Source organism: Pinus tabuliformis, chromosome Q, assembly GCF_031772625.1.
Source record: "Pinus tabuliformis cultivar Carrire ecotype Pingquan chromosome Q, CPIR1, whole genome shotgun sequence".
Taxonomy (NCBI): Eukaryota; Viridiplantae; Streptophyta; class Pinopsida; order Pinales; family Pinaceae; genus Pinus; species Pinus tabuliformis.
Genome location: NC_142296.1, coordinates 1,179,518,021 through 1,179,590,109, shown reverse-complemented (window position 1 = coordinate 1,179,590,109; position 72,089 = coordinate 1,179,518,021). Strand labels below are relative to the sequence as shown.

The window sequence follows — 72,089 nt, the reverse complement described above, 5'->3', positions numbered from 1 at the left end:
CAGTTTTTCATGTTGGTTTGGGTTTATTGTTTGTAAGGGTTCAGTTTGAAAATGTGATGAAAGGTGGCCTACAAATTATTTGATGATTGTTTGACAGTTGGATCTAGTTTGAAATATTCTTAAAAGTGTTGCACAAGGAGCTGAGGGTTGTAACCATTAGTAAGGGGGTAGGAGCTCCCTTCGGATAGTAGTTGGTAAACGATATTAGCGGATTCTAGCTCACTTCTAGTAGGTGCTAGAGAATGAGTGGAGGTTATAACCTACTGCGGGTAGGTGCCTGTGTACTAGTAAAATTCTGCATCAATATATAAATGTAATGAACATTTTATTTATATAATAAGAAAGAAGACAAATATAGTGGCAATAATGTTTTTCTCCCACATTGGGTTTCCACCTAAAAATCTTGGTGTTATATGTGTGTTGGCCATGTGTTGTGATTTATCTATTCTTTACTCCTTACTGAATGGTTAATGATTTTATTATGCAATGGTTAAACTAACTCACTGATGGAAGTTAAGATAAACTAAGTAATATGGATATATGTTGTTTGCATTCACAAGAGTCGCACACATACACCGGTTTCATGAATAATGGTAGCATACAAAATTTAGAATAAGAACTAAAAAGTTAATATGAGTTAAAATATTGATTCACCTGTTGCCCCCCCCCCCCACCCGCCACCCCAACCCCCCCACAAGTATTTTTCCCAACAATTGGAATCAGAGGAGGTCACTCAGAAGAATCTTGATTTCTTAAATGGAGATCCATCGAGATGAGTAGTCAAGAAGGATAATTTTCTATTAAGCCACCTTTGTTTAATGGAACTAACTGTGTATTTTGTAAATTCAGAATGAGAGCATATTTGCAGGTACTTGGAGTTGATGTATGGGAAATTGTTGAAGGTGGATATCAATACCAAACATTCATTCCCACATATGATGTGGGGATGAAATAGTGCGAGATAAATTCGAAGGAAATCAATGCTATCTTGTGAAGCTTGGTTGAATCTGTGTTTGTGAAAGTCGTGCAGATGAATACCACAAAGGCTATATGGGAAAAACTTTTCCAAAGCTCAATAAGGTGACACTAAGGTAAAAAGAGCTAAAATTCAAACGTTTAGAATTCAGTATGAGACTCTTAGAATGCATGATGATGAAAGTACTGCAAGTTTTTTCCTTAGAGTAGACAAGGTTGTTAACTCTATGAAAAATCTTGGTAACAAAATAAAGGATGCTACTGTTGTTGAAAAAAAAAAATAGATCACTAACTCCAAAGTTCAATTCCAAAGTCTTCATTATTGAAGAAATGTAGGATTTGAAGAATCTCACTATTAAACATCTTCATGGGGTCTTAATAGCTTATGATATGATGAAAGGGGATCCATCATATATTAGAGAAGCAATATTCAAAGTTACAAACAAATGGAAAGAAAAGGAAGAGCCTAATGAAAAATGTTACATTTCGTATGAAGAAAAAATGAATTTTGGGAAGAAAATCCAAGTAGGAACTGGTAGGTTCTGTTATGCTCCTATATCAGTAGGTGTCATATTTCATGACTAACTTGTTTAAGCTCTACAATATGTTCATACATTTTCTGGTTGCCAAGGTTTTCCATATTTTTCAAAAAAAAATCAAAAATTTAAAAAATGTAAAGAGGGTATACCCTAAAAGAAAAATCAAAGGATAAAAAAGAATAAGATGGTCAAAAAAGTGAAAGAAATGAACCTCAAACAGAATAGACCAGGAAAGTGTGCGAATCCAAATGCCACTACTATTTCATTTTCTGTAAATAAAGCATCAGGTACAACTTGTTGAACTTGTTACCACCCTTGATGAATGGCCAAACAGCTTAATCTTGGCCAGTTCATGTTTCAATTTCCTGTTTTAGAGATAGAGAATAAAAATTTGTCCAAACTATTTAAACTTGGCAGATAAATAGATAGGTAGAGAAGCAAAAGAGCTCAACTATTTAAACTAAGCCCTTGGAAGAAATAAGTGCAGACTTAGATAGGCTTATCATGCACAGAAAAGAAAATTTATGAGGGTTTGCCAGTCAAAGTGCACCCAAAGGAAAAGAAGAAAAAATGTTAGGTACAGTAGGTTGGGTAGGCAGTTTTGTTGTTGCAGAAGCATATTTGTGATTGATTTTGTCTCTCAAGATGTTCATCTTACTGTTATCACAAGTACCATGGCAGATATTTGGATGCAGCGCAAGCAAGGCATGACTAACTCCCCTCCATTATTCCCCAATCATTTACTAATTTCCCCCAGAGATATTGAGATCCGCTTAATATCACCAAATCATTCCATCTCATTTCATAAAAAGCCTAAGTAAAGTCCTTTTTACTTAGGAAATTGTACAAACTCACACATAAACTTTTTTTGGCTTAAGCCTAAGTTTTTTAAACTTTATAACTTAGCGCTTATTTTCATATCATTTCTCATATTAACTATTAACAATATTGTATAACTCCCTATACTTATTCCCCTTTCTCATATTTTATTAATATATGAAAAACCCCAAAACTTTATTATTCCCGCCCTCAGCTAAACTATAGCCATATATCGTTGTTTCAAATGGAATTTCAGGTTTATTTGAAACCTTGAAATGACAATTCCCCGTGCACATGAGGAATTAATTAACCCCACGTTAATTAATAACCCCCCCCCCCCCCCCCCCCCCCCCCCGAAACAATAGAAATGCACCCAAAAAACCATTAAATATTATATTGGGCCCCCGCGCATTAACCACCTGTCATTTCCATGCAGCGCCCATAGTCTGATCTCGACCCTCGCATCCGAGGACTGTGGATCATATTGCTAGCCCTCCATCTGCCGAACATTAATGCTCTGGAGATTGGTGTGTCATAGACATTTTTGTGCCTTACAGCATGAAGCATGAAATGTCCATAATCTAAGGGATCCAAAGTCCCTAAACATGTTGTTCCTACCCCTAGAGGAACAAGGTCAGCAAACCACAGCAATTCAAATAAGTTCTCCACTGAAAAACACTCAAAAACAAGTCAATTCTGGATCATGTCAACTGCTCCACTGAGCATCTGCGCTGAATGTCAACTGCTCCATGGTCTACCTGCGCTGAATGTCAACTTCAACAAAGGCTACCTGCGCTGAGCGAGTTTTGACATGTGGAGGTATCTTTCCTCAATGTGTCAATGCCCAGGAAGCTTCCAAAATGACACTTGGATCAAAGGATTCGCCTAGTGATGAGTAAGAGGTTCTACAACTCCACGTGGAAGCTAGGATCTCCAAGTGGACTCAAGGACTGAAGAAGAACTGGAGTTGAAGAGGACACTAGTCACACATCAAGCTGACTCATCTTCTCTCCAAAACTCTATATAAGGATCTCATCCCATGAGATCTGGAGGCCGGAATTTTGTGCAAAGAATTGCTGTTGGTTTACAGTTGGAACTATTGGGTGATTGCTTGAAGGAGGTGAAGAGGAGATTTCTTTCCGTCGGGAAGGTGATGCTGGATTGGGCCTCTTATGGTTGTATCACCACTTGAACCTTACTTTCTTCCATTAATAAAGCATTTGAGGTTCTTCTATTCGCATGTGTTTCAATGATGTATTGTTGTACTTGCGTATTTGATTTATTCTAATCCTTGAATCAATTATGAATGCATGCTTCTTGTAGTTTCCCTTTCTCGTCTTGTTTGCAGGATCTTGGTGTAGCTGGGCCCGTGAGAAGACAAGGAGCTGGGAGCAAGCAGCAAGGAGAGAAGATTGGATCAACCATTGGCGAAAGACATCAGTGAGTGGATCTCTTCCTTTTCCCTTTTGCATCTCATAAAGAAGTAATCTTAGATAGCTTTGCTTTGATTGTTGCTAAGGATCTATCACCCTTAGAGTGGGATAGGGTCATTCCGTATTGGATACTTTTCCCAACAACAAACTGGCGACTCCGCTAGGGACCGTATCTTGTTGGATGCTTTTGTTTCTTGCTATTCATTTCCTAAACAAAGGGAGTACCGAATCAAACTGCATTTGAGTCCTTCGAATGCAAAGTAGAGGGCAGCTACTCTAGCTTAGTTCTGGGCATGTTTATGATTTGAAGAGCTGATCCACAAGGACTCTAAATAGCTCTTTGTGATAGTCTTCATCTTCCTTTAATCATCCTCTAGTGTGTACTTGATTGATAGCCTCTGATTTGGCCTAAAACAGTTGATTTTTGAGCAATCCGTGACCCGGAACCTGAGAGAAACGAGAGTTTTCTCTTCAGCGCCACTGCAGTGAAGGCAGCCTGCGTTTCAACGCAGGTCCCGAAGGGGCTACCTGCGCTGAATGTCAAATTGATAGTGCAGAGCCTGCGCTGAACCAGTTTTGCCTTGTGCAACTGGGGTTCCCTACTTTCTGTTGCCCAGTTTTCAGTATTGTTTTTGCAGCCTGTTATCAACCTGTGTACCTGTCTGAAACTACCTTTCTTTGCCATCATTCCGCCTCGGTTGTATAAAGAAACTGTGATTGTTCTTTTTGTATTTCTTACTTCATTTACAATTTCCCATAACAAAAGTGAACTAGTCTTGCTATGGCCTCTTAGATCTAGACCTGTGATAAAGTGTCGTTTCGATCCTAAGAGTTAGTTTATTTGCTGTTCATAGCTGATTAAGCATTTGCTTTCGTCATATGGTTCGAATTTAAATATTTCTAGTGTTGAAACAAGTGAATCTTAAGGTGTTCTTTTGATTTTTGGACAAAAACTTGTTTGCTTTCACTTGAAATTGAATTCGAAATTATACAACAGCTTTCTTTTTGTAATACATCAACATTAAGAAAGAAGAAAAGAAATACCTGCATTGTGCATGTGCATTTTGACAGCTTGCATGTTGATTTAGGAAAAGTGCATCAGTGTGCTCTATGATCTGTGTGAAAAGTTGATGTCTTTCTTTTCCCTCAGTAGTTAAGATTTTCATAAGTTGAAAGAATTGAAAAAGCTTGCTTATCATTCTTAGACTGCATTTAGGAGTTGTATCATACATCACGTGGTGATCCATAAAGGCAAACTGCTAAGCAAGATCAACCTAAAATGAATTGAATTTACATAACAACGCTTTGAAACATAACGAAACACATAGAGGTCTAAGCTAGAGACGTGTTCTGACGTCGTTAAACGTGATATCTTAGCGTCGAGTGGTTGGGTGATTCCTCCACGGTGAAGCGATAAGTATCAATACGGACTTGTGCTCCCATGTACCGTCGCGTATATATTGGGAGACCCCTATAGGAATAAAGCCTTTATCCATAGGAAGCCGTGTCGACCGCCCTACTGATCGCAATGCAATGAACACAGCATTCACGAAGATCGACCACTCGTACCGTAAAACGTATTCTGTGGTTTTACGAAAGGTTTGGCACACCCTCTGCCTAGAACTCCAAAGTAGTTTCTTTTGGCCTTTTTCAAACTTTATAACTGAAAAAGTCCATCCGAGCATTTGTCACTTCGGGCTCGTTAAAACATCGAAGGAGACTAGAGTCATCTTTAGCTTTTTCTCGACTCTTAAAAAAGTGAAAAAGCAAGTTGTGTCTAAAGCGTCGTTGTATAAAATTCATTTTAAACGGAACATAATCACCTCTTATTCCTGCGTTGATCTTTAGGTTGAGAGCATGGAACACACCAACCAAGGAATTCCCCATGATGGAAATCCTAGCCCTTTCTCCTCTTGGGGAGAAGTTGGTGCGCCCCACATGGCCACATTGTCGCTTCCAGGACTGACAATTGGCCTGCCAGTTTGGCTATTCTCAACCAATGTAGTTCAGAACACCGCGGTTCCTGAACAGTCGAGTCAACAGTTAGATCAGTCTAGAGCTGCCCTCCAGCCTTCCACCTCTTATAAATCTTCCTCCGATCCTTCATCTTCGCAAGGTAGAGCCGGCAAAAGCCAAGCTCCCATGGAGAAGAAGGAGAAGAAGAAGAAAGAAAAGAAGAAGAAGGAGCCTAAGGCGACTGGGGGCAAGCAAAAGACATCTGACAAAAATCCACACACAGCACGGACCGGGCCTAAATCGCCATGTGTCATATGTAGAGGAGACCACTTCCACCGAGATTGTCCCTGTATTCCCCGGATACTAAGGGACTGGTCCCCTCGTTTGCACAGTTCGGAAGCATCAACCTCTGATAGCCATGTTGAATGCTTACCGTCAACCAGCGAAAGTGAAGGTTCTAGACAAAGAGGGGGAACAAGATTCCCCTGCAGACTGTGTGAAGGCGATCACGCCATCCACCATTGTCCCTTCTTAGACAAAGCAAAGAGAGTTTTGGAAGATCGACCAGTTTCACCGTTACGACTTCCTCCTGGATACAAAAAACTCGCGCCAAGTCCTTCGTTGGTTGAAAATACAGCTAACCCGCTCAAGTGGTCAGCTGAAGCGTCAGTCACTGAAAATGAACCTACTGAATCCAGACCAGACGAAAGTCCAAAGGTCGAAACGACAGTTGACCTGGTTCTCCCTTCAGAAGTTTCATCTTCAAATGACACCGTCGCTGAGGATTCATCTTCAGCTGACACCCTCACTGAAGAGAATAAGGATGACACCATCCAGATTCTTTTCATCAACACCGATTCTGATGAGCATCAGGGCAATGCGCCCACTCCTTTATCGCAGGAAGGAGCATCGTCAGGGTCATATGCGGCCGTATATTCGGTCCCACCACCAAGCAACCTGGTTGTGTCCTTTGATTGGAACCAATTAGGCAGACCCCGGTTACCAGCTAGTATACCATTCAGAATTATAGTCCAAATATACAGAATGGTAATGGCTGGAACTATCATTGATGAAGGGGCATCTGTGAGTATCCTTTCCTCTATTTCTTGGAAAGCACTGGGTTCCCCGCGCTTTTGCCTGAGATAAGAAATCTCTCGGGTTTTGATAAAGGAACCAGTCAACCATTAGGGATCCTCCCCAATGTGCCCATTACATTGAAAAGGAAGGCCGTTAAAATGAACGTGATGGTCTTCCAAGGACCCTTGGATTATAACCTACTCCTTGGACGAGACTATATATATTGCATGGGAGCAATAGTCTCCTCACTCTTTAGAGTAATGTGTTTTCCACACGAAGGAAGAATGGTCAAGCTCGTAGACCAACTTTCATTTCCGGGATCACGCATCGCAAATAGTCACATACCAACCCTGAATGGTCTATTCAATCAAGAAAGGTCTCCACCCCCGGTTCTTCTTCCTGATGAGTGCGAGTGATTCGGGAAAATAGGGCTGGAACCCAGGGGGCATGCATCCTGGTCTGCTTTGGGCAGAGAAAACCCTGGGTATAAGGTAGAATTTCCGCGGGAGAATATGACTAGTCCGTACCCCGTCCCCTCCTTCCTCTTCGTAAGGAAGAGCCGGCAAAAAGCCAGGCTCCGTGAAGAAGAAGGTGTAGAAGGAAGTGGGGTTGTTCTGGGATAAGATTCTTTTGTCAAAGTTATGTGAGAGGGCGGGGGTCGTCACTCACCATTGTCTATTTTAAGTAGACATAGCCGAAGAAATGTTTTGTTTGAAAGATTAACGAGACAATCTTCGGGTAACCTGAAAGAGGTATGCTTTTGGTAAAACAAATGTTTTGTCTTTGAGGAGTGTTCTTCTCTTGTCGCAAGTAGTTGTTCTCTTGTCGCAAGTAGCTGTTCTCTTGCGATCTTGCAAAGATCCTTCAAAGTTAGACTATCGAGAAAAACCAAGTAGCTGCTCTCTTGTGATCTCGTATAGTCCCAGTAAAACTAGACTAGCAAGGAGACAAGTAGCTGTGAGCACCCAAAGAAAAGCAGATGTGGAAACTGGAGGGATAACCTTGAAATTGTACTTTATACCTGGGGGCATGCAAACCTTTTGGAGTGCAAGTGAGGAGCGATTATTTATCTATTTTTTGGGTTAGTCGTAACCCAAACTTGCATAAAGAAAGGATATGGAGCAAAGCGTAGTGAGATGAAGCTCCTTAAAAAATAGCGAGCTCTAGGAGACAGTTCTTACCTTATGACTGGTATAAACGAGCAGTTTTGGCAAAGTTCATGCTCGTTAAAAAATAAACGCAAAACCGAGCAGTTTTAGCAAGAATTCATGCTCGTTAAAAAATAAATGCACATGTGAGCAAGCTTCCCCCAGAGTTTAAGCTCATCGAGAAAAAATGAACCTGTAAATAACCATTTGAGACCGTAAATTCATCAGCCATAAAAACCTTGGTCGTGTTTGCACTGTCACCTCCACTTTTCATTTGGCCGATCATTCACATCCACTTGATTGTTTACCTATTTTGAGGAACAGCTGCGAAGAGTGATTTCACCTAGCCATCCTTGTGACATTGTCGTGATTAGAAAATTCCAACCTGTACCTGGAATCTGCTGCTATCCCTGTTTATCATTCGTTCCTCAAAATACGAGTCTTCTTTGAGCTCTTTTCACTGACTCGTAAAATATGAAAAGTTTGCCGAGTTTTGGCCTTCCGACTCGTTAAAAGGACAGGAAGAGCTATCCCTCCTCTAGATTTTAATCTTTTTGGACCTGAGGGATTATTGCACAAAAAGATCGAGCGCTTGTCTAGTTCGGCTCAATAAAATTATCGAACATTCATCCCTTCTGTATTGTTTTATACTTTTTCGGACTTAAGGGATTAGATGACGAAAAAGGACCTTTGGAGTTGACTTTACGTACCTTTTTAGACTCTCTAAAAATGAAAAGGACCGAGTTGTCTTTGTCGCTAGACTCGTTAAATGCATTAAATAGCGACAAACTTGTCTTTAGACGAGAACGAGTTTCCCTATCGCTAGGCTCGTTAAAACATAGCGATGGGCTTGCCCGAAGGGCAGGTTATAGAACAAGCATATGTTATCCTCCTCAAGCTTGACAAAAATAAAGAGGTACTGGTCAGAAATGACTGGGGAAAAATTGGGAGAATCTCAAAGCTTAATGGTAGCAAGTCGCTCTTGAACATGACACTTTTGCCTCCGTACCACATCGGGTTGGGTCATTTCATTCACCGGTCTCATCACCATGGTCTCGCCATACCATCCACATTTGGGGTAATGCTACCGATCCATCAAATCAGTGTCGTTAAATGTTCGAGAGATGTCGTTCAGGAAGAGTCAACCGTGTCCCATCCACTGCCATACATCATCTTTCATCCTTTCATGACCGCCACCCTGAATCATGTTTCACAGATCGTTTTCACCTTCATCACAATCATTAGCTCCGTTCCGTGTCACTGATGTGGGATTCAGTAAGGCCCTCCTTTGACGGATCGCTTCTTGTCGACATCAGCTCATTATCCAAGAAGTTGATCTAGGAACACCCCCCCAGTACTTTGAAGCTTGCATGCCTCAATGGCAAGTTTCTCACTTCTGGCAACAGGTATACATCAATGACTTTCGACCAGGAGATTTTGCGTGGTGTTCGACGCCAAGTCCTATATTCACACCACGTGAATTGTACTGCAGTACCTTGAGGGTCATCATCATTATCGGTGATTCCTCTCACGCTTGTTAACAGTTTACATTATTGACTGGTAATCAAGCGATGTCTTTCCATGTTCGACTCCAAGAAATTCTCACATGGATCGACTTGTACTTAGAGTGAAGATCAGACGGGTTTGAAGACCCCGGATCTAGTTTCATCCATCCGGGCTGCGATATATATTCAGGAAATAAAAACATTGACATGTGTAGCAGATGATCATCCTACTCAAAGGATGATAATTTCAGCAGAGAATTATCAGTCTACCATCAGACGATCGTCTGTTCTATGTACAGAAAATGTATTTATAAAGCTGAGCATGGGAAACGCCCGCCTCAGCTAGATCATGAAAGCAGTATGAAAAATAATGTATTGTATTGTATTTTATTACAGGTCACCTCCCGGCGATTGAATGAACTTCGGATCCTCCTGATAAAGCATTTCACCCGATAAACGACCTCATACTTTAGGGGGCAACTGTTATAGACATTTTTGTGCCTTACAGCATGAAGCATGAAATGTCCATAATCTAAGGGATCCAAAGTCCCTAAACATGTTGCTCCTACCCCTAGAGGAACAAGGTCAGCAAACCACAGCAATTCAAATCAGTTCTCCACTGAAAAACACTCAAAAACAAGTCAATTCTGGATCATGTCAACTGCTCCACTGAGCTTCTGCGCTGAATGTCAACTGCTCCATGGTCTACCTGCGTTGAATGTCAACTTCAACAAAGGCTACCTGCGCTGAGCGAGTTTTGACATGTGGAGGTATCTTTCCTCAATGTGTCAGTGCCCAGGAAGCTTCCAAAATGACACTTGGATCAATGGATTCGCCTAGTGATGAGTAAGAGGTTCTACAACTCCAAGTGGAAGCTAGGATCTCCAAGTGGACTCAAGGACTGAAGAAGAACTGGAGTTGAAGAGGACACTAGTCACACATCAAGTTGACTCATCTTCTCTCCAAAACTCTATATAAGGATCTCATCCCATGAGATCTGGAGGCCGGAATTTTGTGCAAAGAATTGTTGTTGGTTTACAGTTGGAACTATTGGGTGATTGCTTGAAGGAGGTGAAGAGGAGATTTCTTTCCGTCGGGAAGGTGATGCTGGATTGGGCCTCTTATGGTTGTATCACCACCTGAACCTTACTTTCTTCCATTAATAAAGCATTTGAGGTTCTTCTATTCGCATGTGTTTCAATGATGTATTGTTGTACTTGCGTATTTGATTTATTCTAATCCTTGAATCAATTATGAATGCATGCTTCTTGTAGTTTCCCTTCCTCGTCTTGTTTGCAGGATCTTGGTGTAGCCGGGCCCGTGAGAAGACAAGGAGCTGGGAGCAAGCAGCAAGGAGAGAAGATTGGATCAACCATTGGCGAAAGACATCAGTGAGTGGATCTCTTCCTTTTCCCTTTTGCATCTCATAAAGAAGTAATCTTAGATAGCTTTGCTTTGATTGTTGCTAAGGATCTATCACCCTTAGAGTGGGATAGGGTCATTCCGTATTGGATACTTTTCCCAACAACATGGTGGTATCGCGCCCGTACCATGGACGTGTGTGAACTGCCCGCAATGCTGACGGCTCTCCCGTCCAAAACCACTCTAGCCCATAAGCGGTGCGGGGTGAAACCGCTTACCACCCTTCGCTACACGACAAGGTGTCCCATCATGCTGACATTGTCCACTCAATAAAAGCCAAAAATTACCTGCCAAGTCAATTTTCGTTAAATAAACGATAAAATCATTTTCGCCCCGATTTTCTGCAAAATGTGCTCCTTGCAAAATACATCCATTCGACTATCCGAGCAGTTAGCCTGTCACCCGGCCAATAAACTTCAGCGTCGTGCTCTGCAGTCCACCATTCGACCTACAAATACACAGTTTACTTCCGTAATCCAGGTATTTATCCGTTTTTGCCCTGCAAACCTGCAATCTTGCTTTTCCACTGAAAATTTTTACCTGAGAAACCCAAATTTGAGTTGAAAACAATCTGTTTAGTCCATAAAAGACTCCTAAACACATTGTATAGTCCAATTCTCCACAGAAAGCCCAAATTCCAATTTGAATACACAAGAACTAAACATGGAAGCCCCCACAACTCTGAATGTTGCACCCATCATTGCTCCCCATAAAGACTTAAATTATTTGCCCCTAGCCGACAAAGATTTCCAAATACAAGAGTTATCTGGTGACATGAACCATCTCCAGGCCTTCTACCAAGTCAGGGATAGTCATCTAAACAACACTGATATTTTGGAATATGGGAATCCAACCTTCCCATGTATTCCCTCCCTTCAGTCTATGTTTTCCCAGATATTATTCACCAGTGATGTGCCAACTATGACCCTGTCCACCGAGTAGTAATGTCTTCATCCCAAACTGTTATTTTTTTTATAACTACTGAATCTATTAATGAGATGATACATTTCCATTCTACTGAGCCCCTGGCTCGTCTTTCCATGGGGTATCTACTTGAAAAATCTTCTCAATTGTCCAGCTCAGAGATAACCCATATTGCTCATATGTTCATGAAACCAGACTGCCAGCCCCAAGGCCCACCTCCCTATCTGCATTCCTGGTTCACAGAAACTGGAAGACTCATTGTGGACATGATATCCCTGATCTTGGGATTTAATACCAGTGAATATGTCGATGAGATCACCCTAGTTCTATTGTCAATATTTACCCCAGGACAGCCTCCTGCTATCAAATATGACTATGCCACTTTCATTGCTGACAAAATCCATAATCAATTCCTAAACCTGGATAGAGAAGGAGTCTTCAAGTACACATCTTTCATATACCACCTTCTGTTATATTATCATCCAGACAGCTTTTCTTTCCCCATCAGGAAGCTGGACTCAAAGGGAAATCAAAGATCTGTGATCTTCTGGACCTCAGTCTTCCATAATACCTTTGAGGGCCCTTATACCTATGATGAGTTTATTGACTTATTTATGCATTCAGCATCCACTCCATTGATAGGAGCTCCCCCTCCTAGAATCTCTGGTGACATGAAGAGGATTTTGCAGCTTTCTAAACAGTACAGGATAGGTGACTGGTACCTCTACCAGAATCACACAGAAATCAAAATATATGGCTGTGAATTGTGCCCTTTCAAGTTGCCTAGATATGTGCCCATGAGGTTATTTGCATTAGAATATTTCAGGTAGATTATCAATGCAGACTTAACCCACTTTTGTAATGTAAATAAAAAGGCTCAGCTGAGAATCAAAAACTAGCTAGGCCCTTATATCATCCATTCTAGGGAGGCATGGAAAGACGCTGAAAAGATATTAGAAGATCACCTTAAATTGAAGAAAAGTTTCTGGTGGGTGCCATATGATCCAAATAGTTTCATAAGTAACAGAAGGGTAAGAACCCGTTGTCAGTTTATATACATCATAATATCCCAGAAATTGAACAGTATGCAAATCAGGAAGAATGAGTAGAAGGGACATTAATAGAAGAAATTAGTGAACAAGAAAAGATGGAAAAGGCTATGAAAAATCTTGAAAAAACCCTTGACCTGGGCTCTTTTGGACAGGTATCTTTCAAGTTGCCTCAACAATCAGAAGTTGGTACATCCTCTGTTGGAACTTCTCAGTAGCCTGCACAGAAAACCAACACATCGGTCACAAGGACTTCAAAGGGCAAAGAGGTAGATACCACAGAGCATCCTATAATGACAGACCAGCCAGCAATGTCAAAAGAACAATGTCAGGGGGAAATTCCTCCAGACCAAGCTAAAGCAGCATAAATTCATGCATTACAGACTCCTCTAAATGAGGAAAGAAGCAAGAAGAGAGACACGGAAGACCCCACACCTATCAGTGGGCCTGCAGAACAACCAGGTCCAAAGATACAAAGACTGAATCCTCTGTCAGAAGAGGAAATTATTGAAGAAATGACAGACAGTCTAAGAGGTGAGAGGGTAGTCAGCCAGTAGACTTCCCCAGTGGTGGATACATCAACTAGCTCACATAGGCAAGAGCTAGAAAGGCAGCACAGTGTAGAAGTTTCATCCACAAGGCAACAAAGCAAATAGGCCTCAGACATCAAAAGGACATTCACAGAGATAAAGGCCAGGAATGACCCACTAAGGCTTCAAATTTATAACCAGTATCTTAAGATGGCCCCCACAAACCAACAAAGATTAATGTCAGCCTATGACATTAAAGAGGGCAAAAATGGTCATGAGTTACTTTAAGCCCAAGGTGCAACAACCACACTCAGCAGCTGATTACATCAGGACAAATCTAGAGGTCCTAGCCAAAGACATTCATCCTATGGACCAGATTGAGCTTCATAAGCAGACTAGAGAGATGGTCTACTCCACACTGGCTGATAAAGCAATGCTGGCCCACAAACTACAAAATTCCTTAGACAATACAACAACTCAGTTAAATTTAGAGAAATCCTCTTCTCTAGCTAAGGATAATAGGATCAAATATTTAGAAGAGATCATCATTGAGCTGGGTCATGATACCAAGGATGCTAAGGGCATAAAGGCATTAATGAAGAAAAAAGAAGAGGACATTGCTACCCTTAGAAAACAACTGAAAATGTCTCTTTCCATTCATCCACAGACTGCAGAAGTTGTACAACAGAAATCAGAAGCGGACATGATGGATCTGATCATGAAACTTAATGAAATATTAACTGATATAGAGCAGGCACTCGAAAAATCATTAAAAGAGAAGCAAGGAGAGTTGACCTCCTAGCCACCTGAGGTAATCCCCACAGTCACAATTGCAATCCCCTCAACCATTAGATTGGCATTGGCCCCAAATGTCCCAGCAGCTACAGCAGAGGCAATTACAGGTACATCATCAACAAGAGCAACACCAGGCAACAATACTACTATGAACACAAAAGAATTAATAAAAGCCATGGAAGAAATGAGACTCCAGGTGTCAGAGCTAAAAGAAGTAAAGGAAAATTGGTAAGAGTAAAAAAGAGTTACGACAAATCTAAGATGAATATTGCAGAGAAAATCAGAGATGTTAAAACATTAGAGAACAAAGTGAGAGCATTAGAAAAGGATCTCTCTCTGGATAAACCTCTGGCAAAAATCAAAGGAGTTCTTTGGACCAACATCAATCAATCCCTAAGTAATGTGTGGCCATCTATTCAAGCTATTTATGAACAGATTGACTTAGTGAATGTAGCACATGGAGAAATTCAAAAATCAAGAGCTTTATTCGGACAAATGCCTGATCAAGCGAACCGGCTCATACAAATTCTAAATAACAGAAATAAGGAACAGCTGGAAAAACTCGGCATCCTAGGCAGGACAGGCACCATTTTGGATATCAAAAGAATTCTAACCAAGAGAACTCTAATGCAGAATTTGGAAAGAAGATGCCAGGAAATGCAAGTGGAAATTAATTCTTTCTTGGGAAGGTCTACATTTTTGCAAATTAAAGGGCTACCAAGCCTTTTAGGAAATAATGACCGGCTTATGAAACACGCAGATTATGTACATAAGTTGAACACATACATTTTTTATCAAATTAATTCATCAACAAGTGCTTCAAGAGTAAAAGCACTCCCCACAAGCCAAAGTCTCTATGATAATTTGGAGAACTTGTTTTATATTGAACATGAGGTAAAACATATGTTTCAGCTCCAACGTAATTTTGTAAGATATACAGAAGCTGATGAAACCCTGAGGAAACTTCAGAGACAAAAATTTCTAGAGCAACATGTTGGAAATAATACTGAGAGGGGGGGGTGAATCAGTATTATCACATTAATAAAACTTTTTCATTTCCATAATCAGATTCATATATGCTACTTCCACAACTTCTTATGATTAAGTTAATCGATCTTCAATGAGTGCATTAGGACATTATCAACCATATTATCAGTTAACAGATGCAGTAACATAAAGTAGATCATCACACATAAGGCACACACATGAACACAATGATATAAGGTGGAAACCCAATGCGGGAGAAAACCACCTGCTGCAAGTTATCTCAATCTTCTTCTTAATAAGAAAATCCTTTTACAATATTTGTACTGGTGCAGTCTTATACCAGTACGGGAGCTACAACCCCCTTTGCTCTTGTACTAGCCGATCCATTTACTAGTACGCAGGCTACTACCTGCTACAATGCTCCAAAGATTTCCTTAAGCTCTTGTACTAGCTTAGATACTAGTACGTAGGTGCCAGCCTACAATCTTCTCTCCTCCAAGTACCATGTTTCATCAATTTTCATACTGGATACACTGAAGCACAACCCATAATCTGAAAGGCCACATTTCATCCAATTTTCATACTGGACCCAACAACAACATAAACAAGCTTCTGAATTACCCAAGCACTAGATCCATACATATACAAGTGAGTCATCAACCAGATCTAGTCCATCAGATCACATGAAGATAAGTCATTATGAACCCGATCCATTCATCTATCAAAACTTAAACATACTCTATCACTTCTCAGACAACTGTCATAATATCAGAAACCAGACATCACTTCAAAACCCAGAACACAGCAATAATAAACATGGACAGCTAAATTGATTTCAAGAGAAGTACGCAGCTTCACCCATGTAATGCCTGCGTACAGTACGCACTGCTCTGAACTGTGCACCTGCGTACCCACGCACTGTGCCAAATAGACTTCCTGCGTACCTCCGCAATTGCAGCGCTTCTGCGCCTGCGTACCGGCGCACCTGCAACACTTCTGTGCCTACATACCGGCGCACCTGCAACGCTTCTGTGCCTGCGTACCGGCGCACTTTTCTTTCACTGTACCTGCGTACCTTCGGGCATAGATGATTTCAAGATTTCAAGAATAACCCAGACGGTCATATCTACAGATCTGAACATGCGCCGAAGAGATCTCAGTCTATCAGTAGATTCGCCTTCTTTATATCTAGACCAGATCAAACCCTCATAAGATATTTAACCCAAAAAACATACACAAGCCAAATGATCTCCTTTGCTTTATATAGGCAAGCTCCTCCTAAGATCATGGAACAATACCATGAGCCGACACCATAATAACACAATACCGTCGGCTAAATACCAAGAGTAAAACATAAGAAACCCCCACGTGTGCTTTTCTCTGCCTTGAAATGTGTGCACTGGGGGTACGCACCTCCTGAACGACTGGCCTGCGTATCTGGACGCGGTCCCTGCATGGTGTACCTGCGGGTACGCACTTTCTGTAAGGTGTACCTGCGTACCCCTTATTTTCTTCAATATTTGATAGTTGATCATCAACCTCTGCTGCTGACTTGAAGTACAGTGATCTATCACCTGAATGGGTAGCCATTTGATTCCTTTGAGCTGTCCTGCATCTATGTATTATGTCACATCTGATATCTCTTCTGTAGATTCATCTGAATGTGTATAAGTGAGATGATCTTCTATGAGAGGGTTTCCATCAAGTACAACACATGCATCATAATGCCAACAATCTCCCCCTTTGGACTTGATGGCAACAACACCAAATCACTCTCCCCCTTCGACATCAAGGGCAAAGGGGTATGCTCCCCCTAAGAACATGCTCCCCTTGACTATAAACCAGATCTGCTGAAGTCTCTGAATGAGCTCCCCCTTTGTATATGTCATGGTGCTCCAATCTGATAATGGTCTTTCTGAGAACAAGCTGAGATGTCTGCTCTGCTATATAGTGTTGTTCATGCTCAAGCTCCCCCTGACTGTAAGAAAGGTCTGCAAAAAGATGTTCTACAAGAAGAACATGACTCTATATATCATAAATGACCTTCCTATCAAAAGACTCAATACATACATCCATCACCCATCACAATAAGGATCATCCATCCAACCAAGTGGGAATACATCAGAAATATGAAAACCAAATACATTACATCTTCATCCTATGCATAGTGGGGGGACATAGGCCGTTACATGACCTGAAGAGATGACTACAATAGATAGACCATTACAACATGAGTCTTGCTATGACCTTTACATCAAACATCTAAAGATCATGACAAACATCATCAACAGCACTGTATAATCTGCTCCATAGTATCTGTCAACATCAAGGACTTCTGTATCAACTCATAACCATCCAGATCTACATGAATCAAGAGCCATCAAATGAAAGCATCTGCATAAATCAACATATGTATGAATAATCATCCTTGTATCCAGCCAACAATCCTCATCCATTTGTGCCAAGAAAGGAATCATGCATCATGCACATGTCAACAGCAGCATATGAGTGACTCATCATCATCATGTCTCCAACAATGCAACTTTGAATAATCATCCATGAAATCAGCCAACCTCATCCATATATGTGCCAAGAACAATAAAGACTCCATGCAAGCATCATTAGAGAATCAACCATAAATCTGATCATGTGACCAACTCATAACCATAGCAAGATGAATCATAAGCATCGTCACCAAGGACCATAATGCCAACAATGCATTCAGGACATATGCTCCCCCTAAACCAGTGCCATCTGTCAAGTCTGATCATGCATATCAATAAGAAGAATCAGCCAATAAATGCCTTAAGACAGGTACGCACTTCATCTTCTGCTCCCCTGCGTACACTCGCAGATATCCTTCTGCTGCACTGCGTATAGACGCATTGTTCCTTGAACCGCGCTGCGTACTATTACTGCAGGTACGCACCCAGAGACATTATCGCGCCGCGTACTGTTACTGCAGTGACGCACCCAAAAATACTATCGCGTCGCGTACTTTTACTATGCGGACGCAACTGAACCTTAGTCTGCTCTGCGTACACACGCAGGTCTCCTGTTTCTGTTCTGCGTACCCACGCAGATCTCCTGTTACTGCACTGTGTCCCCACGCAGATCTCCTGTTACTGCACTGCGTCCCCACGCAGCTCTTCTGTTAAACACCTGCGGCCTTCTGATTAGGGCCGAAATAACAGTCCTCCTTTGTGCCACTGACAGACAGATTCATTTCCAACTTCACTTGCCTACTGCCTTCAAACAAGCATATACGCGATTGTGCAGTATCCAATTCGCGTATATATGCGACTTGCCTTTATGAAGTTTGCATATGAGATTTAGAAACCTGAAGTTTTGTACTTTCAGCTTCCTCTGATTCTGGTATGTCTGTACATTGTGCTGTGCCATCCTTTTTTGACTGTACTTCCTTTTTCCTCCATATCTTCAAGCGTGATGATGGCATTTTCTCCTTTTGATATGGTGCCCATACTTTGTTCCTGCATTCCTTAGCTATATGTCCAGGCTTGTTACATGCATAACATCTTACATGTTTCATATTCCTCCTGTAACAATCAGCAGCTTTGTGACCAAACGTATTGCAAGCAAAGCAATATCCATAAAAATACCTTGATTGAGATGACTTGTCTGCATAATGGTCTTGAACTCTTCTTCTTCTACATCTAGCTGCAACATGTCCAAGATTATGACATACATAACATTCAACATTATTCATAGGAGGAGTAAAGGATTTTCTTTGAGGAATCTCTTTTCTTGGTTGATGATGAGATTGATCTTTCATTTCTTCATTGATCACTTTAGATTTCTCTTTAGAATTCCTTGCCTCACCTTGTGAACTAGATTCACCTTCAACAGATTCATGAAAACCAAGACCAGTCTTTATAGTAGGGGACCTTTGACTACTAAGGATATCATCCAATACTTTAGAGCTATCTTGAAATCGTAAAAGCTTATCCTTTTCTTCTAGTTTACCTTTCAAGATATTTACCTCAACCTGAAGCTGTTCTTCCTTTTCAAGAGATTTCTTTTTCAAAACTTCTTCAGCTTTCCTTCCTTCTTCCATTTGTTCCCTTAGTTTGAGAATCTCCTTTTCTTGTTCTTCATTCAGATCCTGCTGCATTTGACGAACTCGGAAGGCACATTCTAGTTGAGATTTTAAGCTGGTGACTTCGTTTTCTTGTTTTTCAATAGCTTGGAGTAGATCTGTATTCTGCTTCTTTGATTCTTCAAGATCTCCTTTTAGTGAGAGGATTGTAGCTTCAAGATTTTCATAATAACTGGATCGATCTCTGAGCTCCTTGATTGTTGTGTTCTTTTCAATGACTTCATTTCTTAGAGATGTTGCTTCATCCTGCAACTTTTGATACCTTTCCTTGCATAACTTGAGGGCACCACTCTTTACGTCAAAACGTTTTTCTTGTTCAATAATTTTGTTTGTCAGCCTGTTAAATTCTGCCTCTATTTGACATCTTTCTTGCTCACCCATAAGAGCAAGTTCAGTAGTCTCACTATCACTTTCATCTCTTTCACAAGGAAATATAGCTGGAACATCAGAGGATAACACATTCATACCTGATAATGATTCTGAATCTGAAGAGCTTCTTATGCCTAATCCCCAATCGATTCTTCCACTGTCATAGTTCTTCTGAGATGACTTATTTTTCTTATGAGCTTTCTTCTTAAGCTTCTTTCCCATTGTTCCACGGATCTCCTTCAAGCGATCAAGCTTCTATCAAAGGACCCGCTCTGATACCAATTGTTGGAAATAATACTGAGAGGGGGGGGTGAATCAGTATTATCACATTAATAAAACTTTTTCATTTCCATAATCAGATTCATATATGCTACTTCCACAACTTCTTATGATTAATTTAATCGATCTTCAATGAGTGCATTAGGACATTATCAACCATATTATCAGTTAACAGATGCAGTAACATAAAGTAGATCATCACACATAAGGCACACACATGAACACAATGATATAAGGTGGAAACCCAATGCGGGAGAAAACCACCTGCTGCAAGTTATCTCAATCTTCTTCTTAATAAGAAAATCCTTTTACAATATTTGTACTGGTGCAGTCTTATACCAGTACGGGAGCTACAACCCCCTTTGCTCTTGTACTAGCCGATCCATTTACTAGTACGCAGGCTACTACCTGCTACAATGCTCCAAAGATTTCCTTAAGCTCTTGTACTAGCTTAGATACTAGTACGTAGGCGCCAGCCTACAATCTTCTCTCCTCCAAGTACCACGTTTCATCAATTTTCATACTGGATACACTGAAGCACAACCCATAATCTGAAAGGCCACATTTCATCCAATTTTCATACTGGACCCAACAACAACATAAACAAGCTTCTGAATTACCCAAGCACTAGATCCATACATATACAAGTGAGCCATCAACCAGATCTAGTCCATCAGATCACATGAAGATAAGTCATTATGAACCTGATCCATTCATCTATCAAAACTGAAACATACTCTATCACTTCTCAGAATACTGTCATAATATCAGAAACCAGACATCACTTCAAAACCCAGAACACAGCAATAATAAACATGGACAGCTAAATTGATTTCAAGAGAAGTACGCAGCTTCACCCATGTAATGCCTACGTACAGTACGCACTGCTCTGAACTGTGCACCTGCATACCCACGCACTGTGCCAAATAGACTTCCTGCGTACCTCCGCAATTGCAGCGCTTCTGCGCCTACGTACCGGCGCACCTGCAACGCTTCTGTGCCTGTGTACCGGCACACCTGCAACGCTTCTGTGCCTGCGTACCGGCGCACTTTTCTTTCACTGTACCTGCGTACCTTCGGGCATAGATGATTTCAAGATTTCAAGAATAACCCAGACGGTCAGATCTACAGATCTGAACATGCGCCGAAGAGATCTCAGTCCATCAGTAGATTCGCCTTCTTTAGATCTAGACCAGATCAAACCCTCATAAGATATTTAACCCAAAAAACATACACAAGCCAAATGATCTCCTTTGCTTTATATAGGCAAGCTCCTCCTAAGATCATGGAACAATACCACGAGCCGACACCATAATAACACAATACCGTCGGCTAAATACCAAGAGTAAAACATAAGAAACCCCCACGTGTGCTTTTCTCTGCCTTGAAATGTGTGCACTAGGGGTACGCACCTCCTGAACGGCTGGCCTGCGTATCTGGACGCGGTCCCTGCATGGTGTACCTGCGGGTACGCACTTTCTGTAAGGTGTACCTGCGTACCCCTTATTTTCTTCAATATTTGATAGCTGATCATCAACCTCTGCTGCTGACTTGAAGTACAGTGATCTATCACATGAATGGGTAGCCATTTGATTCCTTTGAGCTGTCCTGCATCTATGTATTATGTCACATCTGATATCTCTTCTGTAGATTCATCTGAATGTGTATAAGTGAGATGATCTTCTATGAGAGGGTTGCCATCAAGTACAACACATGCATCATAATGCCAACAAAACAATGGTGGGAAGACATGTTGGGGATCCTGTAAATTCTCTTGGGTGAAACGCAGATTTCGGGCTATTTTTCTGTGATAAAATAAACAAAGATGAACGATGGTTCGAACAGGTCAAAGTGTACTAAAACAGGATTGAAGAATATCTGACAAAGACGGAACAGCCAGCACAGAGTATCAGTGGAAGACAGTTGTAAACCGACTCGCAGAACCTACCTCCAGCACATCCAAAGACGGAACAACCAGCATGGCATCAATTCATCTTTTCTCTATTTTCGAGACTGTTCGTCTCTATCTTTTGTAAAATAAGGGATTATTAATCACTAAGATATTTTCTCCATCAGATATTTTGTAAGATATTTTGTATAAATACCCCCCCAAATGAAGTATTTGGGGTTGGTGAGCATTTCTAGATTTTGCTGTAATACTGAAACTTTGGAAAAAAAAAACTGTTGGAACCATTTGTTGTTTTGCCTACTGGATGATGAATTTATGTAGAAGACTTGTCACATAATTCTAGAATCAAACTCCGGAATAATAAGTCCCCTATATCTCGTGTTTTTACAGTTTTCTTGTTTGCTATATCATCTGTGTTTCATAATCTGAATAGTAAAGAAAAGGATTAATTCAGAATTTGCTTAAACTGCACTCTGCTTTCAGTCTTTATTATTCTCTGTGTTTTCTTCAGAATTAGTTTAACAATGAATTCTTAATTGCTCCTGTTACCTGATTCTCGCATATTGAGTATTTGCTAAGGAAATCTTAACTACTCCTTAACAGTAATCATCCACTTTCCCTCTCTCAATATGATGAAGGATTCTTAACTGCCCTTCACCCATTTGAGTCCATTCCATCTGATTTCCAACCTCCATTTTGTTCTGTGTTTTTCTACCTTGCTCTGTGATGTTATCTCTGTTAATAAACCAAATCTAGAAAGCCATCCTTCTTTGACTCCATCATGCCCAGTGGACTGAACTATTCAGTTTACCTCACTATACTATTGAATCTCACCATCCAAACTCAAAACAAAACCCTTGAACTTCATAACTAGCCTAACACTTTTCAAAACAAAGCTAAATCATAAAGAGAGAGCCCTCTCTGGATACATATTGGCTAGATTATGTATCTAAAAGATTGGTCTGTGGTTACCTCGGCCGTATTCCCTTTCTTACAACTTTGGGGAACAACCTGAGTGATAACATCATTGGTGGATGTTCAACCCGGTCTGGTAGTGCCAGCTCATCTCATGACGCCTCTGTGGGCCCATTCCCATTATATCTCTGTGGTACCAGTTATTTTGATAAGTTGTACCAGCTCTGTTTGTGGGACCAACTCTAATTTATTTCGATCTCTAGGACCCACCAAGTATCTCATTCTGGTACCGGCTCAGTTATCGCTCAACAACAACCAACCAGCTCTCGTACGCAATAGGTGTTGGCTGATCCCTGCCTGCAATAACAACCGAGGATCCTGAATAATTATTTACTACTGTTGTTTATTTCATAAGCTACAGATGGAGCCTGAAGTTGGCCAGATAGCATTTGAAACTGCTCTTGCTTTGCAATTGTGGAAGTAAATAAATGCTACTTCAGTCTATCTCCAGTCTAGTTTGTGTTTTGAACAGTTGTTTCAAATTCTTGATCAGTTCCTTTTTCAAAGGTCTTTTAGGAAAGGTCAAAATTCCAATATCTAAAAATTCCTAGAAGAGACTGTCAAAGTTGTATTCTTAAATTATTCCAAGAAAAAATCAAAACATACCTAAAGACTGGCTCCAAAAAAGATTCGTTATACCATATCAAATCCTAATCCAAATCCTCCACCTGTGTTTGAAAATCCTAATCGGATTCCCAGGATCCTTAGAATACAAGAGAGCCAAGAAAATTCTGCTAGTTCACACCCTGACAAACATTTGCAGAACCCTATCCAATCTGAGCTTACCTCTGGAAAAACACTAAACCTTTCTGTGATTACTGCAGCTTCTCCAAGTTCTTCATCAACACCTCAAACTATCCTTCCCACTCCTCCATCTACAGCATACATTTCCACTGTTATCCCCGCTCTTCCAGTTGTCACACTTATATCTACAAATATGGAAAACCGATATGCTCCCCTGCAATTACCTGCAAATCCAGGGGCCATGCCTCAAGATTATCAAAGTAAAATCACCTATTTTGACGGTACTGGAACTTACACAGCATAACAACATACCAAGAAAATGACAGACTATTTTGAAAATTATGAGATTGATGATGATGATGTCAGAATGAATGTATTTGTGCAAAGTTTAACTGGAGATGTTAGAACATGGTTTAGAGCCCTCCCTGCAAATAATATCAATGACCCACAAGCTCTTTATCAGACCTTCTTGAACAGATGGGAAAAGAAGAAAGATCCTCTCCACATTTTATCAGAATATGAAGGCTTGAAAAGAGGTCCCCAAGAAACTGTCCAAGATTACTGTACCAGATTCAATAATGTCTAGAATGCTATCCCTCAAAATCTCAGACCTCCTCAAAATTTGGCCTTGATCAAATTTCCTAATTCATTCAACTCTGATATGGCATACCAACTTAGAGAAAGAGCTCCTCGAAACTTAGAAGAGATGCAGAGTACAGCTGTCAGTGTTGAGGCCAACCTGATTTCTAAACAAGCTCGAGCCAGAGCTGAAAGGAGGATACCTATCAAAGAAGAACCTTCTGCATTTGAACAAAAATTAGATGCCATTGTTAAAGGAATGGATATTCTTGGTGATAGAGTAGAGACAATTGAGAGAAAATCCCCTTGGGATGGTCAACCAAGCAACACTGGAAGAAATCTAAATTTTAGAAAAAACCAAAACCCTAATACTGGAAAGGCTGGGCCTGACCAAAACATTAGGCCCCCATTCCAGGAAAGTTATGCTGAAATTTCAACTTCTAGTGAACCAATGAAAGATACTCAAATTAACTTAATGGTCCTCAATAGTGAACAACAAATTTTCTTGACTCAAGAAGACCAAGAAGCTCATACTCTCAAACAATTCCAAACTCAACCAGGTGAATCATTTGATTTTAGGGAGGGATATGATACAGCCATTTACGAAGTCCACAAGCAAAACAATCTGAGGAGTAGAATAATAGATGTCCCTGAGGCCAAGAAACAGAAAAATACCAAGCAACCTAAAAAAGCTACGATCGATAACCCCCCTGTATAAGCTCTTCTTAGAACAGGTCCTAACCCAAATAATCCAATAGTTGAAGATGTGTCAGACAATCAAGAATCCAACAGACAACCTTCCACTTCCACTCCTCCCAAAGGAAATGTGGAAGAACCTCTAGAAATTGATTTGGAAGCAACTTCAGCCCATAATACCACTCCTGAAAAAGAGAAAAACACTAAAAATACAGCAAAAAAAGAGAATCTCACTGACCGAAATACAAAATCTCAGACTAAAATACCTTTCAATCTTGAGACTAAAATAGGCAAATTAAAGATAGTCATTCCATTGATAGAATTGGCTAAACATGATGTCTACAAAGGTCAGATCAATAGATCACTCCAAATTTCTAAGAACAAAGATTCAGTAAATGTCTTTGACTACCAACCTGAATTAATTTTCGGCCCCGAGGTAAATGGAAAATCAGTAGATGGAGGGGTCCCTCCTTTCTACATAAGTCTGAACATACATGATAAAATACTTCATAATGCCATGTTTGATTCTGGTGCTTCTCATAACTTAATGCCTAAATCTATAATGGAGAATTTGGACCTAGATATTACCAGGCCATACAAAGACTTATTCTCTTTTGATTCAAGCCAGGTCAGATGTCTAGGATTGATCAAAGATTTATGTGTATCACTAGTCCAATACCCTGCCAAGACCATTTTAATGGATGTAGTGGTATTTGATATTCCACCAAAATATGGCATGTTGTTGTCTAGATCTTGGGGTGCAAAGCTCCAAGGGTCTTTACAATTGGACATGTCTTATGCTACTATTTCACTATTTGGTCAACCGAAGAAATTGTACCGAGAAACTTTAATGAAATATGTGGTAAGCAGCCAGGAGAAACCCCAGAATTTTTCCATCTACTCCATGCACTCTGAGTTGGACTCCTTCATTCTCTACAATTCTGAGATTGATCCTCCAACTGATATCAAGGTTTTAGCACTTGAACAAGAAGAAATCATAAACGAAAAGTTCAGTGCCCAAATTCAAGAAATTTCTGAGAACAATGATATATCAGACACTCGAGAGAAACTAGATGAAACTAAAGAAACATATCTTCCTATCAAACATATTACTGGAACCCCTGATACCAATTATGAACATGAAATTATCTGGTACTTGGAATTTGGTGGATCAGTTAATGAATTAGGGGTTGGAGTAGGGATTTGGGTGCACAATCTAGAAAATGATCATGCTAAAGGGCATGCTTACAGATTAAACTTTAGATGCACCAATAATATGGCTGAATATGAAGCCCTGTTGCTAGGACTTAGATTGATCAAAAGTTTAGGGGCAGTCAGGGTATCGGTTTTGGGAGACTCTGATTTAGTAATTCAGCAGATAAAAGGGAACTTCCTCACAAATGATCTCAGATTAAGATCTTACAGAGGAACAACAATTGAGATCCTCAATACATTTTTGGAGACACAACTTGCCAAAATCCCAAGAAAGCATAATTTGCATGCTTATAGCTTGGCAACATTTTCCAGCACATGAGCCCAATCATCAATTTACAGTGGAGATCAGACACAGGCCAACCATACCTGACAATGTAAAGAACTAGCAAGTGTTTGACAATGATATTCAGATTAACAATTTCTTGACCCTAGAAGAGGAGTTTTCTAGCACTAATATAGACATGGACACTGTTAGTGAGTTCAATCAAATGGATAAACTTGAAACAGACATTTCAGCAGAAAGTGCAACTCAAATGCTTCACCCAACACAATTTACCAATAAAAAGTTGCAAGATCTTAAAGAAGTAGACATCGACGAGATTATCGAAGGAGAATATGAAGTTATTGATTTAAAAGACAATCATTTGCCCAAATTATTAACTCCTTTGGAAGATTTCTTTGACTCTAATGATATCCCAAAGAAACCCAAGATGGAACCTCTAAATGCAGACATTGAAGACTGTAACATAGGGACTGAAGAAAATCTGAAAATGATAAAATTACCCAAAACATTGCCCCTTGATCAAAAGCTTAAATATGTTGAACTCATCAAAGAATTCCAAGATGTTTTTGCCTGGAGCTATGAAGATCTGAAATCTTATGACACATCTTTAATTCAACATACAATACCCCTCATGGAAAATCAAAAACCATTCAAGCAAAAGCTCATAAGAATTAACCCTGTACTACTCCCCTTAATTGAAAAGGAAATCAAATGAATGTATGAAGCAAGGATAATTGCTCCTATCATATTTTCAGAGTGGGTGTCTAATTTAGTACCCACTAGGAAGAAAACAGGAGAAATCAGATTGTGTGTTGATTTAAGGAATGTAAATAAGGTTTCCTTGAAAGACCACTACCCCTTACCTAAGATGGACCACATTTTACAAAGGGTAGTAGGTGCCTCTAGGATTTCACTTTTGGATGGGTTCTCAGGCTTTAACCAGATTCTAGTCCATCCTGATGACCAGGAAGAGACTAATTTTACAACTCCATGGGGAACTTTCAAATATGTTAAAATGCCATTCGAACTTAAGAATGCAGGGGCAACCTTTCAACGAGTAATGGACATAGCTTTTGCAAAAGAAATTCATGATTTTCTAGTCATATATCTAGATTACCTTACTGTGTTTTCTAAATCAGATCAACAACATCTAGATCATTTGACACAGGTGTTTTTAAAATGCAGAAAGTATGGTATTTCATTAAATCCTAAGAAGCCATTGTTTGGTCTAGAGGAAGGCGAACTGTTAGGCCATATCATCTCCAAATATGGCATCAAAATTGATCCTGATAGAATAGAAGCCATTCTAGAAATACCCCACCCTAGAAATATCAAAGAGCTTCAAGCTTTCCTAGGAAAGATCAACTTTTTAAGAAGATTCATACCCAATTTGGCTGAATTAATTAAATTGCTGAACAATATGCTGAAAAAAGATTCCAAGGTTAAATGGACTTTAGAAGCCAAACAAGAATGTGAAGAAATTAAAATGGCTTTGACTAGAACACCAGTCCTTACAAGTCCAAAATTTGATAGAGACTTCATAATGTTTTCATTTGCATCAGAACACACCATTGCTGCTGTTTTACTACAAAAAGATGATCAAGGATGTGAGAAACCCGTAGCCTTTTTTAGTAAAGCACTTAGAGATGCACCGCTAAAATACCAAATCATGGAAAAAAGGCTTATGCACTTGTGAAAGCTATTAAAGACTTCAAATTTTACATATTGTACTCCCATGTAATAGATTATGTACCAAGTGCTATTGTCAAAGATATTCTGACTCAAGAAGGAATTGAAGGCGAACGAGGTAAATGGATAGCTAATATATTGGATTATGATATTGAAATAAAACCTACAAAGCTTATAAAAGGACAGGGATTGGCTAAACTCATGACTGAAACAAATTTTCAAGCCCTAGATATCAATGAACTGGATAATGAACAGGAAATGGTGACTCCACAAATCAGCCAAGCCTTCTTAGAATCACCTTGGTATATTGATATAACTCATGTATTATTAAACCTACAGGCTCCTCCAGGGTAATCCAGAACAAAGAAAAGGTTTATAAAAATGAAAGCTTCAAAATTTTGTATTTTAGATGGTGCTCTTTTTTGGAAAAATCACAAAGGTATTCTATTGAATTGTTTGATAAAAGATGAAGCTGACAAAGTTCTCAAAGAGTTTCATGCAGGGGACTGTGGTGGACATCTTTATTGGAAGTCAACTGCTGACAAAATCCTAAGGGCTGGATTTTATTAGCCCACCTTGTTCGTCGATGTCAAGAAGTTTGTCACTACTTTCCACAAATGCAAAAATTTTGAAGGCAAGAGGAAACTTTCACCTCTACCCCTTAGACCAATTTCCACTGAAAGGCCCTTCCAGCAATGGGGTTTGGACTTCATTGGGGAAATCCATCCTCCCTCTTCTAGCCAACATAAATGGATCCTTACTGCCACAGAATATTTCACCAAATGGATAGAAGCCATTCCTTCCAGACAAGCGAATGATACAGTGATTATAGGATTTTTAGAAACCAACATATTGTCTTGATTTGGCTGCCCTGAAAAGATCATAATTGATAATGTTGTTGCCTTCAAATCCAAGAAAATTATAAGTTTCTGTCACAAATACCACATTACTTTAGGCCATTCCACAACCTATTACCCTCAAGGTAATGGTCTGGTTGAGTCCTCCAATAAAATCCTAATCAATATTATTAAGAAAATATTGGAAGAGAACAAGAAAAACTGGCACAAGAAACTTACCAATGCAGTATGGGTAGACAGATTAACTACCAAGAGTTCCTGGTTATGAGCTAGTATATGGGATGGAAGTTGTATTTCCTTCATCATTAGGAGTCCCTGTAATGAAATTATTATAAGAAGCTCAAGTGGAACCCAATGACATTTAAAGAAGAATAAATCAGACCATCCACTTACAGCAGACCAAAGAAGAGGTGTACCAAAGATCCCAAGTCTTACAAGAAAAACTCAAGAAAGTATTTCATAAGAGGACCAAAGTAGAAGATTTTTACTTAGGGGACAAAGTCTTGAAATGGGATTCCAGGAGAGAAGACAAAGGAAAACATGGGAAGTTTGACTTCGTATGGAAGAGACCTTTTATTATCCAGGCTTCACAGGGGAACAATACTTACTTTTTTGAAGAACCTGGATGGTTCAGAAACAGAAGAAGGGCCAGTTAATGGTCGAATGTTGAAGCACTATTTTGATATAGTTTGTTGATAATATCCTGACTCTAACATGTACATAAGGAAGTTCAGTTTCTACAGCTTGAAAATAGTGATTGGCTTATTCTTTACAGCAATAAGAATGAGGAGAAATGTGCAGAAAATTTTGAAAATCAATGAAGGAACTTTACCATTTTTGTTTTGCTTCTTTTCATTTTATTAGAGATTACAAAAGAAGACTTGGGGGCAGAAAACATAAGAACAAAAAATTCTAAGCAGAAAATCCAAAACAGATCTACAGTTGTTTAAATCAGCTCAAGAATAATGTGTATATTTTACATGATACTTTTGTACAGTTTTTTACTTCCAGCAGAAGGAGATTTCAGAGCACAGTCAAAGTTATGGAGAATGCCATCTGACCTGTTGTTCTTGACTTTCCACTAGGAAAATCCATCCCCAAGTGGAGCCAATGTTATGCTCCTATACCAATAGGTGTCATATTTCATGATTGACTTGTTTAAGCTCTGCAATATGTTCATACCTTTTCTGGTTGCCAAGGTTTTCCATATTTTTCAAAAAAAAAAATCAAAAATTTAAAAAATGTAAAGAGGTTATACCCTAAAATAAAAATCAATGGGTAAAAAGGAATAAGATGGTCAAAAAAGTGAAAGAAATGAACCCCAAACAGAATAGACCAAGAAAGTGTGCAATTCCAAATGCCACTACTATTTCATTTTCTGTAAGTAAAGCATCAAGTACAGCTTTTGAACTTGTTACCACACTTGATGAATGGCCAAACAGCTTAATCTTGGCCAGTTCATGTTTCAATTTCCTGTTTTAGAGATACAGAATAAAAATCTGTCCAAACTGTTTAAAATTGGCAGATAAATAGATAGGTAGAGAAGCAAAAGAGCTCAACTCTTTAAACTGAGCCCTTGGAATAAATAAGTGCAGACTTAGATAGGCTTATCATGCAAAGAAAATAAAATTTATGAGGGTTTGCTAGTCCAAGTGCACCCAAAGGAAAAGAAGAAAAAATGTTAGGTACAGTAGGCTGGGTAGGCAGTTTTGTTGTTGCAGAAGCATATTTGTGATTGATTTTGTCTCTCAAGATGTTCATCTTACTGTTATCACAAGTACCATGGCAGATGTTTGAATGCAGCTCAAGCAAGGCATGACTAACTCCCCTCCATCATTTCCCCAATCATTTACTAATTTCCCCCAAAGATATTGAGATCTGCTTAATATCACCAAATCACTCCATCTCATTTCATAAAAGGCCTAAGTAAAGTCCTTTTTACTTAGGAAATTGTACACACTCACACATAAACTTTTTTTCCTTAAGCCTAAGTTTTTTAAACTTTATAACTTAGCACTTATTTTCATATCATTTCTCATATTAACTATTAACATTATTGTATAACTCCCTATATTTATTCCCCTTTCCCGAATTTTATTAATATATGAAAAACCCCAAAACTATATTATTACCGCCCCCAGCTAAACTATAGCCATATATCGTTGTTTTAAATGGAATGTAAGGTTTATTTGAAACCTTGTAATGACCATTCCCCACGCACATGAGGAATTAATTAACCCCACGTTAATTAATAACCCCCCCCCCCCCGAAACAATAGAAATGCACCCAAAAAACCATTAAATATTATATTGGGCCCCCATGCATTAACCACCCATCATCTTCATGTAGCGCCCATAACCTGATCTTGACCCTTGCATCCGACAGCTATGGATCGTATCGCTAGCCCTCAATCCACCGAACATTAATGCCTGGGAGATTGGTGGTATCGCACATGTACCATGGATGCGTGTCAACCGCCCGCGGTTTTCGCGGCTCTCTCATCCGAAACCACTCTAGCCCATAAGCAGTGCAGGGTGAAACCACTTACCACCCTCCGCTACACAACAAGGTGTGCCATCATGCCGACGTTGTCCGCTAAATAAATGCCAAAAATTACCCGCCAAGTCAATTTTTGTTAAATAAATGATAAAATGTCATTTTCGCCCCGATTTTCTGCAAACTGTGCTCCATGAAAAATACATCCAGTCGACTGTCCGAGAAGTTAACCCGTCACCCGGCCAAGAAACTTCAGTTTCGTGATCTGTAGTTCGCCCTTCGACCTGCAAATACACAGTTTACTTCCGTAATCCAGGTATTTATCCGTTTTTGCCCTGCAAACCTGCAATCTCACTTTTCCACTGAAAATTTTTACCTGAGAAAACCAAATTTGAGTTGAAAACAATCTGTTTAGTCCATAAAAGACTACTAAACCTGATGTATAGTCCAATTCTCCATAGAAAGCCCAAATTCCAGTTTGAATACACAAGAACCAAACATGGAAGCCCCCGCAGCTCTGAATGTTGCACCCATCAATGCTCCCCATAAAGACTTAAATTATTTGCCCCTGGCTGACAAAGATTTCCAAATACAAGAGTTATCTGGTGACATGAACCATCTCCGGGCCTTCTGCCAAGTCAGGGATAGTCATCTAAACAACACTGATATTTTTGGAATATGGGAATCCAACCTTCCCATGTATTTCCTCCCTTCAGTCCGTGTTTTCCCAGATATTATTCATCAGTGTTGTGCCAACTATGACCCTGTCCACCGAGTAGTAATGTCTTCATCCCAAACTGTTCTTTTTTCTATAACTATTGAATCTATTAATGAGATGATACATTTCCATTCTACTGAGCCCCTGGCTCGTCTTTCCATGGGGTATCTACTTGAAAAAGCTTCTCAATTGTCCAGCTCAGAGATAACCTGTATTGCTCATATGTTCATGAAACCAGACTGCCAGCCCCAAGGCCCACCTCCCTATTTGCATTCCTGGTTCACAGAAACTGGAAGACTCATTGTGGACATGATATCTCTGATCTTGGGATTTAATACCAGTGAATATGTCGATGAGATAACCCTAGTTCTATTGTCAATATTTACCTCAGGACAGCCTCTTGCTATCAAATATGACTATGCCACTTTCATTGCCGACAAAATCCATAATCAATTCCTAAACCTGGATAGAGAAGGAGTATTCAAGTACACATCTTTCATATACCACCTTCTGTTACATTATCATCCAAACAGCTTTTCTTTGCCCATTAGGAAGCTGGACTCAAAGGGAAATAAAAGATTTGTGATCTTCTGGACCTCAGTCTTCCATAATACCTTTGAGGGCCCTTATACCTATGATGAGTTTATTGACTTATTTGTGCATTCAGCATCCACTCTGTTGATAGGAGCTCCCCCTCCTAGAATCTCTGGTGACATGAAGAGGATTTTGTAGCTTTCTAAATAGTACAGGATAGGTGACTGGTACCTCTACCAGAATCACACAGAAATCAGAATATATGGCTGTGAACTATGCCCTTTCAAGTTGCCTAGATATGTGCCCATGAGGTTATTTGCATTAGAATATTTCAGGCAGATCATCAATGCAGACCTAACCCACTTTTGTAATGTAAAGAAAAAGGCTCAGCTGAGAATCAAAAACCAGCTAAGCCCTTATATCATCCATTCTAGGGAGGCATGGAAAGACACTGAAAAGATATTACAAGATCACCTTAAATTGAAGAAAATTTTTTGGTGGGTGCCATATGATCCAAATAGTTTCATAAGTAACAGAAGGGTAAGAACAAGCTGTCAGTTTATATACATCATAATATCCCAAAAAATGAACAGTATGCAAATCAGGAAGAATGGGTAGAAGGGGCATTAATAGAAGAAATTAGTGAGTAAGAAAAGATGGAAAAGTCTATGAAAAATCTTGAAAAAACCCTTGACCTGGACTCTTTTGGATAGGTATCTTTCAAGTTTCCTAAACAATCAGAAGTTGGTACATCCTCTGTTGGAACTTCTCAACGGCCTGCATAGAAAACCAGCACATCAGCCATAGGGACTTCAAAGGGAAAAGAGGTAGATACCACAGAGCATCCTATAACGACAAACCAACCAGCAATGTCAAAAGAACAGTGTCAGGGGGAAATTCCTCCAGACCAAGCTAAAGCAGCAGAAATTCCTGCATTACAGACTCCTCTAAATGAGGAAAGAAGCAAGAAGAGAGACAGGGAAGACCCCACACCTATCAGTGGGCCTGCAGAACAACCAGGTCTAAAGAGACAAAGATTGAATCCTCTGTCAGAAGAGAAAATTATTGAAGAAATGACAGACAGTCTAAGGGGTGAGAGGGTAGTCAACCAGCAGACTTCCCAAGTGGTGGATACATCAACTAGCTCACATAGGCGAGAGCTAGAAAGGCAACACAGTGTAGAAGTTTCATCCCCAAGGCAACAAAGAAAACAGGCCTCAGACATCAAAAGGACATTCAAAGAGATAAAGCCCAAGAACGAACCACTAAGGCTTCAAATTTACAACCAGTATCTTAAGATGGCCCCCACAAACCAACAAAGATTAATGTCAGCCTATGACATTAAAGAGGGAAAAATGATCATGAGTTACTTTAAGCCCAAGGTGCAACAACCACAGTCAGCAGCTGATTACATCAGGACAAATCTGGAGGTCCTAGCCAAAGACATTCATCCTATGGACCAGATTGAGCTTCATAAGCAGACTAGAGAGATGGTCTACTCCACACTAGCTGATAAAGCAATGTTGGCCCACAAACTGCAAAATTCCTTAGACAATACAACAGCTCAGTTACATTTAGAGAAATCCTCTTCTCTAGCCAAGGATAACAGGATCACATCTTTAGAAGAGATCATCATTGAGCTGGGTCATGATCCCAAGGATGCTAATGGAATAAAGGAATTAATGAAGAAAAAAGAAGAGGACATTGCTGCCCTTATAAAACAGCTGAAAATGCCTCTTTCCATGCATCCACAGACTGCAGAAGTTGTACAACAGAAATCAGAAGAGGACATGATGGACCTGATCATGAAACTCAATGAAATATTAACTGATACAGAGCAAGCACTTGAAAAATCATTAAAAGAGAAGCAGGGAGAGTCGACCTCCCAGCCACCTGAGGTAATCCCCATAGTCACAACTGCAGTCCCATCAACCATTGGATCAGCATTGACCCCAAATGTCCCAGCAGCTACAGCAGAGGGAATTACAGGTACATCATTAGCGGGAGTAGCACCAGGCAGCAGTACTACTATGAGCACAGAAGAATTAATAAAAGCCATGGAAGAAATGAGACTCTAGGTGTCAGAGCTGAAAGAAGTAAAGGAAAAATTGGCAAGAGTAGAAAAGAGTTATGACAAATCTAAGATGAATGTTGCAGAGAAAATCAGAGAGGTTAAAACATTAGAGAACAAAGTGAGAGCATTAGAAAAGGATCTCTCTCTGGATAAACCTCTAGCAGAAATCAAAGGAATCTTTGGACCAACATTAATCAATCCCTAAGTAATGTTTGGCCATCTATTCAAGCTATTTATGAACAGATTGATTTAGTGAATGCAGCACATGAAGAAATTCAAAAATCAAGAGCTTTATTAGGACAAATGCCTGATCAAGCTAACCGACTCATACATTTTCTAAATAATAGAAATAAGGAACAACTGGAACAACTCAGCGTCCCAGATAGGATAGGCACCATTTTGGATATCAAAAGAGTTCTAACCAAGAGAACTCTAATGCAGAATTTGGAAAGAAGATGCCAAGATATGCAAGTGGAAATTAATACTTTCATGGGAAGGTTTACATTTTTGTAGAATAAACGGCTACCAAGCCTTTTAGGAAATAATGACTGGCTTATGAAACATGAAGATTATGTACATAAGTTGAACACATACATTGTTGATCAAATTATTTCATCAAAAAGTGCTTCAGGAGTAAAAGCACTCCCCACAGGCCAAAGTCTCTATGATAATTTGGAGAACTTGTTTTATATTGAACATGAGGTAAAACATCTCTTTGAGTTCCAGCCTAATTTTTTTAGATATATCAGAAGCTGATGAAACCCTGAGGAAACTTCAGAGACACAAATTTCCAGAGCAACAATGGTGGGAAGACATGTTGGGGATCTTGTAAATTCTCTTGGGTAAAACGCAGATTTCGGGCTATTTTTCCATGATAAAATAAACAGAGATGAACGATGGTTCAAATGGGTCAAAGTGTACTGAAATAGGATTGAAGAATATCTGACAAAGACGGAAGAGCCAACACAGAGTATCAGTGGAAGACAGTTGTAAACCGACTCGCAGAACCTACCTCCAGCACATCCAAAGACGGAACAACCAGCGCAGCATCAATTAATCTTTTCTCTATTTCCAAGACTGTTCGTCTCTATCTTTTGTAAAAAAAGGGATTAGTCATCACTAAGATATTTTCTCCATCAGATATTTTGTAAGATATTTTGTATAAATACCCCCCCAAACGAAGTATTTGGGGTTGGTGAGAATTTCCATATTTCTCTGTAATACTGAAACTTTGGAAAAAAAAAACTGTTGGAATCATTTTTTGTCTGGCCTACTGGATGAGGAATTGATGCAAAAGACTTGTCACAGAATTCTCAAATCAAAATCCGGAATAATAAGTCCCCTATATCTCGTGTTTTTACAGTTTTCTTGTTTTCTATATCATCTATGTTTCATAATCTGAATAGTAAAGAAAAGGATTATTTCAGAATTTTCTTAAACTACACTCTTCTTTCAGTCTTTATTATTCTCTGTGTTTTCTTCAGAATTAGTTTAGTAGTAAATTCTTAATTTCTCTTGTTACCTGATTCTCTCATATTGAGTATTTGGTAAGGAATTCTTAACTGCTCCTTAATAGTAATCATCCACTTTCCCTCTCTCAATATGGTGAAGGATTCTTAACTGCCCTTCACCCATTTGAATCCATTCCATCTGATTTCTAGCTTCCATTTTTTTCCGTGTTTGTCTACCTTGCTCTGTGATGTTACCTCTATTAATAAACCAAATCCAGAAAGCCATCCTTCTTTAACTCCATCATGCCCAATGGACTAAACTATTCAGTTTTCCTCACTATACTATTGAATCTCACCATCCAAACTCAAAACAAAACCCTCAAACTTCATAACTAGCCTAACACTTTTCAAAACAAAGCTAAATCATAAAGAGAGAGCCCTCTCTAGATACAGATTGGCTAGATTCTGTATCTAAAAGATTGGTTTGTGGTTACCTCAGCCGTATTCCCTTTCTTACAACTTTGGGGAACAACCTGAGTGATAACAGGTTCAAAGGTAAGCTTCCTTTTAAATATTTTTCTTGTGGAAGAGTAGGTCACTATGCTGCTAAATGTCCTTATAAACAAAATCATGAGAAAGGGAAGAATGTTCCAAAGAGGAATGTTAAAAGAGTTTTTGACAGTAAGAAAATCTTTTATACTCATGAAGATAGTGAATATTCTTCCAATAATGAGAATGATGAATCAGATCAAGATTATATGTTACGTATGGCATTTGAAGAACAATGTGTAGATGAATCTGATGGTTTTTTTAATGGATTCCCAAGAAGAAATTGATAGACTCAGGGTTTTAAACAAGAAAAAAAATCAATATGTATAAAGAAAACACTCTTGTTGAAGAAATAACTCAACTAAAAAATTGTCTAGAAGAATCTAAATTGGCTTAAGAATATTTTAATAAACACGTTCTAGAAAAATAAAGGCACTTTGAAAACCTAGAACTTGAAATTGTGGGTCTAAGAAAAGAACTTGAGAAAATAAAGGCTCTAAATCTTATATTTTCTAAAGGATCTGAGACTTTAGAAGAAATAATTAAAGTGCAATTCTCTCCTCTAATCAAGACAGTTCTTGGATACAACCCAAAGGGTGAAACATCAAAACCTATGAAATATTCAGAAAGAGGTACATGAAGCTACATCAATGTGATAAAAGGAAGCAGTCATCAAAATTTTAGAACTCAGCAAAATAATGAAGGATCAAATCCTTCCCATTCAAAACAACCTTGCCATGAACAAAAGTCAAGCTACTCAATAAGGTATTATACTCCCAATTATTCTTACTTCAATGGTCAATGCTTCACTTGTCACAATTTTGGTCATAAAGCAGTTCATTGTGTTGCTTATAAAACAATTATGACTAGAGAAGCAAGAAAACAACAGAATGCAATTAGGACAAATAAATCTTCTTATAATGTTTTCTCACCTCTTCAGAATGAAATTGAATGTTCTATTTGCAATAAATTTGGTCATGAAAAAACTAAATGCAGAAGCGGGATGAAGTCACCTTATCAACAATACCACCCAAGGTATGGAAAAAGAGAATTAGTGATTCTAAAAATTGTGGTGTAACAGTGTATGTAGGAGATCAACAAAACCTATGGTACATTGACATCATATGTTCAAAGCATATGACAAGTTATGGAGACAAGTTTTTTTCTTTTAATGAAATTAAGAAAGAAAATAATGTGACTTTTGGTAATAACTCACATGTTTCTATTAAAGGGAAATGATCTGTGATTTTAAAGAAAAAGGTCAAGGTTGGGAATGTATTATTTGTTGATGGGTTAAGATATAATGTGTTAAGTGTTAGTCAAATGTGCGATGATGGGTGATATTTATTATTCAATAGGTTCATTTAGTCTGCTTCCCTTGGCCTCCATCCGATCCGCATCCCCGCTTGATTAGTGAGCCCACCCTCTGTTGGCCCGGCCTGCGACCCGCTGGTAAGCCTCCTGCCTGTTGCGGCCTGTCTGCATGGACCGACCAGCAGTGTTTCAGAGGTATTCTTAGATCTTATGACCATGGAGGGGATGGGAACCCATGTGCCTCATCCGCCTCCCTCGCCGTCCTCTCCTTCTGAAGCATTTAATAGGCTTCTATCAGGACTGCCAAAGAAGAAAAACTCTGAAGCAGCGAAGTTTGTCAAGAGGTTGGACGATATACCGGTGATCTCCCTCCCTCTAGAAACCCCAATCCAGGTTGCTTTGACTCTGGCTGAAAGGGCTCTCATCAGCTAGTTCACTAGGCTATGGCCGTCTCCAAAAACCACAAAAAGCTGGGTTAACAGAAACTGGGTTCCCCTAATCAAAGAAAGTGTCGTCTCTTACTTTCTGGGGAGAGGTTATTTCCTCTTCGAGTTCACCTCTAAAGAAGATAAAGACCTGATCTTCATGGGTACCCAGGGTCTTTATCTGAACAAATGGACCCCGGACTTCGATCCAGCAGTAGACGTGCCCAAAGCAGTCCCGGTGTGGGTCAGACTCCCAAACCTCCCAGTGCACTGCTGGAACTGGGATTCGCTGAAACACATTGGAAATGCCCTGGGAAAATTCATAGACCGTGCGAATAACAAGGATCAATACGATTGTGCCAGGATATGTGTAGAAGTAGATTTGGAGGTGGGACTACCAGAGGCCATCACAATAAAGGTCGGAAACTGGACACACATGCAGAAATTGGACTACGAGCAATTACCCCTCAAATGTCGGAAATGTCATGTTTACAGTCACTTCACCAGAGGATGCCCATCTAATAAAGAGACTGAGTAGGGAAAAGAGGATGGATGGAATCAAGTCAAGCGAAACAAAAATTATTCCAAGAACCAGAAGCAAGTAGGCCCCAATGGCAAAGGAACCCAGCAAACCACTACTCAGCAGATCATCTCCAATCCCATCTCTGAAAACAAGTTTGATCCCCTGAGCACACAACCAGAGAGCACACAAGAAGGCGAGACTCAAAAGAAGACAGAAGCAGCACAGGAGACCGAAGCTCAACCCACAAGCAAAGGTACTCCCTCAATCTCAATTTCTCTCAAAGGAACAGGTGCTGAAGATCCGAAAGGTACGACTATAGAAGATGAAGAAGAAGAGTAGGAAATGGAGGAATCAAAAGAGGAAGGAGAAATAGGAGAGTCCCACACCCCGGTAAGAAGATCAGCAAGAGGCCGGAAAACCGATAGGGAAAAAAGGGAGCAGGAGACTTACAAAGAAAAACTCCAGGGCAGTCAACCAACCTTGGAGAAAATGCTAGCATCAAAGCCGAAGATATTGAAAAACCCGCCCCAATGCTCCAAGGGAGCCCACCAGAAGCATAAATAATGAAGGTCATCTCCTGGAACTGACGAGGGATGGGGAGAAAAATGAAAGAAGAAGCTATCAGAAGTCTAATCAGGACAGAAACCCCATACCTACTTCTAGTCCAGGAGACAAAGCTGGAGGACAATGTCTTCCGTCAAACAAGCAAGAATATCTGGAGCAAAAGTGAAGCAAGAGCAGTCTCCACCCGGGGTGCCTCAGGTGGGATAGGTACTCTTTGGAATGCAAACAAATTTATAGTTTTATTCGAGGCTAGGAACACCCATTGGTTGATGCTGAAATTGCAGAACCTGGATACCAAGGAAAAGTTCTGCCTTTTCAATGTTTACTCTCTAGTTAACATTAGGGAAAAAAAAGAATGTTGGGACTCTATAAGACTTCAAGTAGATTCGACAGATCTGGAAAACATAATAATTGCTGGCAATCTCAACCTTACCCTTCACCTATCAGAAAAAAAGGGAGGCAGCATAGTGCGAGATCCGGCCAGAGAATGGGTGGAAGACATAGTGCAAGACTGGGATTTGCTGGACATCAAGCCCTCTTCAAGTAAGTATTCTTGGTCTAACAAAAGAGTGGGCCCTGGACACATTGCTGCTAGATTAGATAGATTTATCATTCAAAGTTCCTATTTGCTGCTTGGATTAGAGCCCAGAATGCATATTCTTCCCAGCAGCATCTCTGACCATAAGCCCATAAAGCTAGATCTTTTAGCTCACCATGATCTAGGTCCCATTCCATTTAGATTCAACCCTCTTTGGGTAAAGGAGCCTGATTTCATGCAAACTGTCAAGGAATGCTGGAACCAACCAGTTAAAGGATCGTCGTCCTATATTTGGGAGGAAAAACTCATAAGGGTGAAAGGAGCTCTAAAAAGATGGGCCAAAACGCTGCCCAATCCGGCCATAATAAGGAAAACCACTAAAGCAGCTCTTGTTGCCCACCAGAATGATATGGAAAACGCAGTGCCCACAAAGGATTCTCTAGAACAAGAAACTCAGCTTCAACAACAATACCACAAAGCCTGTTTAGTTGAAGAAGAGTATTGGAGAGTGAAATCTCGAAACCTTTGGCTTAAAGTAGGGGATAGGAACACTGCTTATTTTCATAAACAAGCCCAGGAAAGGAAATGCTTCAACATTATATCAAAGATTAAAGAAGAGGGAGATATCCATAAGGATTTTGATCACATAAAGAGGGCAGCGTTTAAACACTTCCAAAAATTATATAGTGAAGACAAGGACCCAAGCCACTACCCGGAGCTGTTAGAAAATATTCCCTTTGTAATATCTCAGTGAAGAAACGAATTTCTGGAGGCCAAAGTCACAAAAGATGAGGTGAAAAAGGCTCTCTTCGATATGGACCCGGACAAGGCCCCTGGACCGGATGGTTTCTCTGCTAGATTCCTCCAAGCTTGTTGGTCGATCATTGAAAAAGATCTACTCAAAATGGTTCAAAAATCCCAAAATACACAGAAAATCGGAGGCAGCACTAATTCTGCGTTTTTAGCACTCATACCCAAGGAAAAAGGCGCCAACAACTTCACCTGATTTCGGCCGATCTCTCTATGTAATACAGGGTACAAACTGATCACCAAAGTAATTGCAAACATATTAAAGTTTATCCTCCCCAAAATAATTCCAGAGAACCAAGGAGGCTTCATTCATGGAAGGCAGATTGTGGACAACTTTCTACTGGTTCAGGAGGCAATACATTCGATTCTACAGCGAAAAGAGCAAGGTATGGTGATCAAACTTGATTTAGAAAATGCTTTTGATCGTGTCAATCATAGCTTTCATGTAAATTTTATGTGCAAATTTGGTTTTGGAGCAAGCTTCATCAATTGGATCCGGGCATGCATCTCAAAGCCATGGATAGCTCCTCTTGTCAATGGAAGAGCCACAGACTTCTTTAAAGCCTCGAGAGGACTCAAGCAGGGGTGCCCTCTATCCCCCCTGCTCTTTGTCATTCAGGCCTCAGCCCTCAGCTTCCTGCTTGATAAAAAGATGCATGAACAAGAAATTAATGGTTTGCGCATTGCAAGAGGGACCAAAAATATTAACCATGCTCTGTTTGCGGATGACACTCTGTTGCTAGGTCCCGCCTCTATTCCCTCTGCCACAACGTTCAAAGAAATTCTGAATGAGTTTAGTGAAGCCTCAGGCAGTGTTGTTAACAAGAGCAAATGCCACATTTACAGTTGGAACACTTTGCCTAGGCTGTTATCTACCATCTCCAGATGTTTGGGCTTTGAAGCCTCCTCCACCTGGTCTTCCTTTAAATACCTGGGCCTTCCATTATCTCATAAGAGACCTTCTAGCAAAGATTGGCACCCTCAGTTAGAAAAGTTCAAGGCAAAGATTCAAGCCTGCGGCTATTCCTGGCTGAATGCTGCAGGCAAAACATTCTTAATAAAATCTGTTCTCAACAGCTTGCCTCTATTCCAATTCTCAGGACTTCTCGCTCCCTCATCCATCCTAAGCAAAATGGAGGAATACATAAGGAGGTTCTTTTGGAAGGGGGGGAAACAAAATGAAAAAAAGTTCCCTCTTGTCAGCTGGGATATCATCTCCAAGCCACTGTGGGAAGGTGGTCTAAATTTCAAGAATCTTCGTCAGCAGAACGTGGCAATGGCTGCAAAAATTGTTTGGAGGATCATCGCCCCCAACCCTGGCTAGGCCCAAAAGGCGCTCTGGAAAAAATATTTCAGAGGCCCAAGAACCAGATGCTTAGACAATGTGATACGCCGGCCAAATTCGACATTTCTCAAAATATATGACAGAGCAGCAACTCTAATCTCCGCCCACTCCTACTGGATACCAAGCAATGGGAAAAACATTAATATACGGTCGGACAGAATAATGAACAAGGAGCCTATTGAAACGAGAGATCCACAAATTTGTTGCGCTGTTGGATGGACAGCGAAGGCATGCAAACCTTATGGGATATTTCATGCTGGAATGATGCGAATTGGGCAGGCTGGAAGCATCTACAGGTGCTGGACAATCTGATCTTAGAGAGGACCACGCTCCTTGACGCCTTGCACGGTCTGGCACCAACTCACTTGCGGAAGAGAGATAAGATGGGCTGGGGGCCAAAAGGCAGCGGATACACAGTTGCACAGGGGTATGCCAAACTTATCGAGCGTCCTCATGTCCCCACGAATCCAGCTCCTTGGAAAGGCGGCAACTGCCCTCTTGGCCCAAGGTCGACTTCTTCGCCTGGGTTTACTATCATGGAAAAATTCTAACTTATGATAACCTGCAAAAAAAGGCTTCCACGGCCCTTCCATCTGTCCTCTGTGCAATGACAACGCCGAGACAGCAGTCCATCTTATGTTAGATTACAGCTTCTCCAGGCAGATATGGGCCTACTTTACCCACGATCTGGATCCTAATTTCACTGTTCCTCGCTCCACATCTGATCTCTTCTCTGAATGGGCAAACAGATTTCCAGGACCTCCACCTAAAAATCTGATTATCAAAGCATCATGGGCTATCCTCCCAAAAATTATTTGTTGGCAGTTATGGTTAGAGCGTAATAAAAGAATTTTCAGAAATGCAAAACAGAGTCACAAATTCCTAGAAACCAAAATTAAATGTCACATAAAGGAGTGCTTGATCAATCTAAAAGACGACTTCAATCTCAGATAGCAGGACATAGCATGGGGATCAATGCTAGAACTTCAATTTCATCCAGCAATCAAAAAATCCCCCACTATCAAAGAATGGAAAATAAGAAAGTCCAAGAATGACTTCCAAGAGTGGCTTAAATCGCAAGCAAGGCACTCTCTTTTCTTTGACAGAGCAGCAAAGGGAAATCCGGGAAAAGCTGGTGCAAGAGGTGTTGTTCTAAATCAAACCGAGGTAAAAATTCATTCCTACGCCTGGGGTCTTGGGTACACTACCAGCATCCAAGAAAAGGCCTTAGCCCTCCACCAAGGACTCAATACCCTTAAAGAACTGGGCATTAATGAAGCAACTGTCATAGGCAACTCTCAAGTCATTATAAATGCAATGGTTTCCAGCAATCCAATTCCGGACCCCAATCTAGCAAGGCTGATCACCAGGATCAAAGGCTTGGAAAGCAACTTTCAGGATTTGAAGTACTACCATGTGCTGAGAATTCACAATAAAAAGGCGGACACTGAAGCTAATAAAGCTGCCCAATTCTCTGCAGGGACTAAGTTGAAAGAGGAAGAAGAAACATGGGAACCCATTCCATAATTAGACTGCTGCCATGTTCTACTGCCTATTACTAAATCTTCGTTTGTATTTTCAAGTGGGGGAAAATATCTGAAAACAACTTAGCAGAGGTCTATCCAAGGAAGAATTTTGTAAGTCTCAGCTATATTCTTAGCGAAGAATTCCATCAAGTCAAAGTAGCATACAATGTAATCAGATTTTGGCATTCTGCCCAAGATTAATATAAATCTCCATAACCGTTCCTGTAAAAAAAAAAAAAAAAATGTGCGATGATGGGCATGAATTTTTTTTCATATCAAATAGTTGTGTGGTAAGAGATATGGATATAGGTAAGATCATAATCAAGGGAATGAGAACCTTAGGTAATGTCTATGTCCTAGACAGTGACAAAGAGCATTGTTTTTTTATCAAATCAGAAGAAAGATGGCTTTGGCACAAAATTTTAGGGAACCTCAGCTTTTCTCAATTATATAAATCAAGTAGGATGGGAGTAGTTCGTTACTTGCCCGATATTTCTCTACCTAATAATAGCATTTGCAAATCATGTCAATTTGGTAAGCAATGCAGAGTTTAGTTTAAATCTAAAGAAGGTAGCTCAAGTAAACCCCTTGAACTTGTTCATGCTTATTTATGTGGTCCTGTGAGAAAGAAGTCTCCTTGTAGTGAACAATACTCTATATTATTCATTGATGAGTTTACAAGAATGTGTTGGATTGGTTTACTAAAGTATAAATATGAGGGATTTGATAAGTTTAAAGTATTCAAAGCTTTAGTATAAAATTAATTAGATCTAAAAGAAAATTTCTTATATATGATAGAGGAGAGTTTATAGCATAGGAATTTTTCAATTTTTGTGAACAACATGGCATCGAAAGACATTTTTCATAGCTAAAACTTCTCAAAAAAAATGGAGTGGAAGAAAGAATGAACATGACAGTTCGGGAAATGGCATGTGCTATGCTTGATGTTAGGAACACCTCACACCTTCTGGGGAGAAGCAGTAGATACAATTGTGGATATGCTTAGCAAATATCATGTTTTAGTAAACAATGATAAAAGTCCATATGAACCCTAGTTTGGTAAGCCTGCAACTATCAAACACTATAGAATTTTTGGAAGAAAATGTTTCATAAATAACAAAGATGATAGAATTGGAGTTTGAAGCTAGAATTGATGAGGGAATCTTCCCTGGATACTATTCTAGAAGAAAATCATATAAACTTTACAATAAAAGGCTTCAAAATATTGTTGAATGCATATATGTTGTGATTGATGAAGCTTCCACAGGTACAAAAAGGGAAGCAAAAGCATATGATGAACCTCTCCCTACTTCAATCCAAAAAGTTGTAAGGAAGAAGAAAGAGAAGCATTAGAAGAAGGAAATGATAATGCAGATATATCAGAAAAGACAACATCAAGGTATGTTCAAAAAAATCATCCTGAATCTCAAATTCTAGATGAAAAGGAGGGAGGAATACAAACTAGGAGAACTTTTGTCAAGACTTCTAGTCACTTAGACTTACTATCCACAATTGAACCTCAAAATGTAAATCAAGCAAGAAAAGATGAATGTTGGGTTAAGGCAATGCATGAAGAACTTGATAAAATAGAAAAGAACCATACATGGGATCTAGTACCAAGGCCTCATGATAAAAATGTATTTGGGACAAAGTGGGTGTTCAAGAACAAACTAAATGAAAATGGAGAAATAATTCAAAACAAATCAAGACTTGTATACAAAGGTTATGCTCAACAGGAAGGGATATATTTTGAAGAAACATTTGCACCTGTAGCTAGACTTGAAGCCATAAGAATGTTTCTTGCACTTTCCATCTTTCATAACTTTAAGGTATATCAAATGGATGTTAAATATGCCTTTTTAAATGGGGATCTAGAAGAAGAATTTTTTATTGAACAACTTGAAGGATTCATTATTGGAAATGATAAAAAACTTGTTTGAAAACTTAAGAAGGCATTGTCTAGGTTCAAACAAGCTCCTCATGCACATTACTATCGTCTTGACAAGTATCTTCAGCAACAAGGATTCGAAACGGGATCTGCATATAGAAATTTGTATATCAAATTTAATGAGGAAAAACTTTTGATAGTAGTAATTTATGTAGATTACATCATATCTGGAAGCAAAGTAGAATCTATGAGTCAACGATTTGCTTCAGTTATGCAACAATAATTTGAAATGTCTCTACTTGGTGAACTAACATACTTTCATGGTCTATAAGTCCAACAAACTAAAGATGGTATATTTCTTTCGCAAACCAAGTATCTCAAACAAATTGTGAAGAAATATGGAATGGAATACTGCAAGAATGTGTGCACACCAATGGTAACAAGATGCAATCTTAGTCAAAATTATGATTCTCCTTCAGTTGATCAACCGGAATACAAATCTATGATTGGAAACTTGATCTATATTACAGGTACAAGACTAGACATTATGCATGTAGTTGGAATAGTTGGACAATTTAAAGAAAATCCTAAGGAAACTTGTCTACAACCAGTTAAGAGGATATTCAAATATCTGCAAGCCACATATGGTTTTAGTCTATGGTATCCCAAAAATGCATACTTTTCACTTCATGCTTACACAGATGCAGACTCAACAGGTAATGTTGATGACCGCAAAATTACTAGCGGAGGAGTATTTTAATTGGGACAGCGCTTAGTTTCTTGGTTTAATAAGAAACAAAGTTTTATCGCTTTATCTACTGCTGAGGAAAAATATGTTGTTGTTGCATATTTCTCTACTCAACTTCTATGGATGATATAAACATTGCAAGAAATTCAAGTCACTTGTCCTCAACCTGTACGTATTCTCTATGACAACACTAGTGCCATAAGTATCTCTAAAAATATTGTCATGCACTCAAAAACCAAGCACATTCCAATTAAATACCATTTTCTAAGAGAGCAGGTGCTTGAACAAAAGGTCAAGCTTGAATATGTTCCTTCAAAGGAACAAGTTGCAAACTTATTTAACAAGCCATTTCCACATGATTCCTTTGAATATATTAGATAGAAATTAGGAATGATTCATGCCTCTTCACTTTGTTAATTGTTCTAATAGGAATGTCATGTTCAGGGGGATTTTTGGTTCTAAACTTCTTCAGTTTACTTTATGTACATTGATGGTATGAAATACTTTCTCACATACATGCGGTTTTTGAGCTAGACAGTTGTGTATACCCCTTAGTGAAGGAAAAGCAGTGTCATAGATTCAGTGGGAGATTCCTATATGCTTTCATCATTTCATTATTGGTTTAGGGGGAGTATCTGTTATGCTTCTAATAGCTCATTGTTAGCATTATGGTTTCGTGAGCATTTCTTGTTACATGATGGCTTATGATAAGTACATATCATTTCCAATATATGGTTGTTACTATTGTTACCTCTAAAAATACATATGTTGTTGCCATTATGTCCTTTTTTTATTAATGATGCATGGATCACATGTGAATAATTTTACACATATGTTATTGATGCATGTTAATGTTGGCTATGGTGCTTGATATTGTTGCTTGAGGATTATAGCTCTTCCTATATATGGAGAGAGTGTGTTGACCTTGTTGACATGAGGACAAGGGGATGAGTATTTGATAGAATTTTATTGTACTATATTATGCTTCTGCTATAGTTGATTGATGAAGCTTTGAAGTACTACACATTATGACACCCTCATCCCACATCTACCCAAGTAACCAACCAACTGGGGTAAATATGCGATGAGAGGCCACTATAATGGGATTCAACCTCCTAGGTGACATTAAGGAAGTAGAATCGATGGAAACCCACAACACATACCTTCTATACCTACAGTACTCGTAGAAGCCTTCACAATCATCCTCATGACCAATCCTTGGGTCCCACTAAATTTTTAGATCATTAAACCTCTAGACTCTCCCTTGATATGTAAAAGGGTGCATCTGGGAGGCTCTAGTCACTCCCACAGCAAGGCATGGGTGCATCTGGGGAATTTTCTCCTCAATACTATGCCTCCGACTCCAAGTTTTTTGCCACTTTTCCTTTCCAAATGCCTTAGCCATAAACCAATGAACACCCACACTAGGATGTTGTGCCCAACATTCAGCATGGAATAAGTGTCCCATAATCTATGGTTATTATTTTTCATTTATTAAATTTTATTACATGAAATTTTCACCAAGCTTTTACAGAACCCCCCCCCCCCCATACCTCAGTAAAACTGCTGAAAAGCAAACATATTACCCATGGAGCTTTATAACATAGCTCGATGTAGTGTTTACAATGATCACCCTCCTGAGAAGCAAACTAGCATGACAACATAACAGCATGACAATGATAATGACATGACACCCATACCGCTTATTAGGTCTTTATAACATAGCTCATGGCGGTATTTACGCCCATATACATATGTACATATACTTAAACACCACACCAAAACATATACCAAACATCATACCAAATCTACTTTTCCTCAACCGGTAAAAAATGAAGGATACATAGCCTGCATTTGATCTGCCATATCTGACGTAGCTTCATCAGGCCCAAAGTGCTTCCATTTCACTTTAACCTGCTCAACTGCTCAGTTACAGAGAATGAACATGTTTCTCTGCAATATGCATTGAGGTTCTGATTGGAATTCTCCATCTGGCTCCACCTACAATATAGACCAATCAATTACTTGATCAACATCATTAACATACTTCTTAAGCAATGACACATGGAAAACATCATGGGATTTTACTATCGGAGGTAATGCAAGTTGATAAGCTATTGGCCCAATCCTCTCAAGAATATTGAAAGGTCCACAAAATTGGGGTGACAGCTTGGTGTTGAGCCTCAAACATGCACTTCTTTACACATCCTCTCAGCCTCCTTTTCCTATTCATTTCCTTCTTTTGACACTCATTCCCTCCATCAAATTGCTCAAATCATTGTATTTTAGGAATTTTTACATGGTTTGCTAATTATGCTAATGACTGTTGTTGGTTTAGAATTTTGGTTCAAAGTACTGCGTTTCCGCAGCTCACACAGGGTTTCCGCAGCTGATCCCGGTTTCCGCAGCCAACCCTGGATTTCTCAGTTGTTTTATTAAATGATATGTTCCAGGTTTCCTCCAGGAAGAAGAGCCACATGGGCAAGTTCGTGGAACCAAGGACATGGTGTGTGTCCTTCCAGCTCACCCAAACCGGTCATAAAAACCCGTGGTCAACGAGGAGGCAAATACGGTCAACAGAAGTCATTGGCGGTGGCACGGCTCTGCGTGTTCTGTTTTGGAGCACGTGAAGAACAGGTGGCATATTCCTCAGCCACGAAGACAGTGGGAAACATGAATCCAACAGCAGATTGAATGCCCACAACGATCGTTGCCTAAATCCGAGGACGCAGTAAGATTACGTGTTTTTACACAGCTGCTTGAATAGCTTAGTTTTCATTAAGTTAGTTTGCTTTCCTCTGTTATAAATAAAGCGTCTTTGAACGCTGGATAGTTAGTCGTTATTGTAATCGCTTTGTAATTTTGAGCTCCCCACTGTACTTTTACATTTGCTGTCAATACATGAGAAGACTGTTTTACACTTAAGCGTATAATTGCTCCTTGAACCGGCTGAAGTAGGCAGAGGGCCCCTGTTTGCTGAAGCCCTGTATAGTAATCTTTAATTTCCTGCATTTCTCTTTCTTGTTTCATGTATAATAGCTGTACAGATGTCTTTTAATTGCTGCGTTTTTATTTCTTTTCAACATGTATATTAGCTGTACATAAACTTTGAATTCTGTTGATTTACATTTCTGCACTTTTGTTCATGACTGATCAGTGTGTTATGCAGGTTTCTTAGGCAAGCCCGGGACAGTTTTCTTTCTTTTCTTTTCATAACTAGTGGCATGTGTGATCATCTTGTCTAGGTTGCTGACCTTTATTTTTCTACAGTTTGATTTTCATTAGTATCATTTCTTTAACTTGCACTTTACTTTTTGCTCAGTAGTTATCAAGTTGTTCATTTATTGATGGTCCTTTTTCTATAATCAACTAACTTTATTAGAGCCAAAATATCACTTAGTGCAGCTTGGTTTATTTTGCTTTAAGACTCACATTACTGACCAGTTCATAATTGTTCTCACATGATTAATAAAAGGTTAAAATAGTGTGATTTGTCTCACTTAAATTTCACATTGATTAGATTTAAATGAAGAGTTAAAATAGTGTAAAGTAGTGTAAAGTAGTTTTTCTTGCTTTTAATTGAGTTAATATAGATTTCATTTTCATTTTCATCAGCAGCAGAGATACTGGGCCGATGCCATCAGTCCTTTATTTGATTTTAAGCTTTGATTTTATTGCAGTTGTTGTTCAAGCTTTCCTGTAGAATACTTTTCAAGTTTTGAAGAAATCATTTAGAGATCACCACAATCATCCACATTTCACTTGCTTTATTACTTCCATCAAATCACAGTAGGAAAGATACATTCGAAAACAAACTTAAAAAGCTAAAAACGACAAAATATTAAGAAAATGGTTATCTAAGTACATATAGTACACCTCACTTCATCAGCTTACGAGCCCCGGGTTGACATTTAAAAGTTGCAATTTAGACATCACTAAATTGACCAAACATTTTGGCGCCGTTGCCGAGGAAGTGAAATTAGGTAGCCAATTTCTAAAAAAAAAACAAGAAAATTTCAAGGAAGGGAAATTGATAACCTCTCAAAGTATGCTCTCCTCTTGCACCTAGAGTGATCTGGACGATCATAAAAGAGAAAGTTATTGGTTTAATAGTTTCTTGAGTATGCTCTCTTCTTGCACCTAGAGTGACCTGGAAGATCAGAAAGGGAATTATTAGCCCGACTTGAAGAAAAAATAAAAAAATGACATGCATAGAGCAAGAGATTCTAGGGGAAGGTTTTTAGCTAGAGCCAAGAGTTCGATTTTTACAAGTCCATCTACTTCAAGGAATAGACAAGAGACACCTCCATCATCTCCAACTTACACTCCTAGCCCTAGGATTCCTGGAATTCAAGAGGCAGGAGTCGACTCTCCCATACCTTCCATCGAATCTGAATTAGAAGGAGATCCTTTCCTTTCTTCTACAGAGAGACAAATTGTAATTGAAGAAGTAGAATCATCTGAAGAAGAGGAGGGAGAAATTCCTCCTCATACACCTTTAGTAGAAGAACCCGAAGACTCTGAAGTCTCCAGGGAAACTACCATGACAGAGGAAGGAGCAACTGGATTTGGTAGAGGTAGAGGTAGAGGAGGAGGAGGAAACAATGGAGGATGTAGAGGTAACATCGGGGGAAATAGGGATGGGGATAACTCATTCAGGTTTCCTATAGTTGATGAGGACTCTCAAGCCACAATGAAAAACATCTCACCATTTGTCCTCCCAAACTTTCATGGGTTTAGGAATGAGGACCCTGAAACATTTCTATTTGAGTTTGAGGTAGTGTGTCGAACCTATGATTATCTGGATGACTCTCAAAAACTCAAACTGTTTCCTTCAACATTGAAAGGAGCAGCCTTGAAATGGTTCATGGGATTACTCACTCAATCCATTAGGTCTTGGAATGATATGAAACAGGCATTTTTGGATAGGTACCTGGACTATTGTATGCCCACCAATCACAAGGATGAGGTATTCAAAATGATGCAAAAAGAAGATGAAAACTTGGAGGAATTACTTGAAAGATTTCAATATAATCTGAAAAGAGCAAAAATGAGTAACTTGGATGAGGAGACCTTGAAAGCCCTTTTACTAAAAGCCATTAGAGATGAATGGATAGATCTTTTGAATATGATGGTAAAAGGAGATGTATCTCAACTTCCACTTTCTGATATAGCAGAATTATGTGTCCATCTCTCAAGGGGGAAATCCAAAACTCAAAAATGGCCTAGAGATCCTTCTCTCATCAGAGCAAATAAATCTGCAACTGGATTGGTAACTAGGGCTGAGATTGGCAACATGATTGATAATTCAAAATTGACATCTTAGGGAGTCTTAGTGAACAATTAGACACCCTTAAGATTCACAATAAACAGAAAGCGGAAGCTGAGGCTTTGGCCATCTTTTGCCCAAAATGTAGGAAGAAACATGCTCTAAGGGAATGTCCCTTGGATGAAAAAGTTGTAGAAACATGTGTAATTTGTTCAGAGAATCATGAGACCAAGGATTGTCCTTCAATTCCTGGGCTCAAATCTGTCTTTCAAGAAGATCCAAATACAATCGAATCTCTCTGTTTTGTTGCAAGGAGACCTTGGCAAGGGCAACAAAATCAAGGGTTTAGCAACTCTATGAATTTTCAACCCCAAACAAATTGGAATCCTTGGCAACAACCTTGGTCCCAACCTCAAAATCCTTTTCAATCATGGGTACAAGGTATGCAAAATCCTTATGGGAGATTTGCTCAATTCTACCAATATCCTCCATCTTTTCAAAACCAACAAGCTCCACAACTTCCAAATCAAAATCCACAATTATCATTGCCATTTCCACAACAACAAAAACCTTCTCAACAGAATCCAAATTATCAACTCTTGCTTCCATTCCAACAGAAGTCAAATCAACTTCCTTCTCAGCCATTGCCAAACCCCAATAATAAAAACCCTCAAAATTCTTACATGATGGAAGGACAACAATTTCCTACCTATATGATTGTTCCTCTCAATGAAGTACAACTCAGATCAGGTATAGTCCTAGATAAACCTTCTATAAATGCTCAAAAGCAAAGCATTTTTGAGGAAGAGTCTCTTGAAGCCAATAAGGGTTCTGAAGCATCTCTTCAAAACCCAAACACTCAAAAAGAAAAAGAAAAAGAATTAACCCCCACAACTCCCATAGTTGAGCAACATGCATCTTTATCCACACCTCCTTTTCCTGAAAGATTACAAATTGACAAAGGAGTGGAAAAACAAATTTGGTTGCCTGACTATAATTTTCTAGATGAGTTGAAGAATGTCTGTATCAAGATTCCCTTGTTACAAGCCATTAAAGAGATTCCTATTCTAGCAAAAACAATAAAGGAGTTGAGTTTTAAAAGACCAGGAAGGAAACCAAGAGATACCAGAAGGATCCACCTGGTAGGAAAAATTGCAGATATCATGATGGGAAAAATTACTATGCAGAAATATGTAGATCCCGGTAGTCCAATTGTCAAAACACATATCAATGGGGTAGAAATACCAAATACTTTGATTGATTTAGGGGCTGCTATCAACATCATGAGTAGACAGACTATGGAACAGCTAAAACTTCCTAATCTTCTTTTTACACCTACTTTATTGCAACTTGCAGATCGATCAATTATTAAACCAGATGGTGTATTAGAAGACATTCCAGTCTCCCTAGACTCTTGGGAATATCCAGTGGATTTCATGATTTTAACTCCCAAGAGTAATCTAGGAGGACATCCTCTTATTTTAGGAAGACCTTGGCTAGCCACAGCTGATGCTTTCATAAGTTGTAGGTCTGGGGATATGTATATTTCTGATGGTAATTCGACAAAGAAGTTCAATCTGTATCCTCCAGCAAAAGCAATTACAGAAATAGGAGATAATGAGTGGGTTGATGATGAAGATACTATACAACTTGTCTTTACCATTTCTGAGATTAGTGAAGATAGTCAAATTCTGAACACATTAGAAAACTTTGAACCATATTCAGAATATGACCACACACAATTTCAGTTGGATTCTGACATTGAGTGTCTATCATCTAGACAAATGTCTCTTTTCTCTATGGAAGAGTTTGGTAGTTCTGCCATTGAGATTTTTCCAGGAAAAACATTGAATATCAACAAAAACTTGGAAAAATCACAACAGGGAAAGCTAACCAAAATCTTGCAAAAACATTCTACTGCATTTGCATGGGAGTATACTGATATGAAAGGTATTGACCCTAAGACTTGCATTCATCATATCTACATTGAGGAAAATAGTAGACCAATCAGACAACCTCAAAGAAGGATGAATCCAAACCTTAGGGAGATAGTGAAAGAAGAACTCCAAAATTTACTTAATGTAAACTTCATTTACCCCATTTCAGATAGTCGGTTGGTTTCTCCTTTGGTTATAGTACCTAAAAAGAATGGTAAATGGAGGGTTTGCATTGATTATAGGGAATTGAACAAAGCAACTTTGAAGGATCACTTTCCTTTACCCTTTATTGATCAAGTATTAGATACTTTAGCAGGCAAAAAGTATTTCTCATTTTTGGATGGTTTTAGTGGTTACAATCAGATTCAGGTAGCACCTGAAGATCAGGACAAGACCGCATTTACCTGTCCATGGGGGACTTTTGCTTACCGAGTACTTCCTTTTGGATTATGTAATGCACCCGCAACATTTCAAAGGGCGGTACTAGGAATCTTTTCTGATCTAATTCATGATTGTGTAGAGGTTTATATGGATGATTTTACAGTTTATGGTAACTCATTTGAAGAGGCATTAGAAAATTTGGAAAAAGTCCTTATAAGATGTAAAGAAACAAATCTTTCATTAAGTCATGAAAAATGATTTATGATGTTTACTGAAGGGATTGTTTTAGGACATCATATTTCAGGAGATGGAATTAAAGTTGATAGATCAAAAGTTGAAGTCATCTCCAAGTTACCTATTCCAAATTGTCAGAAAGATGTTAGAAGTTTTCTTGGATTTACTGGATATTATAGAAGATTTATTGAAAACTTCACTAAGATAGCATCTCCGCTTTTCAAATTACTTACAAAAGACTGTGAATTCAATTTGGATCCTGACTGTCAATCTGCATTTGAGACTTTAAAAACAAGAATATCTGAAGCACCCATTTTGAGAGGGCCAAATTGGAAAATTCCTTTCCATATTTCTACAGATGCTTCAGATACAGCTCTAGGAGCTGTGTTGGGTCAAAAGGGTTTAATTCCCTACGCCATTTACTACACCAGTAAAAAATTGACTCCCACCGAGTTAAATTATACTGTGACTGAAAAAGAGTTCTTAGCCGTTGTTCATGCAATTAACAAGTTTAGACATTATATAACAGGCTATGAAACTTTTTTCCATATTGATCATTCTGCAATTAGATATCTCATGAACAAACCTGTAACTAATGGCAGAGTTACAAGATGGCTTTTACTTTTACAAGAATTCAATATTACTGTGTTAGATAGACCAAGGAAACAAAATACAGTAGCTGATTTCTTGTCTAGAATCCAAAATACTAACGAAGATTCTCCTGTAGAGGATAAGTTTCCAGATGAATATTTGTTTGCAGTAACTACTAAAACTCCTTGGTATGCATATATTGCTAACTATTTAGTTACAGGGAAGCTACCTCCACACTTATTTCCTAATGAGAAAAGGAAAATTATTCAGGAGAGTTCACATTATTCATGGATTTCTAATGAATTGTTCAAAACAGGGCTAGATTGTGTGATCAGAAGATGTGTTCGGGAAGATGAAATGCCTGACATCCTTAAGGCATGTCATGATGAACCGTGTGGTGGACACTTTTCTGACAAGAGGACGGCCTATAAAATCCTTTCTTTAGGATATTATTGGCCTTATCTCTTCAAAGATGCAAAAAAATATGTTAGAAGGTGTGACAGTTGCCAAAGAGTTGGGAAACCAACTCTTTCAAATGAAATGCCATTACAGCCACAAGTACTCATCGAACCCTTTGAAAAATGGGCTTTAGATTTCGTTGGACCTATTAATCCACCATCTAGACAAAAGAAGTATATATTGGTTTGCACTGATTATGTTACTAAATGGGTAGAAGCCAAGGCATTTCCTTCTGCCACTGAAAATTCAGTTGTTCGATTTCTTTTTGAGGATATTTTTACTCATTTTGGTGTCCCAAGAGAAATTGTGACAGATCAGGGAAGTCAATTTACATCTAACTTGATGGAGAAGCTGATGGAAGAATACAAAATCAAGCACAGAAAATCTACTCCATACCATCCGCAAACAAATGGTCAAGTGGAATCTACAAATAAAGTTCTTGAGAGCATCATCACCAAAATTGTTCATCTCCACAGAAGAGATTGGGCAAAAAGGCTTCCTGAAGCCTTATGGGCCTATAGAACTACATGGAGGAACACAACAGGACATTCTCCCTATGAACTTGTTTATGGGAAAGAAGTCTTGCTCCCCATTGAGTTTCAAGTCAAGACCTTCAAGATGGCAGTTCAGTTGGGGATGAATCTATCAGAAGCCCAAAAGCACAGAATGGAGCAGCTGAATGAGCTATATGAAATAAGACAAGATGCAATTTTAAGGACTGATCTAGTTCAGCACCAAAGAACTAAATGGCATGACAGATATATCAAAGAGAGAAAGTTTCAAAAGGGAGATTGGGCGTTACTGTTTGATTCCAAGTTTAAAAACTTCAAAGGAAAATTTCAGACTCATTGGCTTGGACTATATGAGATTGATGAAGTATTTAGCAATGGAGCAGTTCGAGTCAAGACTATTGATGAGTTTCAGACTCCTCTCATTGTGAATGGCCACTGATTGAAAATTTATCATAAGCCACTCTCAAAAGAGGACTTTGTCAAAATGCTTCAAGAAAATTCTGCAATGAAGCTGGTGGAGAAGAATTCTTCTCCTCCATTAGCCTAGTCTTTGTTTCTTTTAGTTGAAAAAAAAAAAATTCTTTTGTATAAGCCTGAAAACCAATCATAGATTGGCAGTCTTATGCAGGAAATGTAGAGTGAAAATCAGGGACACCTGACACTCTATATTTTCCAAAAAAAAAAAAATCTCTCTTCCTCTCCATCTTCACTCCACTTGTCATTTCCATCTTCATCTCCATTCCACTTCACTCCACTTCACTTCCATCTCATTCCATTTCATTCATCTCATTTCATTTCCACCAGTGAAGTCCCTCTCAGGACTATTTCATTTAGTTAAGTCTTCTCTAACTATTTTTTGTATAGTCAGAAGGGTGTTGTTTCAGTTTCCGCAGCTGGAAACCGTTTCCGCAGCTCAAACCAGTTTCCGCAGCCAGCACACTCTGTCTCTACAACCAGGATTACTCTGTTTTCAAAAATCACAGTCAGAGGTATCATCATCACCAAGGGCAGCAAGGATATGAGGCATCTGCAAGATCAGAAAGCAATAATGGGTCAGCAACCTTAATCAACAAATGGAAAACTTATGAAGGTATGATCAAAATCTTTTCCAAACAACAATTTAATGTCATTTTATGCATAGTTATTAAATCGTGGAAAGAGCCACTAAATGCAATGATTCGGCAAGATCATCCCACTCCTCCTCCACGATAATGCTTCATCCACCTCATACCTTTCTAACGGTCCCCTAATCATCATTAATTCAAAACTTGAAACGGGGCTGCTCCTCCATTACTGGACGTACCTCTGTGACGTAACCCAATGTACCACGGCTATCCTTACCATCATTTCCGCAACCAACGCTGAGACATGTGCATAAGCCACCCGACTCTAAATGATTCAGCCGTTATTCCGTCCACTTATCACTCCATTTCCGCATGCATTGAACTCATTTCTCGTGTTTGTCTTCTACTCCCTCGTACTCACACCATTTCCACTCTCATTTCTGCTGCAAACTCCACAGCTCTGTTTCAAACCCCGATTACAGTTCTGCAATACACCTTGCATTATGTTACGGCTACTCCACTTACAGCCGTAATCCACCTGTTTTTTCCCCGTGAGCATCCTCCTTGAGCATCCACACACAGTCAAAGCTTCAATCGAAGTTGAGAGCCGAAGATGGGGAAGCTGCTTAGAGCTGAACCTGAGGGTCCGAAGTATTTAGAAGGGTATCCACAGACGAAGGAAGCATTAAAGAAAGCAAAGTGGTTGAAGTTTATTCAAAAATTCAGAGGGTATAATAAGGAGGTAACGAAAGCATTTGCTCGATCCTTCAATGGACACACCGTGGAAGTAGGGGACCTGAAATTCACAATAACAGAGAACACCATAGCAACAGCAACCAGTCTACCTCAGGAGGGAGAAAGATGGTTTAAGAACAGAGGGCTGGAAGATCAGGGATGGAAAGACATGCTTAAGAACCCAGGTATGGACACTTCAATATTCACTAAAGGGATTCCTGTGCATGTAATTAAGGAAGAATGGACTGCAATGTTATTACTTGTTCAAACGTTTATCACATGTGAGGGCCGCTTTGGCACTATGTATATGTACCATGCAAGGATTATGATGAATTTCATGGAAGGCCATGCCCTCAATTTACCCTACTTTCTGTTAGCAAGCCTAAAGAAAATGAGTTCCACTGTCCAAAAGCATGTAGGCCATATTGAACCCCACTTGTATCATCACGGGTTCATTAGAATTCTCATAGAAGAGCAATTGAAGAATAACAAGGATACATGGGAAAAGTTTCTAATCAGAAACCATTTCCAAGAGGTGACTGAAGCCTCTAGCAGTTCCCCTAGAATCCCAAAAAGAAGTAGGAGAAGAGAAAGAGATGTTGCAGCCCAAGATCCTCCTACAGTAGAAACTCAAAAAAATTGCTCAAGAAGAAGAGGAAGAGGGAGATAAAACCAAGAAACAGAAAAATGATAAAGGGAAAACAATTGTTCAAGAATGATATCCATCACCTGAACCTTCAGTAGAAGAAGACTCTCAAACCTTGGCTGATAGACTAGCACAACTTCAAGCTGCTGCCCTCTCAAAGAAGAAACAGAAAGAAAAACAGAGTGCCCAGCAAAAGAGCACTAGTGCAAAAGTGAGAAGAAGCAGTGGACTTAAAGAAAAAATGAGTGTGACTAAAGAAAAACAATCACATTTCATTGATTTGGGAAAAGGTACACCTGAAAAGGCTCCAACTCAGCTTGACCTTGAGTCGAGTCCTCCACGTGTTGAGTCCACTCCTCCACGTGAAGAGAGTCCCTTTCAGCTAGAACCTCAAACAGAATTTGATTTTGAACATAGCCCAAGAAGAACACCTGAAATTGACCCTGACCAGCAGGAGGTATACAATTATTTGGAGACCTTGGAGCAATCAGTTGCAGGTCCAAGCACTATATTGCCTCTTGATGAACAGGTCCAATCTTTAAAACAGGAGGTGTTTGAGCTAGAAGTCCTGAACCGGCATATTAAACAAGAAAACGAAGCATTGAAAGAACAAAGCAAGGTGGACAAAATTGTCCATGACAATACCATGCTTCACTTAGGACTCTGGCAGAAGAAGAACAGAAAATTGAAGAGAAAATGTAAGAAGCTGAGCAGGGCATTGATCAATTTGAAATTCAGGTGTTTAGTCAGAAAACCAAGGACAATTTTGGCAGCAAGGAGAAAGAGAAGAAGGCTAGATGTTTTGGCAGAAGCATCTGAGCACATGGATTGAAAAACAATGACAAAGTTTTGGTTGCATGAGGACATGCAACACCTTCACAGTGGGGGTATGTTGAGCCTCAAACCTGCACTTCTTTACACATCCTCTCAGCCTCCTTTTCCTATTCATTTCCTTCTTTTGCCACTCATTCCCTCCATCAAATTGCTCAAATCATTGTATTTTAGGACTTTTTACATGGTTTGCTAATTATGCTAATGACTGTTGTTGGTTTAGAATTTTGGTTCAAAGTGTTGCGTTTCCGCAGCTCACACAGGGTTTTCGCAGCTGATCCCAGTTTCCGCAGCCAACCTCGGATTCCGCAGCTGTTTTATTAAATGATATGTTCCAGGTGTCCTCCGAGAAGAAGAGCCACATGGGCAAGTTCGTGGAACCAAGGACATGGTGTGTGTCCTTCCAGCTCACCCAAACCGGTCATAAAAACCCATGGTCAACGAGGAGGCAAATACGGTCAACAGAAGTCATTGGCGGTGGCACGGCTCTGCGTGTTCTGTTTTGGAGCAAGTGAAGAACAGGTGGCATCTTCCTCAGCCACGAAGACAGTGGGAAACATGAATCCAACAGCAGATTGAATGCCCACAACGACCGTTTCCTAAATCCGAGGACGCAGCAAGATTACGTGTTTTTACACAGCTGCTTGAATAGCTTAGTTTTCGTTAAGTTAGTTTGCTTTCCTCTGTTATAAATAAAGCGTCTTTGAACGCTGGATAGTTAGTCGTTGTTGTAATCGCTTTGTAATTTTGAGCTCCCCACTGTACTTTTACATTTGCTGTCAATACATGAGAAGACTGTTTTACACTTAAGCGTATAACTGCTCCTTGAACCGGCTGAAGTAGGCAGAGGGCCCCTGTTTGCTGAAGCCCTGTATAGTAATCTTTAATTTCCTGCATTTCTCTTTCTTGTTTCATGTATAATAGCTGTACAGATGTCTTTTAATTGCTGCGTTTTTATTTCTTTTCAACATGTATATTAGCTGTACATAAACTTTGAATTCTGCTGATTTACATTTCTGCACTTTTGTTCATGACTGATCAGTGTGTTATGCAGGTTTCTTAGGCAAGCCCGGGACAGTTTTCTTTCTTTTCTTTTCATAACTAGTGGCATGTGTGATCATCTTGTCTAGGTTGCTGACCTTTATTTTTCTGCAGTTTGATTTTCATTAGTATCATTTCTTTAACTTGCACTTTACTTTCTGCTCAGTAGTTATCAAGTTGTTCATTTATTGATGGTCCTTTTTCTATAATCAACTAACTTTATTGGAGCCAAAATATCACTTAGTGCAGCTTGGTTTATTTTGCTTTAAGACTCACATTACTGACCAGTTCATAATTGTTCTCACATGATTAAGAAAAGGTTAAAATAGTGTGATTTGTCTCACTTAAATTTCACATTGATTAGATTTAAATGAAGAGTTAAAATAGTGTAAAGTAGTTGTTCTTGCTTTTAATTGAGTTAATATAGATTTCATTTTCATTTTCATCAGCAGCAGAGATACTGGGCCGATGCCATTAGTCCTTTATTTGATTTTAAGCTTTGATTTTATTGCAGTTGTTGTTCAAGCTTTCTTGTAGAATACTTTTCAAGTTTTGAAGAAATCATTTAGAGATCACCACAATCATCCACATTTCACTTGCTTTATTACTTCCATCACATCACAGTAGGAAAGATACATTCGAAAACAAACTTAAAAAGCTAAAAACGACAAAAGATTAAGAAAACGGTTATCTAAGTACATATAGTACACCTCACTTCATCAGCTTACGAGCCCAAGGTTGACATTTAAAAGTTGCAATTTAGACATCACTAAATTGACCAAACACTTGGTACATGATCCAATACGCAGGGATCTATTCTTCGGTTTGGTGCACAAGTAAACATGTTCCCCAACATGGAACTCCTTCAACAAACTATTCTGATTTGTATAACTTTTCTACATATCCTGCGTTTCTTTCATATTCTTCTTGATTACCTGCATTTCCCATTCCATTTCCACCTCAAACGGACTCATCTTCAAATATTCATGATACCCGTTATGGTAAGTGAACTCTACATGTAGAAGATACTCTTCCCACTTTCGTTGTTGATGCATCACATACATCCTCAACATGTCGTCCAATATCATGTTGACCCTCTTAGTATGTCCACCTGCTTGCGGATGATAAGCTGCATTGAGGGCCAACTTTGTGCCCAAACCTGCAAACAACTCCTTCCAAAACTTGGAAGTGAACTTAGCATCCATATTTAACACAATCTTCTTTGGAAAATCATGCAATCTAACCACATCTCTGATGAACACTGATGCCACGTCACTAGCTGGCTAGGTAGTCTTAACTGGAATGAAGTGTGCAACCTTTCTCAACCTGTCCACAACAACCATGATGGAATCGTGTTGTCTAGATTTCTTGGGAAAACTTGTGATGAAATCCATGGAAATGGCATCCCATTTCTACTCTATAATCGCAATATGTTGTAGAAGTTTGTTGGAAATAATACTGAGGGGGGGTGGGGGGTTGAATCAGTATTAGCAAATCAATAACCTTTTTACAATTCCATACTTAGATTCATATACACTACTTTAGTTAAGAAACCCGCATGTATACGCAACTGTGTTTAATGCAACTAGCGTACATCAACAAACTTATTATTCAGTTAGTTAATGAGTGCATCAGAACATTATTAACAGTAAACAGGTGTAGTAAAATAGAAAAAATCATCACACATAAGAAGCACACAAGAACACCATGATATAAGGTGGAAACCTAATGTGGGTGAAAACCACTTACTGTAATCATTTCTATCTTCCTTTTAATAAGAAACTTCTTTCTGTAATTTTGCACTGGCGCAGACTTATACCAATACGCAGGCACCCACCTACAGAAGGCTACATCCTTCTCTCATTCTCTAGCTACTACTGGAAGGGAGCTACAAACCCGTAGCTCTTATACTAGCCAACATGTTTACTAGCACATAGGCGTCGGCCTACAGAAGGCTATGACCTTTTCTCTTTTCTTCCAGGGACCACGTTTCATAAATTTTCAGACTGGATCCATCAATATAAAACAATCACCACTGTAATGCAACCATCAACTATATCTGCAACATTAATCTCTGAATCACTCAACAACTGAATTACTGAAACTCTGTCATCAAAACATAGACACCAGAACACAGAGCAGAACCCATAACTCTACAACAACCACTAGAACCAACAGCAACCTCAATTATCAAATCTCATAAGGTATACTCTACTTGGCTGTGTTGAACCAGCGTGTATACACCCTTTCACCAAAGGGAACCCGCGTAGAGATCTAAAAATAAATTCTTATACCTTTGTTGCAATTTTCACCCTCAGATATAACCAGAACATAAGATATAAAGGATAAGGGATATGTCAAAATTTAGATCTATTCATGATAATACCAAATAATGATAATGCAATTTAGACTTCATGATCCCGATTCATCAACCTTCATTCGCCACATAGGTGCATCCTTGACAAAGCATCACATGCCCATAACCTACATAATAGATCTCACCCTTTATCAGATATTCATCACTTGCACACTTGCCCTTGACCTAATGATCTTCTTTTCCTTATATAGGTTTAGGCTTCCCTCAATACCATGGTCCAAAACCATATAGGACCAATACCTTGGACCCAATACCTGGGGTCAATACCTCAAACGAAATACCATGGACCAAATACCACGAACCAAAACTTAGTTTTCCAATATGTACACACTTTTCCTTGCGTGAAAGTGCTTGTATATGCATATGCATCTTTTGGTCTGCGAACCCGCGTGTATACGCGGCTTGGTCAAAGGGAACATGCATATACCTCTTTTTCCTTTGTTCTGTGAGCCTTAACTATGATCTGTCATCTGAGTGAGTTGCCTAGTGAGTTTCCATCAAGGACAACACCTGTGCCATAGTGCCAAACCTATGTCATAATGCCAACAAAGTCCACCTAGATGCTTACACTATACCTTTACCTACTGAAAATCCAAACATCTAGCCGCAAACTTTGCCACATCCTTCTTCAAATTCGGCCAATAATAAAACTTATTCAGTGCATTCAATGTCTTTTGATATCCTAGGTGACCTAAATATGGTTTTGCATGAAATTCCCTCAAGATTACCTTCTTGAGCTCAATGTTGTTTGGCACATATATCTCGTTTCTAAACCTTACCAATCCATCTGTTGCAAGACAATAGTCCACATCTTGTGCACCTATACCTACACCTGTACCCGTACTCTACTATAACCTATGCATAAGCTCTCTATTCCCTCCATCCTATTGACATGCCTACTGGATCCTATCATGTAGAGGTGTCTCATAGGAATTCAAAGCTGTTATGTGATTTACTTGTATCCACCTGCTAAGAGAATTTGCAACCATGTTCTCTTTTCCCTTGATGTACTTGATCTCGAATTCAAACTCATTGATCAAGGCCAACCATCTAGATTTCTTGGCGTTCAAATTCAACTGATCAAATGATACCTCAGTCAACTATGATCACTCATCAATAAAAATCTCATGCCGAGAAGATAGTGCCTCTACATATTCAATGCATGTGTGATTGCTGCTAGATCAAGATCATGCGTTGAATAGTTATGCTCGTGCTCATTCAGTTTCTGTGACTCATAGCACACTATTTGTCCTCCTTGCATAAAGACTCCACCAAGTCCTCTCTTGCAAGCATATGTACATACTACAAATTCTTTATCCAGATCTGCGATCTTTAACAATGGTAGATTCCTTGGTTGTTTGACCTTCTGATGCAAGGAAGCCTTCCCAAGGGATGGATCGCCCGGGATAATGGATGACAGGGAACTTGGAAGTTGAATGGCTACATAGAAGGGGGTGACCAAATTGCCCGAGGGACTATGTAGAAGAGAAGGGAAGGTTGGGGATATAGTTTTTTTGGTCATTAGCATTTCCAGATGGAACCAAATGCACATTGGGAGTGTGCCCCGGAAGAATGAGCCAGTAGTTGTTCACTGAGATGACAAGTGGTGCAAGATTATAGCGCTAGACATTGGATGCAGATTTGACCTTGTAGTGGATTCTGAACTTCCTGGAAAGGAGGTGAATCCTAGTATTACTTTGAGGATGGAGGTGTGAGCCTTTGGATTACGTTTTTACGAATGCAGGATCATATCCTTTTATTTTCTAGTTGAGAAAATGTGCATATGTGTATATGTGTGTATTATTGTAAATATTGTATCGAGCTAGATTTATAAAGATCCATAGATAGTATGATTATTTTTTGGGTGAAGAAAATCTGTATGTGTGTATATGTGGTTATTATTGTAAATACCCTAATTATTTGTGTTATAAACCTCCAGTAAACAGTATGTTTGTCATGTTTTAGCATATGGTCATTGTAAATACTTTAATGATCTATGTTATAAGGATTCGTGGGCAATATGTTTTGTTTTCAACAATCTTGCTGGTTATCTGTGTTATTTAACATCGAGGATGGTGTTCCCCCAAGGGGGATGGTTTTGTAACACCCCTGGTTAAAAGTCCATGTAAATATAAAAATATAAGACCATGGTCATGGGACACGTATTCCAAGTTGAATGTTGGGAAAAAACATGCTAGTGGGGTATCATTTCGATTTATTATGGCTAAGGAAATTGGAAAAGACAATGGAAAAGGATTTGGAAAGGCATGAGGCATTTATTGGCATTTTATTTATGAAAATAAAGGAAATTAGGAGAAAAGGAAGGTGAAAGGTCACAAGTTGCATGTGAGGAGGAAATTGAAGAAAAATAATGGAAAATGAAAAAAATAGGGGCCTCATTGAAAAAAGGCTTCTGAAGATCATTTGGTAAGATTTTGATAGGTTTTTTGGTGGAGCTCTCTTGTATTCTCTCTCTCTCATACTCTTGGACACTTAGATTTTATTGGAGCACTCTTGGAGGAGTGTGGCATACTTGGGATTTGGAGCAAGAAGGAAAAAGGAAGCAAATATCAAGCAAGGAAGAGTGGGATTAGCAGCTACAACTAGATTACCTTGCAGGTATCGAGTTGGATGTATGGCTTCCTTACTAGTTTTGGCATGCATGGAACATGCATGTGGTTTCTTGTTTATGATATGTCATTGGCATGGAAGATTTCCTATATTGACAATGATTTTGACTAGCATTTCCATTTCCCGGATAGCCATGGTGTTGAGGGTTTATTTCCTTTTTTTGTTGTTGGTTCTCATGTTTCCTTTATCTTGGGTTGAATTAGTAGTTTATGGAAGCCCTGGCTGTATAAACGCTCTAGAATCCCTATAACAACTTGGGTTGAGTTACTAGTCCTGGAGCCTTGGTTGGAAAAATGCTTTGGAGCCCTTGGTGGGTTGAGTTCTAGTCCTAGAGCCTTATGTTGGACAAACACTCTGGAGCCTGATGGAAGTTGTGGGTTGAGTTACTAGTCCTAGAGCCTTGGTTGGAATAAACACTCTGGAGCCCTGGAAGGCCTGGGTAGAGATTGATCTACTGATGGTTTTATGATGTTTGACCATGAGGTGGAATCACTGTTTGATGTGTTGATGTGGTTTGGCATTTAGAAGAGCTGTATGGTTTTTGATTGATGTGTTTTATGAGATCCCATATTCATGCTTGTAATATGGCATAGGGGTGACTGACTGAAGAGAGATGTGGCTTAGCCATGTCTACGGATGGGTGGTTCGTCAAAGTCCCACAACTGATTGGCCTTTGCATCATTAATATGATGTTATTTCTCATTTTTATTTCATGATTATTATATTGGTTTATATGTGGATAATATGGTTGTGATTTCCTTGGTATTTATGTTGCTATTATGCTAGTTATGAACATGCATTATGACAGTGATTATGTATGGCGCTCATCATGTCTTTACTTGTAAATGAATGAAAAATGTATCTATGACCTAATAGATGATAATGCAACTAATGATATAAGGGAACAATGCTTCTTAGTGATTCTCAGATAAGTATGATACCCCTATGCTCAGATTTGTTGTTTAAACCTGTAGATTACATATTCGTGACATTTTTTATGAAATGCCTAACATGGCTAGTAGGGGTCCAGTCAAGTCCTTGTTCAAGTAATTTCATTTCTATCATTTTTATGTTGTGTAAATTCATTTATGAAAGTATCATTGAGTTATGGGAAGTGACCTGGGCTCTGTGCCTGAAAAAGTGTCACAAATCACAAAGTTGCAGACATAGGCCTGAGGAGAAAAGTCCTTTGACACATGCATACCCAATCTATGGGAACGTCCAGAGACTCCTAGACGCATGCATGCCTATATCAAGGGAGAATTAGGGGGTTTAATGGTCTAAAAACTCAATGGGACCCAGGGGTTGGTTACTTGAGTGGTTGGGATGGATCCTGGGAATTATGATGCTGATGTGGAAGGTCTGTATGGTGTGTTTTTATTGGTTCCACTTCCTCAACTGACACATAGGGAATCGAATCATATCATAGTAACTTCTCGTAATATGTTAACCCCGGTTGGCTAGTTACTTGGGTAGATGTGGGAGGAGGGTGTTACAAGATATATTCTTTACCTCTTAGGCTGGAGATAGCTACTATGGCCTTCATTTATCTATGTAATTATGTAACTCAAAGAACTTCTTGATCCCAAGTATCCAATTCTAGGCCTTTTCTGCCTTCTTTAAATATCCATCAAAATTAGGTGGATTTTATTTTTTAAATTCATCTAGAAAGTATCCCCTATCACTCGTCTTGTAAGGATCATAACGATGATGATCATAATGCCCATCATAACCAAAATTAGAGTATTACATGCGTCCATCACCTCTCCTATCCAGAGTATCCAACATGCTACCATCTCTCATTGTGTCATCTTTATCGGACCTGTGACTACCATGAGACCTACTGCCATATGCCCCATTAGTTATGTCCTCCTCCCAATGGCTGATCCAAAGTGGCCCCTGTCACGATAATTATGAAAAACGTTGAAGGATTATTGCATTAAATTCTACTTATTTCTCTTATGCCTGCATGATTTTTTCATTGTCCGCCTTACAACTCCTTATTTCTTCCTTCAAGCTTCTCAATGTGTCTGCTAAATCAGAAGAGTGCCCAACAGCATGCTAATCATCCGATTCATAGGGAGAATCTTTGTAGTCTAACATCTTGCTAGTCATTTTTTATCTCTTTCCTATAAGGCATAGTATGTCAACTAAACCAAGTCATAATAAACCAACATACATTAGCATAATTCAGGGAGGACACCTCATCTACAAGATCAACCAAATCAATGTAATACATGTAAGAACATAATAATAACAACATATAGACATATAAAAAATAGGTGTATCAACACATAAAAATCATTCTAGCTAGAGTTCAGTCATCAATGCATGACCATATCAACCACACACCGTGACCTCATGCATGACAACAACAACCATACCAATGTAAACTGACAATACGCAAGCCTAAACAACATGTAACCAATCATACACTCATGACAACACCCTCACTTTCACATGGTAACATCACTACAATCATGTCCACCACCATGCATATCCAACAGGCATATAGACCACAAGGATGAGTAACACATGTTCAACTGACATGAATGCACGGCAAACACACATTGCCCATCCATTCCAAGGGGTGAAGCATGCTTTGATACCACTCTGTGGTATTAGATATGACCCAAAGAGAGCACAACCTACTGCGATACCACTATGTGATACCCTCATCCCACATCTATCTAAGTAACTGGCCAACTAGGGTAAATATGCAACGAGGGACCACTATAATGGGATTCAACCTCCTATGTGACTTTAAAGAAATGGAAACTACAAAAACCCACAACCCAGACCTTCTATACCTACTACAGGACTCCCATAAGCCTTCCTAGTCATCCACATGACAAGTCCCGGGGTCCCACTGAATTTTTAGACCATTAAACCCTTGGAAACTCCCTTGATATGGAAAAGGGTGTGTTTGGGAGGCTCCAGTCACTCCCACAGCAAGGCATGGGTGCATATGGGGACTTTTCTCCTCAGTCCTGTGCCTGCAACTCTGGTATTTGTGCCACTTTTCCTTTCCACGTGTCTTAGCCATTGAGTTTGTCAATTTCCTTAGTCATAATAAACCAATGAACACCCACACTAGGATGTTTTTCCCAACATTTAGCTTGGAATAGGTATCCCATAACTTGTGGTTATTATTTTTACTTTATTGACTTTTATTACATGGAATTTTCACCAGGGTTGTTACACACATATGGTCAAATATTGATGATATTGGAGATATTGATGCTTACATGTTGATGAGGATATTCATATTGTTGCTTCATTGTTGAAGACCCTATTCTTGGTTATAAGTGTCATATACGCCTCTTAATGTAGACGTCATGAAAAGACCCATGTTGTAAATAATTGTAAAGTTCAGTCATATATGGGTCATTAGGATCAAGTCATGTCTGTATGTAACCCCATTATGTTGGGACATTGATGTAAAAATTTTGGGTCCAATATGTAAACCCAATATGTTGGGTGTCTGATGTAGTCATGAGTCATTGGTGATAAGAAAGGTCACATTTGGATGAGTCATAAAGTCTTATACTCCCTTGAATATCTTCAGCAGCTTCAACATATGCTCAGGAGGAGCATGGTCAGTATGCATTTTTCATATTTAGCAAGATAAACCTTCAATAGTTAGCACTACAAGGGAATTACTTCATTTATCTTGATTCAATTCTTTTCCCTTGATGTCAAAGGGGGAAGAAGCTTGGTTTTTGGAGAGAGTTTGGTGTTTTCATATGTGTTTATAGGTGGTTGCAGGTGGCATATGTGTTTACAGGAAGTGACCAAACACCAAACTAGTTGCCATCAAATCCAAAGGGGGATATTGTTGGCGTTATGGCTAATGTGTTGTCCTTGATGGAAACCTAGTTAATAAATATGTACCTGATGTCAACATTGATGACTGTGGAACTAATGCAGATTGGTACAGATGCTATAGATGCTTTGAACAGAGAAATGATAGTTCAAGACAGATGGATGATAAAAGTGAAGTTGGAGGAAGTATACATGGATCCTATGAAGAAGGGTCACATACATATGCATATATTGTAAGTGAAATTCACGTACAAGATCTGAACCATGGTAATCTAGATACCCGAGGTCTTTACCATGGTATTGGTCCATAGTAATTGGAGCGACAACAGTTATTTTATATCATCAAAGAATACTAACGACATTACCAATGGATTTACCTAAGGTATTTGCTAAGGTTAAAACTATATAAGGTGATGGAGATCAAGGTGTTAGGTGTGAAAGTACATGATCTATCTATGTGTGATTTTATCTCGAACAAGTGTGCACTAGGAAGCAAGGACATGGTTCATATCAGATAGATCTAGAAGGGTGGTGAAGAATAATTAAAATACTTGGTTGATAAATTTATGCTTGTAATGTTAAATCTGTAGCTATGATGATGGTTTGACCTAAATATAGTGATGCGTGTCAAGATCTAGGTTTAACATATTTTGTGAATTGCAACAAAGGTTTGATTTAGTAATTTCAATATCTGTACGTTGGTTTTCTTTTGATTTATTGCGTACATACACAAACCTGGTTTAGTAAATTAGTGTATAAATTTTGCATAATTTACTCAGTAGATTGAAATGTATATGCGAGTGTCATGCATGGTGGTCGAGTACATACACTGATTTTCTTTATGGCAGTCGATTATATATACTAAGGTTTGCAGTGCTGCTTTATGATGACAGTTCATGAATTTTGTTTTATCTGATGTTGTTTTTCAATGATGTCTTGATCTGTATCTGGCAGTGATTGGGTTAATTGGATCATGGCCTGGTATATTGATCATTGATGACATTACATTATTGATGTAATTGTTGTGATTCAATGATTCAGTGACTGAAACAATGATTCATTTTGACAATATTTTCAGTTGTAAGTGATTTGAGATTTGTATGTAGGTTTTATGCATAGGAAGTGTGTATATATACGGGTTTTCTTAATAATAGTCGTGTACATATTCTGAAGTTTATCTATTTTGGTTGGGTTCTACATTCAGTGGTTTAATGCTTCAAAAATTCAATTGATTTACAAGTGCTTTGGTGAGACTCAAATTCAATGTTTCAATTTGTCATGTTGGTTTGGGTTTATTGTTTGTATGGGTCCAGCTTGAAAATGTGATGAAATGTGGCCTACATGTTATTTGATGATTGTTTCACAGGTGGATCCAATTTGAAATATTCTGAAAAATGGTGCACAAGGAAATGAGGGTTGCAGCATTCAAGATGGGGGTAGGACCTCCCTTCTGGTAGTAGCCTGTAAACGAGATTATGGGGTTATATCTCCCATCTAGTAGGTGTTGGACAATGATTGGAGGTTGTAGCCTCGTGCAGGTAGGTGCTTGCATACTGGTAAGAGCCTGCATCAGTACAAAAATGTAATGAATATTTTCTTTATATAATAAGAAAGAAGACAGAGATAGCGGAAATAGTGGTTTTATCCCACATTGGGTTTCCACCTAAAAATCTTGGTGTTATATCATCTTTTCAACACTATGAGGTTGAAGATGGAAAACACTTTCTCTTAGATTATATTCACATTCAATCTAAACTTTGAAATATTTATCACATTATCAACCTTATTGGCTTTTAAGTCGACAAATCTATGGTGATCTTTGAACACTTCTCTTAATGATTTTTAAGCATAGAAATGAAATGGTAAAGAATTTTGAGAAATCCCTTACCTTCTTAAGGTTTGATAGACCATTTAAATCTTAGTTGACATTATCCTTCATCAATGTCATCAATATATAATTTAACATGAAACTTATCAGCATTATATAATATAATATTTATATGCAATATAGAATCTAACAAGAAGTGGAGAATGAGTTGGCCTTTATGTGCCAAATTCTTTATATAATTTTTATTAAATAAGAAATTTATCCATTTAAGATAGAAAAATTAATTTATCAAAATAGATTTAACATAAATTATATAAATCATATCAACATCATATCCCATAACAAAGTCTGCAAGCAGTGGTACTCCCTGCCGAGTCTGGAATCTTTAATCAATCCTCGAGAGACTTAATGAATTAGCTGCTAAACCAAGCATAACATGTGACTCATTTCGTCCATTTCAAACTAAAAGCTCGTCGATACAATTAGCATAATATATAAAAATATCAACACGATTTTGAGGAGGTCTTCCATTTTGGAGTCCATTAGTCGGCCAGACTTACACTATGCGAACCATGGATTTAGGTTTCTATTCAGCGGCGTCTCACCTGCTCCCTAATCCGAAGTCATCAAGTTCTCTTTTTTTTCAGGTTCTCTTTTTGTGAACAGAATCGGGTTTGTGTGTGCATAAACTAAGGTCAGAGCACTATATCTCTTTGCATTGAATTTTCCTATATTTTTAAATCCCCGGTGATGATTAACCTTTTCCAGGTTCTCTTTTTGTGAACGGAAGCCGTGAAAGGAGGCTTGACGTTGAAATATTCCTGTGGTCGGAGTCCTTAAATTTGTGAATACTTGAGGATAATATGAATGTACATTATCAATGTCTCAATTGATTAATACAATTTGATTTAAAGTTTGGTAAGAAATGAATTAATATTTTCTAGAGAGCATAGATCAAGGTACTGCATACATGAACCGATAGTCTTCACTAGAGTCAAATTGAATAAATGATTAATAGACAGACCTCTATGGTAATGGATTTCTTTTAGCTTAAGTCATTTGATTCATGGACCGATATTAAAAAATCATAAACACTTTATTACAATGATATTACCTTTCTAACCTTAGCCATGTCTATCCCTCTCGATGATTTAGTTCAGTTTTTGGACGATCCAATTCCAGTTGCAGGTGCACTTGGTGGTTATGTCCTTATAAGCATGTAAATAAATTGTTGAACCTAGGACCTTTTCTCATAATGGAATGATGGCCAGTGAATGAAATACTATGTGATGATGACGATTATAAAATATCAGCTTCTAATCCCTGTGTTTCATCTTATGCATATTTTGATACT

At 39.0% G+C, this 72,089-nt stretch overlaps 2 protein-coding genes across 2 annotated transcripts; both read left to right on the top strand.

Annotated features, from left to right (window-relative positions):
* Positions 1–38,592: 38,592 nt before the first annotated feature.
* On the top strand, positions 38,593–38,970 carry LOC149223907 (uncharacterized). Its single transcript, XM_089388036.1, has one exon. The coding sequence runs from the start codon at positions 38,593–38,595 to the stop codon at positions 38,968–38,970; it is 378 nt and encodes a 125-aa protein (XP_089244162.1).
* A 578-nt stretch (positions 38,971–39,548) lies between these two features.
* On the top strand, positions 39,549–40,811 carry LOC149223906 (uncharacterized). Its single transcript, XM_089388035.1, has one exon. It carries the CDS (start codon positions 39,549–39,551, stop codon positions 40,809–40,811), a length of 1,263 nt encoding a protein of 420 aa, XP_089244161.1.
* Positions 40,812–72,089: the final 31,278 nt, after the last annotated feature.

Excerpts from the sequence above, each read along its gene's own strand:
- LOC149223906 (XM_089388035.1), top strand. The coding sequence starts at position 39,549 with ATGGGGAGAAAAATGAAAGAAGAAGCTATCAGAAGTCTAATCAGGACA.
- LOC149223907 (XM_089388036.1), top strand. The coding sequence starts at position 38,593 with ATGGGTACCCAGGGTCTTTATCTGAACAAATGGACCCCGGACTTCGAT.